Source organism: Hyla sarda, unplaced genomic scaffold, assembly GCF_029499605.1.
Source record: "Hyla sarda isolate aHylSar1 unplaced genomic scaffold, aHylSar1.hap1 scaffold_1800, whole genome shotgun sequence".
Lineage (NCBI taxonomy): Eukaryota > Metazoa > Chordata > Amphibia > Anura > Hylidae > Hyla > Hyla sarda.
In genome coordinates, this window is record NW_026608446.1 from 1 (window position 1) to 68,520 (window position 68,520).

At 45.2% G+C, this 68,520-nt stretch overlaps 24 non-coding genes and 4 pseudogenes across 24 annotated transcripts; all 28 read left to right on the forward strand.

The window, feature by feature from the left end:
- The first annotated feature begins 1,298 nt into the window (after nucleotides 1-1,298).
- On the forward strand, nucleotides 1,299-1,489 carry LOC130314000 (U2 spliceosomal RNA). The gene has a single exon (XR_008861770.1). It is a non-coding gene; the product is annotated as a U2 spliceosomal RNA (small nuclear RNA).
- A 2,082-nt stretch (nucleotides 1,490-3,571) lies between these two features.
- On the forward strand, nucleotides 3,572-3,762 carry LOC130314012 (U2 spliceosomal RNA). The gene has a single exon (XR_008861780.1). It is a non-coding gene; the product is annotated as a U2 spliceosomal RNA (small nuclear RNA).
- A 2,078-nt stretch (nucleotides 3,763-5,840) lies between these two features.
- On the forward strand, nucleotides 5,841-6,031 carry LOC130314016 (U2 spliceosomal RNA). The gene has a single exon (XR_008861781.1). It is a non-coding gene; the product is annotated as a U2 spliceosomal RNA (small nuclear RNA).
- A 2,082-nt stretch (nucleotides 6,032-8,113) lies between these two features.
- LOC130314017 (U2 spliceosomal RNA) lies at nucleotides 8,114-8,304 on the forward strand. Its single transcript, XR_008861782.1, has one exon. It is a non-coding gene; the product is annotated as a U2 spliceosomal RNA (small nuclear RNA).
- Nucleotides 8,305-10,382: 2,078 nt separating this feature from the next.
- On the forward strand, nucleotides 10,383-10,515 carry LOC130314014 (U2 spliceosomal RNA; annotated as a pseudogene).
- A 5,038-nt stretch (nucleotides 10,516-15,553) lies between these two features.
- On the forward strand, nucleotides 15,554-15,744 carry LOC130314011 (U2 spliceosomal RNA). The gene has a single exon (XR_008861779.1). It is a non-coding gene; the product is annotated as a U2 spliceosomal RNA (small nuclear RNA).
- Nucleotides 15,745-17,817: 2,073 nt separating this feature from the next.
- On the forward strand, nucleotides 17,818-18,008 carry LOC130313989 (U2 spliceosomal RNA). The gene has a single exon (XR_008861760.1). It is a non-coding gene; the product is annotated as a U2 spliceosomal RNA (small nuclear RNA).
- A 2,082-nt stretch (nucleotides 18,009-20,090) lies between these two features.
- Nucleotides 20,091-20,281, forward strand: LOC130313990 (U2 spliceosomal RNA). Its single transcript, XR_008861761.1, has one exon. It is a non-coding gene; the product is annotated as a U2 spliceosomal RNA (small nuclear RNA).
- A 2,084-nt stretch (nucleotides 20,282-22,365) lies between these two features.
- Nucleotides 22,366-22,556, forward strand: LOC130313991 (U2 spliceosomal RNA). The gene has a single exon (XR_008861762.1). It is a non-coding gene; the product is annotated as a U2 spliceosomal RNA (small nuclear RNA).
- A 2,079-nt stretch (nucleotides 22,557-24,635) lies between these two features.
- On the forward strand, nucleotides 24,636-24,826 carry LOC130313992 (U2 spliceosomal RNA). Its single transcript, XR_008861763.1, has one exon. It is a non-coding gene; the product is annotated as a U2 spliceosomal RNA (small nuclear RNA).
- A 2,082-nt stretch (nucleotides 24,827-26,908) lies between these two features.
- On the forward strand, nucleotides 26,909-27,099 carry LOC130313993 (U2 spliceosomal RNA). The gene has a single exon (XR_008861764.1). It is a non-coding gene; the product is annotated as a U2 spliceosomal RNA (small nuclear RNA).
- Nucleotides 27,100-29,183: 2,084 nt separating this feature from the next.
- On the forward strand, nucleotides 29,184-29,374 carry LOC130313994 (U2 spliceosomal RNA). The gene has a single exon (XR_008861765.1). It is a non-coding gene; the product is annotated as a U2 spliceosomal RNA (small nuclear RNA).
- A 2,076-nt stretch (nucleotides 29,375-31,450) lies between these two features.
- LOC130313995 (U2 spliceosomal RNA) lies at nucleotides 31,451-31,641 on the forward strand. Its single transcript, XR_008861766.1, has one exon. It is a non-coding gene; the product is annotated as a U2 spliceosomal RNA (small nuclear RNA).
- Nucleotides 31,642-33,724: 2,083 nt separating this feature from the next.
- LOC130313997 (U2 spliceosomal RNA) lies at nucleotides 33,725-33,915 on the forward strand. Its single transcript, XR_008861767.1, has one exon. It is a non-coding gene; the product is annotated as a U2 spliceosomal RNA (small nuclear RNA).
- A 2,084-nt stretch (nucleotides 33,916-35,999) lies between these two features.
- LOC130314015 (U2 spliceosomal RNA) lies at nucleotides 36,000-36,132 on the forward strand (annotated as a pseudogene).
- A 5,020-nt stretch (nucleotides 36,133-41,152) lies between these two features.
- LOC130314013 (U2 spliceosomal RNA) lies at nucleotides 41,153-41,358 on the forward strand (annotated as a pseudogene).
- A 2,081-nt stretch (nucleotides 41,359-43,439) lies between these two features.
- On the forward strand, nucleotides 43,440-43,630 carry LOC130313998 (U2 spliceosomal RNA). The gene has a single exon (XR_008861768.1). It is a non-coding gene; the product is annotated as a U2 spliceosomal RNA (small nuclear RNA).
- A 2,076-nt stretch (nucleotides 43,631-45,706) lies between these two features.
- LOC130313999 (U2 spliceosomal RNA) lies at nucleotides 45,707-45,897 on the forward strand. Its single transcript, XR_008861769.1, has one exon. It is a non-coding gene; the product is annotated as a U2 spliceosomal RNA (small nuclear RNA).
- A 2,084-nt stretch (nucleotides 45,898-47,981) lies between these two features.
- On the forward strand, nucleotides 47,982-48,172 carry LOC130314001 (U2 spliceosomal RNA). Its single transcript, XR_008861771.1, has one exon. It is a non-coding gene; the product is annotated as a U2 spliceosomal RNA (small nuclear RNA).
- Nucleotides 48,173-50,256: 2,084 nt separating this feature from the next.
- Nucleotides 50,257-50,447, forward strand: LOC130314002 (U2 spliceosomal RNA). The gene has a single exon (XR_008861772.1). It is a non-coding gene; the product is annotated as a U2 spliceosomal RNA (small nuclear RNA).
- A 2,081-nt stretch (nucleotides 50,448-52,528) lies between these two features.
- Nucleotides 52,529-52,719, forward strand: LOC130314003 (U2 spliceosomal RNA). Its single transcript, XR_008861773.1, has one exon. It is a non-coding gene; the product is annotated as a U2 spliceosomal RNA (small nuclear RNA).
- A 2,093-nt stretch (nucleotides 52,720-54,812) lies between these two features.
- Nucleotides 54,813-55,003, forward strand: LOC130313988 (U2 spliceosomal RNA). Its single transcript, XR_008861759.1, has one exon. It is a non-coding gene; the product is annotated as a U2 spliceosomal RNA (small nuclear RNA).
- Nucleotides 55,004-57,074: 2,071 nt separating this feature from the next.
- Nucleotides 57,075-57,265, forward strand: LOC130314004 (U2 spliceosomal RNA). The gene has a single exon (XR_008861774.1). It is a non-coding gene; the product is annotated as a U2 spliceosomal RNA (small nuclear RNA).
- Nucleotides 57,266-59,342: 2,077 nt separating this feature from the next.
- LOC130314005 (U2 spliceosomal RNA) lies at nucleotides 59,343-59,533 on the forward strand. The gene has a single exon (XR_008861775.1). It is a non-coding gene; the product is annotated as a U2 spliceosomal RNA (small nuclear RNA).
- Nucleotides 59,534-61,616: 2,083 nt separating this feature from the next.
- On the forward strand, nucleotides 61,617-61,807 carry LOC130314006 (U2 spliceosomal RNA). Its single transcript, XR_008861776.1, has one exon. It is a non-coding gene; the product is annotated as a U2 spliceosomal RNA (small nuclear RNA).
- A 2,073-nt stretch (nucleotides 61,808-63,880) lies between these two features.
- On the forward strand, nucleotides 63,881-64,071 carry LOC130314008 (U2 spliceosomal RNA). The gene has a single exon (XR_008861777.1). It is a non-coding gene; the product is annotated as a U2 spliceosomal RNA (small nuclear RNA).
- A 2,085-nt stretch (nucleotides 64,072-66,156) lies between these two features.
- LOC130314009 (U2 spliceosomal RNA) lies at nucleotides 66,157-66,347 on the forward strand. Its single transcript, XR_008861778.1, has one exon. It is a non-coding gene; the product is annotated as a U2 spliceosomal RNA (small nuclear RNA).
- Nucleotides 66,348-68,425: 2,078 nt separating this feature from the next.
- LOC130314010 (U2 spliceosomal RNA) lies at nucleotides 68,426-68,520 on the forward strand (annotated as a pseudogene; the record flags this gene model as incomplete).

Here is a 68,520-nt window from a genome sequence, read left to right on the forward strand (position 1 = left end):
TTGTCTATCGCTGAACAGTCGCTTTTTATGTATTCAGCACCTATGTATAATGTTGTAAAAATGCTCTAGAAGCTAAAGTCGCAGAAATGTCACACATATTTGGCCTGCAACTTTCTGTGCGACAAATTCAGACAGGAAAAATCAGTATAAATCCTTAGAAAATTATCCCCCAGTGTCTCCATCTGCTGGCGGTATTGAATAAGCATTGCTGCACTGATGGGGTATGCATTAGACGAAAAAAAAGAAGAAAAAGAAGAATAATACGCCCAGAAAAGAGGCGAAAAGGAGAAAAACGTAAAAAAACGTGAAAAAAAAGTAAGAGGAAGAGAAGGGAAAAAAAGGTGGAAATGGGTTTAAAAGTGATTTCGGCGGAGAAATATATATATATATATATATATATATATATATATATATATATATATATACGCGCACACACACACATATATATAAACGTATTCTCCGTTGAGATATTGCAGCCGCTGCTGTGTCCAGGCCCAGGAGCCTTAGCACTGTGCTGTGATGTCACTCAATACCACTGACATCACTAGGTGTAAACAACATCTCTCCTTTGCTGTGTATGTGACTATGGAGCTGTTTGGTGATGTCGTCTATTATGGCCTTCATAGAAGCAACAGGAGATTGTTGCATCCATCTAGAACCCTCAGAACTACAGTGCTATGATGTCACTGACTTCCACAGGCCTTGCAGAGTGTAAACAACAACAACCCAGCTTTGTTGTGTATGTAACCATAGGGATTTGTGATGTCACCTAGAACCTTCACAGCAGCGACAGCTTTATGAGGAGCATCAGCACTGCTCTGCCTGAGCAGAACCATCACCGCCATAGGTTGTCAAATAACCCGGATTTAACCCACACAGGTAAGTCCAATGGGGTGCAGGCATGTCCTCTATGCTTACAGCTTCCCGTGGGTGTTGGTTTGATACCGTTTGGGGACAGCCAAGGAGGCATCTGCAGGCAACAAAGGTAGGTGTGTGCTTGTGTGTGTGTTTCCTATGCAGATCCTAAGCCCAGTGTCACATGCAAGTAGGAGGAGTAAGAAGGGTTCCTGGCAAATCCGGGTTATGGATTGCATTTAAAAAGGCCCCGTGGGAGTGCAATGGGCCCCTGTCTTGCTGCTTAGCAATAATGGTATGGGTTTAGGTTCTGCTGTGTGTACTGGTGGTTGACTGCCCCCCAGCCCAGAGTGTGCATGGAAAATTGTCTGGCAGCCTCCCTGACAGCAAGCAGTGATAGTGCCCATGAAGGGGACCTTGTTGGGCCCGCCCCTTTCACGGTTATCGCTTCTCGGCCTTTTGGCTAAGATCAAGTGTAGTATCTGTTCTTATCAGTTTAATATCTGATACGTCCCCTATCTGGGGACCATATATTAAATGGATTTTTGAGAACGGGGGCCGATTTCGAAGCTTGCTTCCGTCGCCCTATGCATTGACCCGATATGGCAGTATCTTCGGGTACAGTGCACCACCCCCTTACAGGGTTAAAAAGAAAGATTCCTACTTTCATTGCTACCTGCTTGCTGGCTAGCCAGCTAGCCAGCCCTGTGGGCCTTGCTGCTGCAGCCAAAAAACAAAAGGTGGTGCTGCTGCTGCTGCTTCTGCTGCTTCTGCTTGTGTCTGGCCGCTGTTGGAGCGTCCAGGCACAGGACTTCTGCTGCTGCTGACTAAATGGCCTCCTTAATTGGATCATTTGAGTAGCCAGCACACCTGTGCAGGTAGGGCATGACATGATAGGCAGCTGCCTTGATAGCGGGTGGGTGCTGAATGTTCCTAATTGACAAAATAAGATTAATGCTTATGAAGAAATATAAAATCTCATCCCTTCCCCAATATCGCGCCACACCCCTACCCCTTAATTCCCTGGTTGAACTTGATGGACATATGTCTTTTTTCGACCGTACTAACTATGTAACTATGTAACATAACATGGGGGGGGGGTCTCCTGGCTGTTCACACAGGTGTGTCATTGCTGTACATTGACCATGCATTGCTTCTGTGGTATTGCAAAGGCAAAGACAAATGCTTCCAGCCATCCATTGCACTAATGGATTGGTCATCAGCTGGCTGTCTATGTCCCGCATCAATATAGACCAAAGTACAGAGGGTTAGGCTATGCTATTGTGCACCTACCTGATGCATCAGAAGGTGCGAGGCCCTTGCTAAATTCTGTGCACAGACTTTGAGATCTATACTTTAGACTGTATCTAAACCTGCTCCAACATGGACTGACATTCTGGCCTACTTTCAGCCGATGCGACTTGTCTGTCGCTGAACAGTCGCTTTTTATGTATTCAGCACCTATGTATAATGTTGTAAAAATGCTCTAGAAGCTAAAGTCGCAGAAATGTCACACATATTTGGCCTGCAACTTTCTGTGCGACAAATTCAGACAGGAAAAATCAGTATAAATCCTTAGAAAATTATCCCCCAGTGTCTCCATCTGCTGGCGGTATTGAATAAGCATTGCTGCACTGATGGGGTATGCATTAGACGAAAAAAAAATAAGAAAAAGAAGAATAATACGCCCAGAAAAGAGGCGAAAAGGAGAAAAACGTAAAAAAACGTGAAAAAAAAGTAAGAGGAAGAGAAGGGAAAAAAAGGTGGAAATGGGTTTAAAAGTGATTTCGGCGGAGAAATATATATATATATATATATATATATATATATATATATATATATACGCGCACACACACACATATATATAAACGTATTCTCCGTTGAGATATTGCAGCCGCTGCTGTGTCCAGGCCCAGGAGCCTTAGCACTGTGCTGTGATGTCACTCAATACCACTGACATCACTAGGTGTAAACAACATCTCTCCTTTGCTGTGTATGTGACTATGGAGCTGTTTGGTGATGTCGTCTATTATGGCCTTCATAGAAGCAACAGGAGATTGTTGCATCCATCTAGAACCCTCAGAACTACAGTGCTATGATGTCACTGACTTCCACAGGCCTTGCAGAGTGTAAACAACAACAACCCAGCTTTGTTGTGTATGTAACCATAGGGATTTGTGATGTCACCTAGAACCTTCACAGCAGCGACAGCTTTATGAGGAGCATCAGCACTGCTCTGCCTGAGCAGAACCATCACCGCCATAGGTTGTCAAATAACCCGGATTTAACCCACACAGGTAAGTCCAATGGGGTGCAGGCATGTCCTCTATGCTTACAGCTTCCCGTGGGTGTTGGTTTGATACCGTTTGGGGACAGCCAAGGAGGCATCTGCAGGCAACAAAGGTAGGTGTGTGCTTGTGTGTGTGTTTCCTATGCAGATCCTAAGCCCAGTGTCACATGCAAGTAGGAGGAGTAAGAAGGGTTCCTGGCAAATCCGGGTTATGGATTGCATTTAAAAAGGCCCCGTGGGAGTGCAATGGGCCCCTGTCTTGCTGCTTAGCAATAATGGTATGGGTTTAGGTTCTGCTGTGTGTACTGGTGGTTGACTGCCCCCCAGCCCAGAGTGTGCATGGAAAATTGTCTGGCAGCCTCCCTGACAGCAAGCAGTGATAGTGCCCATGAAGGGGACCTTGTTGGGCCCGCCCCTTTCACGGTTATCGCTTCTCGGCCTTTTGGCTAAGATCAAGTGTAGTATCTGTTCTTATCAGTTTAATATCTGATACGTCCCCTATCTGGGGACCATATATTAAATGGATTTTTGAGAACGGGGGCCGATTTCGAAGCTTGCTTCCGTCGCCCTATGCATTGACCCGATATGGCAGTATCTTCGGGTACAGTGCACCACCCCCTTACAGGGTTAAAAAGAAAGATTCCTACTTTCATTGCTACCTGCTTGCTGGCTAGCCAGCTAGCCAGCCCTGTGGGCCTTGCTGCTGCAGCCAAAAAACAAAAGGTGGTGCTGCTGCTGCTGCTTCTGCTGCTTCTGCTTGTGTCTGGCCGCTGTTGGAGCGTCCAGGCACAGGACTTCTGCTGCTGCTGACTAAATGGCCTCCTTAATTGGATCATTTGAGTAGCCAGCACACCTGTGCAGGTAGGGCATGACATGATAGGCAGCTGCCTTGATAGCGGGTGGGTGCTGAATGTTCCTAATTGACAAAATAAGATTAATGCTTATGAAGAAATATAAAATCTCATCCCTTCCCCAATATCGCGCCACACCCCTACCCCTTAATTCCCTGGTTGAACTTGATGGACATATGTCTTTTTTCGACCGTACTAACTATGTAACTATGTAACATAACATGGGGGGGGGGGTCTCCTGGCTGTTCACACAGGTGTGTCATTGCTGTACATTGACCATGCATTGCTTCTGTGGTATTGCAAAGGCAAAGACAAATGCTTCCAGCCATCCATTGCACTAATGGATTGGTCATCAGCTGGCTGTCTATGTCCCGCATCAATATAGACCAAAGTACAGAGGGTTAGGCTATGCTATTGTGCACCTACCTGATGCATCAGAAGGTGCGAGGCCCTTGCTAAATTCTGTGCACAGACTTTGAGATCTATACTTTAGACTGTATCTAAACCTGCTCCAACATGGACTGACATTCTGGCCTACTTTCAGCCGATGCGACTTGTCTGTCGCTGAACAGTCGCTTTTTATGTATTCAGCACCTATGTATAATGTTGTAAAAATGCTCTAGAAGCTAAAGTCGCAGAAATGTCACACATATTTGGCCTGCAACTTTCTGTGCGACAAATTCAGACAAGAAAAATCAGTATAAATCCTTAGAAAATTATCCCCCAGTGTCTCCATCTGCTGGCGGTATTGAATAAGCATTGCTGCACTGATGGGGTATGCATTAGACGAAAAAAAAGAAGAAAAAGAAGAATAATACGCCCAGAAAAGAGGCGAAAAGGAGAAAAACGTAAAAAAACGTGAAAAAAAAGTAAGAGGAAGAGAAGGGAAAAAAAGGTGGAAATGGGTTTAAAAGTGATTTCGGCGGAGAAATATATATATATATATATATATATATATATATATATGTATACGCGCACACACACACATATATATAAACGTATTCTCCGTTGAGATATTGCAGCCGCTGCTGTGTCCAGGCCCAGGAGCCTTAGCACTGTGCTGTGATGTCACTCAATACCACTGACATCACTAGGTGTAAACAACATCTCTCCTTTGCTGTGTATGTGACTATGGAGCTGTTTGGTGATGTCGTCTATTATGGCCTTCATAGAAGCAACAGGAGATTGTTGCATCCATCTAGAACCCTCAGAACTACAGTGCTATGATGTCACTGACTTCCACAGGCCTTGCAGAGTGTAAACAACAACAACCCAGCTTTGTTGTGTATGTAACCATAGGGATTTGTGATGTCACCTAGAACCTTCACAGCAGCGACAGCTTTATGAGGAGCATCAGCACTGCTCTGCCTGAGCAGAACCATCACCGCCATAGGTTGTCAAATAACCCGGATTTAACCCACACAGGTAAGTCCAATGGGGTGCAGGCATGTCCTCTATGCTTACAGCTTCCCGTGGGTGTTGGTTTGATACCGTTTGGGGACAGCCAAGGAGGCATCTGCAGGCAACAAAGGTAGGTGTGTGCTTGTGTGTGTGTTTCCTATGCAGATCCTAAGCCCAGTGTCACATGCAAGTAGGAGGAGTAAGAAGGGTTCCTGGCAAATCCGGGTTATGGATTGCATTTAAAAAGGCCCCGTGGGAGTGCAATGGGCCCCTGTCTTGCTGCTTAGCAATAATGGTATGGGTTTAGGTTCTGCTGTGTGTACTGGTGGTTGACTGCCCCCCAGCCCAGAGTGTGCATGGAAAATTGTCTGGCAGCCTCCCTGACAGCAAGCAGTGATAGTGCCCATGAAGGGGACCTTGTTGGGCCCGCCCCTTTCACGGTTATCGCTTCTCGGCCTTTTGGCTAAGATCAAGTGTAGTATCTGTTCTTATCAGTTTAATATCTGATACGTCCCCTATCTGGGGACCATATATTAAATGGATTTTTGAGAACGGGGGCCGATTTCGAAGCTTGCTTCCGTCGCCCTATGCATTGACCCGATATGGCAGTATCTTCGGGTACAGTGCACCACCCCCTTACAGGGTTAAAAAGAAAGATTCCTACTTTCATTGCTACCTGCTTGCTGGCTAGCCAGCTAGCCAGCCCTGTGGGCCTTGCTGCTGCAGCCAAAAAACAAAAGGTGGTGCTGCTGCTGCTGCTTCTGCTGCTTCTGCTTGTGTCTGGCCGCTGTTGGAGCGTCCAGGCACAGGACTTCTGCTGCTGCTGACTAAATGGCCTCCTTAATTGGATCATTTGAGTAGCCAGCACACCTGTGCAGGTAGGGCATGACATGATAGGCAGCTGCCTTGATAGCGGGTGGGTGCTGAATGTTCCTAATTGACAAAATAAGATTAATGCTTATGAAGAAATATAAAATCTCATCCCTTCCCCAATATCGCGCCACACCCCTACCCCTTAATTCCCTGGTTGAACTTGATGGACATATGTCTTTTTTCGACCGTACTAACTATGTAACTATGTAACATAACATGGGGGGGGGGGTCTCCTGGCTGTTCACACAGGTGTGTCATTGCTGTACATTGACCATGCATTGCTTCTGTGGTATTGCAAAGGCAAAGACAAATGCTTCCAGCCATCCATTGCACTAATGGATTGGTCATCAGCTGGCTGTCTATGTCCCGCATCAATATAGACCAAAGTACAGAGGGTTAGGCTATGCTATTGTGCACCTACCTGATGCATCAGAAGGTGCGAGGCCCTTGCTAAATTCTGTGCACAGACTTTGAGATCTATACTTTAGACTGTATCTAAACCTGCTCCAACATGGACTGACATTCTGGCCTACTTTCAGCCGATGCGACTTGTCTGTCGCTGAACAGTCGCTTTTTATGTATTCAGCACCTATGTATAATGTTGTAAAAATGCTCTAGAAGCTAAAGTCGCAGAAATGTCACACATATTTGGCCTGCAACTTTCTGTGCGACAAATTCAGACAGGAAAAATCAGTATAAATCCTTAGAAAATTATCCCCCAGTGTCTCCATCTGCTGGCGGTATTGAATAAGCATTGCTGCACTGATGGGGTATGCATTAGACGAAAAAAAAGAAGAAAAAGAAGAATAATACGCCCAGAAAAGAGGCGAAAAGGAGAAAAACGTAAAAAAACGTGAAAAAAAAGTAAGAGGAAGAGAAGGGAAAAAAAGGTGGAAATGGGTTTAAAAGTGATTTCGGCGGAGAAATATATATATATATATATATATATATATATATATATATATATATACGCGCACACACACACATATATATAAACGTATTCTCCGTTGAGATATTGCAGCCGCTGCTGTGTCCAGGCCCAGGAGCCTTAGCACTGTGCTGTGATGTCACTCAATACCACTGACATCACTAGGTGTAAACAACATCTCTCCTTTGCTGTGTATGTGACTATGGAGCTGTTTGGTGATGTCGTCTATTATGGCCTTCATAGAAGCAACAGGAGATTGTTGCATCCATCTAGAACCCTCAGAACTACAGTGCTATGATGTCACTGACTTCCACAGGCCTTGCAGAGTGTAAACAACAACAACCCAGCTTTGTTGTGTATGTAACCATAGGGATTTGTGATGTCACCTAGAACCTTCACAGCAGCGACAGCTTTATGAGGAGCATCAGCACTGCTCTGCCTGAGCAGAACCATCACCGCCATAGGTTGTCAAATAACCCGGATTTAACCCACACAGGTAAGTCCAATGGGGTGCAGGCATGTCCTCTATGCTTACAGCTTCCCGTGGGTGTTGGTTTGATACCGTTTGGGGACAGCCAAGGAGGCATCTGCAGGCAACAAAGGTAGGTGTGTGCTTGTGTGTGTGTTTCCTATGCAGATCCTAAGCCCAGTGTCACATGCAAGTAGGAGGAGTAAGAAGGGTTCCTGGCAAATCCGGGTTATGGATTGCATTTAAAAAGGCCCCGTGGGAGTGCAATGGGCCCCTGTCTTGCTGCTTAGCAATAATGGTATGGGTTTAGGTTCTGCTGTGTGTACTGGTGGTTGACTGCCCCCCAGCCCAGAGTGTGCATGGAAAATTGTCTGGCAGCCTCCCTGACAGCAAGCAGTGATAGTGCCCATGAAGGGGACCTTGTTGGGCCCGCCCCTTTCACGGTTATCGCTTCTCGGCCTTTTGGCTAAGATCAAGTGTAGTATCTGTTCTTATCAGTTTAATATCTGATACGTCCCCTATCTGGGGACCATATATTAAATGGATTTTTGAGAACGGGGGCCGATTTCGAAGCTTGCTTCCGTCGCCCTATGCATTGACCCGATATGGCAGTATCTTCGGGTACAGTGCACCACCCCCTTACAGGGTTAAAAAGAAAGATTCCTACTTTCATTGCTACCTGCTTGCTGGCTAGCCAGCTAGCCAGCCCTGTGGGCCTTGCTGCTGCAGCCAAAAAACAAAAGGTGGTGCTGCTGCTGCTGCTTCTGCTGCTTCTGCTTGTGTCTGGCCGCTGTTGGAGCGTCCAGGCACAGGACTTCTGCTGCTGCTGACTAAATGGCCTCCTTAATTGGATCATTTGAGTAGCCAGCACACCTGTGCAGGTAGGGCATGACATGATAGGCAGCTGCCTTGATAGCGGGTGGGTGCTGAATGTTCCTAATTGACAAAATAAGATTAATGCTTATGAAGAAATATAAAATCTCATCCCTTCCCCAATATCGCGCCACACCCCTACCCCTTAATTCCCTGGTTGAACTTGATGGACATATGTCTTTTTTCGACCGTACTAACTATGTAACTATGTAACATAACATGGGGGGGGGGGTCTCCTGGCTGTTCACACAGGTGTGTCATTGCTGTACATTGACCATGCATTGCTTCTGTGGTATTGCAAAGGCAAAGACAAATGCTTCCAGCCATCCATTGCACTAATGGATTGGTCATCAGCTGGCTGTCTATGTCCCGCATCAATATAGACCAAAGTACAGAGGGTTAGGCTATGCTATTGTGCACCTACCTGATGCATCAGAAGGTGCGAGGCCCTTGCTAAATTCTGTGCACAGACTTTGAGATCTATACTTTAGACTGTATCTAAACCTGCTCCAACATGGACTGACATTCTGGCCTACTTTCAGCCGATGCGACTTGTCTGTCGCTGAACAGTCGCTTTTTATGTATTCAGCACCTATGTATAATGTTGTAAAAATGCTCTAGAAGCTAAAGTCGCAGAAATGTCACACATATTTGGCCTGCAACTTTCTGTGCGACAAATTCAGACAGGAAAAATCAGTATAAATCCTTAGAAAATTATCCCCCAGTGTCTCCATCTGCTGGCGGTATTGAATAAGCATTGCTGCACTGATGGGGTATGCATTAGACGAAAAAAAAGAAGAAAAAGAAGAATAATACGCCCAGAAAAGAGGCGAAAAGGAGAAAAACGTAAAAAAACGTGAAAAAAAAGTAAGAGGAAGAGAAGGGAAAAAAAGGTGGAAATGGGTTTAAAAGTGATTTCGGCGGAGAAATATATATATATATATATATATATATATATATATATATATACGCGCACACACACACATATATATAAACGTATTCTCCGTTGAGATATTGCAGCCGCTGCTGTGTCCAGGCCCAGGAGCCTTAGCACTGTGCTGTGATGTCACTCAATACCACTGACATCACTAGGTGTAAACAACATCTCTCCTTTGCTGTGTATGTGACTATGGAGCTGTTTGGTGATGTTGTCTATTATGGCCTTCATAGAAGCAACAGGAGATTGTTGCATCCATCTAGAACCCTCAGAACTACAGTGCTATGATGTCACTGACTTCCACAGGCCTTGCAGAGTGTAAACAACAACAACCCAGCTTTGTTGTGTATGTAACCATAGGGATTTGTGATGTCACCTAGAACCTTCACAGCAGCGACAGCTTTATGAGGAGCATCAGCACTGCTCTGCCTGAGCAGAACCATCACCGCCATAGGTTGTCAAATAACCCGGATTTAACCCACACAGGTAAGTCCAATGGGGTGCAGGCATGTCCTCTATGCTTACAGCTTCCCGTGGGTGTTGGTTTGATACCGTTTGGGGACAGCCAAGGAGGCATCTGCAGGCAACAAAGGTAGGTGTGTGCTTGTGTGTGTGTTTCCTATGCAGATCCTAAGCCCAGTGTCACATGCAAGTAGGAGGAGTAAGAAGGGTTCCTGGCAAATCCGGGTTATGGATTGCATTTAAAAAGGCCCCGTGGGAGTGCAATGGGCCCCTGTCTTGCTGCTTAGCAATAATGGTATGGGTTTAGGTTCTGCTGTGTGTACTGGTGGTTGACTGCCCCCCAGCCCAGAGTGTGCATGGAAAATTGTCTGGCAGCCTCCCTGACAGCAAGCAGTGATAGTGCCCATGAAGGGGACCTTGTTGGGCCCGCCCCTTTCACGGTTATCGCTTCTCGGCCTTTTGGCTAAGATCAAGTGTAGTAATACAGGAGATCTGGTCAGAAGGTACTCGGGTACCCCTCTCCTCGGCCTTGTGGGATCGCCCAGGTTTATTGCCTGGGCTTCACCCACTTGTTGCTATTGGGGAGAGGGCCTAGTCCCAGGGTAACGAGTAGCGATCGCCTCTCAAGACCTTCGGGTGGAGAGAGGTTAGAACCATGGATGATGATCCGGATCCAGGTTCTGTGCCGGCATACGCAAGGATCAAAAACACCGTGAGAGTCATTCTCACGGATGATACCAAAAGGGCGGACGATTTGAAATTCGTAGTAGAGGACGTGCTCGGAGGAGTTTTCGGAATACAGAAGGGCGAGATATTGGCAATCCAGGACTACCCGAAGCGTAAAATTTTTGATGTGACGTTCACACAAAATGGCATCCACAGAGATTTTGTTACCAGAGCTGCTGCGAGTAAAGACAAAAAGCTTCAGGGTGTCCGGATTATTGAGCACGTTCTAGACGATATTAAGCTGGTGGTAGTAAAGATGTATTCCCCTTTCGCCAACCTACACGATGTTGAGTTGTTTTTACAAGTCTATTTTAGTAAGGTTGAGTGCAGAGGAAAAATCATGAACAGCTGTGGCATCTGGACATCTAAGTGGAGATTTCAGGTTACATGCAAAAAAGATGACAGATTGCCAGGGGGAATACAACTACCACCAGCTCGTTTTAAAATAAATAATATGTGTGGCGACCTCTTTTATGCGGGGATGCCAAGCTACTGCAGGAAGTGTCACAGATATGGACACACAAAAGAAAACTGTGAAAGTACATGCAAAAAATGTGGTAGCACACAGCACGAGACAGAGAAATGCACAAGAGGAGGGAGGTGCAATTTCTGTCAACAATTCGGTCACCTTTTCTCCTCTTGTCCCCACAGACATAGGACGGAGCAGCAGTGGCAACCCTGGAGGCAGCAAGGACAGCAACCGGGACACCAGCCGAGGCAAGCAGAGCCAGTGATTACCCCCCCACAAGAGGTAAGCGGTGAGATGGAGAAGGAGAAAGACCCCCCTCAGGCAAAAGGAGGGGACCCTAAAGAGCAGAGGATGGCCAAAAAACGTGCAAGTGGTGAAAAAACTGGCCCCCAGCAGCATGCTGGGTTAAGAGAGGAGCGGACGGCGGCCGAATCCGCTCCTCAGCAACCTCTGGCTCGGGGTCCCCCTGAGAGCGATGATCCGGGTGGAGAGGTGAAGGTTAAAAGGCGGAGGGGCTCCAGAAGACTCTATTCGGAGGCGGTCCAGGGGGAGCCGATGGAAGTACCTGCGGATGCAGGGAACCCAAGTGACGTTCCTCCACAGGTCCCCATAGGGGATACCCCCCCTCCTCCCTGCCAGGAGGAGGTTTCAGGGGTGACCGTCTCTGAGGTACCAGAGACGGAACTAAGTGAACACCCGACCCCTATGGAGGGGCAAGAGGTGGAAGAACCCAATGAGTCTGGAGCCCTGATTGCCAGGATGCCCGAGAACAACTATGCCTCAATCATGATGGAGGAGGGGGGTCGGCTGAGTGATGGTGCCTCCTCTCCTGCTTCCTCTATGCGTACAGTTGAGTCAGATTTTGGGGGGTATGAGGCTTCGGAGGGGGAATCAGAGGTGTAAGACATTTTCTTGTACATTCCCATGGCTGAGTTGTCCGGTCTGTCCTTGAACGTGAGAAGTGTGAGCGCCAGAGTAAGAAGGGTTGCCCTATTTAATTACTTGTCGGTTTTTGCTGCTTCCGTCCTTTTCCTGCAGGAATGTGGCATCCCGCACAGATTAAATTATAAAGAATATGAAGATGATTGGGTGCACGGTCCATCAGTCTGGTCTGGATCAAATGAGTCCAGATCAGCAGGGGTCGCCATACTTTTTAAAGGGAACGTTTTAATTGAGAGTTTTAACGAAATTTTACCAGGCAGAATTTTATTGGTCAGCGCTTTTATTAATGGTATTAAATGGCAGTTTTTAAATTTTTATGGTTCTCCTGATAAGAATGAAAGAATAAAAATGTTGGAGATTTTACCCCTTTTTATTAACAATTCTAGTCCTCTTGTTTTATCAGGTGATTTTAATTGTATTTTAAGGGGAGAACGCCGTTTTTCGAACGCAGTGAGTAGGAACTATGATAAGACGTCTTTTATGTTAAAAAACTTGATTTTAGATTTTAATCTCACTGATGTTTTTAAAAAATGTAATTTTAACGTACCAGAGGAAGACGGTGTTACCTGGAGCAATGCAAGCTGTAGCTCCAGGATAGATTTTATTTTTTGTTCTTATCAAGTACTGCCTTTTAACTGTGATCTTTTTACCAATGTTTTTTCTGACCATAAATTATTGTATTTTAAAGTTAAAAGTGATTTTAAAAGGAGAACTGGTAGGAATGCCTGGAAGTTAAACGTGTCCCTTTTAGAAGATCCGCAGGTTTTATCAGATTTTATCACCTTTTACAAGGAATGCAGACGAGTAAAAGACCCCAACACTCCCACCAGTATCTGGTGGGAAAAAATGAAACTAAAAATAAAAGAATTTTTTATCCGTGTTGGGGTTAGGAAAGCTAAAGAAAAACGTGAATTTTATAATATCCTAAATACTCGTCTGCAAACCCTGTACAAATTCAGAGCACATGGGATGGAGGTGGAGAAGGAGGTACATGATCTTAAAAAAGAAATAACTAAGTGCCTGGAGCAGAAAGGAAAAGAAATTATCTTTAGGTCTCGAATACAGCATCTTGAGGAAAACGAGACCTGCTCCAGGTATTTTTTTAAGAAAATACATGAAAATAGAAGGTTCATAGAAAACATTGAAGGAGTGAATGATGTACAGGGTATTTTAAAAAAGGTGCAAGAGTTTTATGCGGATCTTTTTAATGTAAAACACATTGATGAATGTTTTATGAATGACTCGTTAAAGGAGATCACCAATTTTTTAGATCCTGTCTCACAGTCTTTTTTATTGCAGAATATTTCAGAGCAGGAGATTTTAGAGACCGTCAAGAGTTTTAAAACAGGTAAAGTGCCTGGGCCGGATGGTATACCCATTGAATTTTATGTTACTTTTTATGGTATTTTAAAAGAAGATTTGTTCTCCCTTTTTACGGAAGTCTTTAAGTCTAAAATCCTCCCAGGCTCATGGAAGAAGGGTGATGTCTCCCTGCTATTCAAAAAGGGAGACCGGTCGGAACTCAAAAACTGGAGACCAATCACCCTTCTGAACTGCGACTATAAAATAATGGCGAAACTGTGTGCTAACCGCTTAAAGAACGTAATCCATAAAATAATTCATACAAACCAAGTCTGTGGGGTGCCTGGGAGGAGTTTATGGGAGAACCTAAACCTTTTAAAGGATGTAATTAGCGACACCAAATTAAGAAAAGGAAAGCTGGCGGTTTTATCCATAGATTTTGAAAAAGCTTTCGACAGGGTGTCACATTTTTATCTTTTTAAGGTTTTAGAGAAAATGGGTATACCTGATGGCTTTTTATTGTCTCTTAGAGCTTTTTATGATAACTGTACTAGTAAAATTTTAGTAAATGGTTTTAAGACACAGGGCGTGATTTTAAATTCCGGAGTGAAGCAGGGGTGTCCCTTGTCCCCACTACTCTTCATTTGCGCAATAGAGCCTCTTTTATGTACAATACGAAAGGATAAGCAGATCCATGGAGTCCCCCTGCCAGGAGGAGGGGGACTAGAGGTGAAGGTAGTGGGGTACATGGACGATGTTGCGGTGTTTTGCAGGGACACCCCATCGCTTCAGAAGACGCTAAAACAGATTCAATATTTTAATTGTGCCTCCGGTTGTAAAGTCAATTTTAACAAAAGTAACATTTTAAACATAGGCGGAATGCCTTTGTATGATGTGCCCGTCCCTGTGTCTGAGTCGGTGCAGATTTTAGGTGTCTCCTTTGACGAGTCTAATAATGGTTTTAATAGCTGGGACTTGGTGGCTCAAAAAATAAATAAGAAAATATGTATGTGGAACATGCGAGAACTTACAATGGAAGGGAAGGTTTTAATTACAAAAATGGTGCTTTTACCTATTTTATTGTATTTAAGTCTGGTTTTCCCACCCCCCGAAATGGTTCTAAAGAAAATAACAAAAGCTTGTTTTACTTTCTTTTGGAGTTCTAAGAGCGAAAAATTAAAGAGACAAATTGTGATAAAACCGAACTCCAGGGGCGGTAAGGATTTTCCAGATTTTAAAGCTTTCCTTTTAATAAAGTTTTTTAGCATGTGTTTTACTACTGTTTTTAAAGATAGCTACTGGTCTTATTTTGTTCGTTTTAATACTGGTTATTTTATGCGGAGGAACGGCTGGTTTTCTACAGTTTTAAGTTGCCCTTATTCTTTGAATTTACCCCCTCAATACATGATTTTAGGAAAAATTTTAAACTTATATAATTTTAAAGGTAAAAGTGTTCAGGATCTGTGCAATAGCAAAAAACTACTAAAGGAAATAAAAGAAAACAGTACCGTGACTCCCATCAAAAATTTTAACGAACAGAAGTGTATACAGATTTGGAAGATGTTGAGTATTAATTATCTTTTTAATTCACAGAAGGACCTGGCCTGGAGCTGCGCACACGAGTGTCTTCCATGCCGGGCATTCCAGCACCGAAGAGGATTATCCAACTCTGCAACCTGCCCGAGGGAGGGATGCCGCCAAGAGGAGACCGTGCACCATCTAATATGGACTTGTTTTTACTCGCAGAAAATATGGACAAAGATACTCCCTCTGGTAAAAAGGATAACTGGACTAAAAGACTTAAATATTGCAGTGGTTTTTTATGGTTGCCTGGAATGCCCAACACGGACTCAAGAGACTATTGCATGGAAGATCATAAACTGTGTGAAGGCAGCTCTGTGGAAGGCCAGGAATATTTTATTGTTCAAGCATGAGGTTTTATCTGTGAAGGACATTTTATCTATCTGTTTTTATGAAATGTACCAGTACTATCTTTTAGACAAGAAGAGATTTCCGCTTTTATCTAGAAAATGGTTTTTAAAAGAATGGAATTCTATCTTGTAAAGCCACCAAGTGCCCATTTTATGTTTTAATATGTTGTAAATATGTTATTTATATGTAACTGTATTTATTGACATATTTGCACAACTTTGTTAACATTATTTAATTTTTAATAAAGTTGCCCCCGTAAGGGTAGTCAAGTTAAAAAAAAATCTGTTCTTATCAGTTTAATATCTGATACGTCCCCTATCTGGGGACCATATATTAAATGGATTTTTGAGAACGGGGGCCGATTTCGAAGCTTGCTTCCGTCGCCCTATGCATTGACCCGATATGGCAGTATCTTCGGGTACAGTGCACCACCCCCTTACAGGGTTAAAAAGAAAGATTCCTACTTTCATTGCTACCTGCTTGCTGGCTAGCCAGCTAGCCAGCCCTGTGGGCCTTGCTGCTGCAGCCAAAAAACAAAAGGTGGTGCTGCTGCTGCTGCTTCTGCTTGTGTCTGGCCGCTGTTGGAGCGTCCAGGCACAGGACTTCTGCTGCTGCTGACTAAATGGCCTCCTTAATTGGATCATTTGAGTAGCCAGCACACCTGTGCAGGTAGGGCATGACATGATAGGCAGCTGCCTTGATAGCGGGTGGGTGCTGAATGTTCCTAATTGACAAAATAAGATTAATGCTTATGAAGAAATATAAAATCTCATCCCTTCCCCAATATCGCGCCACACCCCTACCCCTTAATTCCCTGGTTGAACTTGATGGACATATGTCTTTTTTCGACCGTACTAACTATGTAACTATGTAACATAACATGGGGGGGGGGGTCTCCTGGCTGTTCACACAGGTGTGTCATTGCTGTACATTGACCATGCATTGCTTCTGTGGTATTGCAAAGGCAAAGACAAATGCTTCCAGCCATCCATTGCACTAATGGATTGGTCATCAGCTGGCTGTCTATGTCCCGCATCAATATAGACCAAAGTACAGAGGGTTAGGCTATGCTATTGTGCACCTACCTGATGCATCAGAAGGTGCGAGGCCCTTGCTAAATTCTGTGCACAGACTTTGAGATCTATACTTTAGACTGTATCTAAACCTGCTCCAACATGGACTGACATTCTGGCCTACTTTCAGCCGATGCGACTTGTCTGTCGCTGAACAGTCGCTTTTTATGTATTCAGCACCTATGTATAATGTTGTAAAAATGCTCTAGAAGCTAAAGTCGCAGAAATGTCACACATATTTGGCCTGCAACTTTCTGTGCGACAAATTCAGACAGGAAAAATCAGTATAAATCCTTAGAAAATTATCCCCCAGTGTCTCCATCTGCTGGCGGTATTGAATAAGCATTGCTGCACTGATGGGGTATGCATTAGACGAAAAAAAAGAAGAAAAAGAAGAATAATACGCCCAGAAAAGAGGCGAAAAGGAGAAAAACGTAAAAAAACGTGAAAAAAAAGTAAGAGGAAGAGAAGGGAAAAAAAGGTGGAAATGGGTTTAAAAGTGATTTCGGCGGAGAAATATATATATATATATATATATATATATATATATATATATATATACGCGCACACACACACATATATATAAACGTATTCTCCGTTGAGATATTGCAGCCGCTGCTGTGTCCAGGCCCAGGAGCCTTAGCACTGTGCTGTGATGTCACTCAATACCACTGACATCACTAGGTGTAAACAACATCTCTCCTTTGCTGTGTATGTGACTATGGAGCTGTTTGGTGATGTCGTCTATTATGGCCTTCATAGAAGCAACAGGAGATTGTTGCATCCATCTAGAACCCTCAGAACTACAGTGCTATGATGTCACTGACTTCCACAGGCCTTGCAGAGTGTAAACAACAACAACCCAGCTTTGTTGTGTATGTAACCATAGGGATTTGTGATGTCACCTAGAACCTTCACAGCAGCGACAGCTTTATGAGGAGCATCAGCACTGCTCTGCCTGAGCAGAACCATCACCGCCATAGGTTGTCAAATAACCCGGATTTAACCCACACAGGTAAGTCCAATGGGGTGCAGGCATGTCCTCTATGCTTACAGCTTCCCGTGGGTGTTGGTTTGATACCGTTTGGGGACAGCCAAGGAGGCATCTGCAGGCAACAAAGGTAGGTGTGTGCTTGTGTGTGTGTTTCCTATGCAGATCCTAAGCCCAGTGTCACATGCAAGTAGGAGGAGTAAGAAGGGTTCCTGGCAAATCCGGGTTATGGATTGCATTTAAAAAGGCCCCGTGGGAGTGCAATGGGCCCCTGTCTTGCTGCTTAGCAATAATGGTATGGGTTTAGGTTCTGCTGTGTGTACTGGTGGTTGACTGCCCCCCAGCCCAGAGTGTGCATGGAAAATTGTCTGGCAGCCTCCCTGACAGCAAGCAGTGATAGTGCCCATGAAGGGGACCTTGTTGGGCCCGCCCCTTTCACGGTTATCGCTTCTCGGCCTTTTGGCTAAGATCAAGTGTAGTATCTGTTCTTATCAGTTTAATATCTGATACGTCCCCTATCTGGGGACCATATATTAAATGGATTTTTGAGAACGGGGGCCGATTTCGAAGCTTGCTTCCGTCGCCCTATGCATTGACCCGATATGGCAGTATCTTCGGGTACAGTGCACCACCCCCTTACAGGGTTAAAAAGAAAGATTCCTACTTTCATTGCTACCTGCTTGCTGGCTAGCCAGCTAGCCAGCCCTGTGGGCCTTGCTGCTGCAGCCAAAAAACAAAAGGTGGTGCTGCTGCTGCTGCTTCTGCTGCTTCTGCTTGTGTCTGGCCGCTGTTGGAGCGTCCAGGCACAGGACTTCTGCTGCTGCTGACTAAATGGCCTCCTTAATTGGATCATTTGAGTAGCCAGCACACCTGTGCAGGTAGGGCATGACATGATAGGCAGCTGCCTTGATAGCGGGTGGGTGCTGAATGTTCCTAATTGACAAAATAAGATTAATGCTTATGAAGAAATATAAAATCTCATCCCTTCCCCAATATCGCGCCACACCCCTACCCCTTAATTCCCTGGTTGAACTTGATGGACATATGTCTTTTTTCGACCGTACTAACTATGTAACTATGTAACATAACATGGGGGGGGGGGGGTCTCCTGGCTGTTCACACAGGTGTGTCATTGCTGTACATTGACCATGCATTGCTTCTGTGGTATTGCAAAGGCAAAGACAAATGCTTCCAGCCATCCATTGCACTAATGGATTGGTCATCAGCTGGCTGTCTATGTCCCGCATCAGTATAGACCAAAGTACAGAGGGTTAGGCTATGCTATTGTGCACCTACCTGATGCATCAGAAGGTGCGAGGCCCTTGCTAAATTCTGTGCACAGACTTTGAGATCTATACTTTAGACTGTATCTAAACCTGCTCCAACATGGACTGACATTCTGGCCTACTTTCAGCCGATGCGACTTGTCTGTCGCTGAACAGTCGCTTTTTATGTATTCAGCACCTATGTATAATGTTGTAAAAATGCTCTAGAAGCTAAAGTCGCAGAAATGTCACACATATTTGGCCTGCAACTTTCTGTGCGACAAATTCAGACAGGAAAAATCAGTATAAATCCTTAGAAAATTATCCCCCAGTGTCTCCATCTGCTGGCGGTATTGAATAAGCATTGCTGCACTGATGGGGTATGCATTAGACGAAAAAAAAGAAGAAAAAGAAGAATAATACGCCCAGAAAAGAGGCGAAAAGGAGAAAAACGTAAAAAAACGTGAAAAAAAAGTAAGAGGAAGAGAAGGGAAAAAAAGGTGGAAATGGGTTTAAAAGTGATTTCGGCGGAGAAATATATATATATATATATATATATATATATATATATATATATACGCGCACACACACACATATATATAAACGTATTCTCCGTTGAGATATTGCAGCCGCTGCTGTGTCCAGGCCCAGGAGCCTTAGCACTGTGCTGTGATGTCACTCAATACCACTGACATCACTAGGTGTAAACAACATCTCTCCTTTGCTGTGTATGTGACTATGGAGCTGTTTGGTGATGTCGTCTATTATGGCCTTCATAGAAGCAACAGGAGATTGTTGCATCCATCTAGAACCCTCAGAACTACAGTGCTATGATGTCACTGACTTCCACAGGCCTTGCAGAGTGTAAACAACAACAACCCAGCTTTGTTGTGTATGTAACCATAGGGATTTGTGATGTCACCTAGAACCTTCACAGCAGCGACAGCTTTATGAGGAGCATCAGCACTGCTCTGCCTGAGCAGAACCATCACCGCCATAGGTTGTCAAATAACCCGGATTTAACCCACACAGGTAAGTCCAATGGGGTGCAGGCATGTCCTCTATGCTTACAGCTTCCCGTGGGTGTTGGTTTGATACCGTTTGGGGACAGCCAAGGAGGCATCTGCAGGCAACAAAGGTAGGTGTGTGCTTGTGTGTGTGTTTCCTATGCAGATCCTAAGCCCAGTGTCACATGCAAGTAGGAGGAGTAAGAAGGGTTCCTGGCAAATCCGGGTTATGGATTGCATTTAAAAAGGCCCCGTGGGAGTGCAATGGGCCCCTGTCTTGCTGCTTAGCAATAATGGTATGGGTTTAGGTTCTGCTGTGTGTACTGGTGGTTGACTGCCCCCCAGCCCAGAGTGTGCATGGAAAATTGTCTGGCAGCCTCCCTGACAGCAAGCAGTGATAGTGCCCATGAAGGGGACCTTGTTGGGCCCGCCCCTTTCACGGTTATCGCTTCTCGGCCTTTTGGCTAAGATCAAGTGTAGTATCTGTTCTTATCAGTTTAATATCTGATACGTCCCCTATCTGGGGACCATATATTAAATGGATTTTTGAGAACGGGGGCCGATTTCGAAGCTTGCTTCCGTCGCCCTATGCATTGACCCGATATGGCAGTATCTTCGGGTACAGTGCACCACCCCCTTACAGGGTTAAAAAGAAAGATTCCTACTTTCATTGCTACCTGCTTGCTGGCTAGCCAGCTAGCCAGCCCTGTGGGCCTTGCTGCTGCAGCCAAAAAACAAAAGGTGGTGCTGCTGCTGCTGCTTCTGCTGCTTCTGCTTGTGTCTGGCCGCTGTTGGAGCGTCCAGGCACAGGACTTCTGCTGCTGCTGACTAAATGGCCTCCTTAATTGGATCATTTGAGTAGCCAGCACACCTGTGCAGGTAGGGCATGACATGATAGGCAGCTGCCTTGATAGCGGGTGGGTGCTGAATGTTCCTAATTGACAAAATAAGATTAATGCTTATGAAGAAATATAAAATCTCATCCCTTCCCCAATATCGCGCCACACCCCTACCCCTTAATTCCCTGGTTGAACTTGATGGACATATGTCTTTTTTCGACCGTACTAACTATGTAACTATGTAACATAACATGGGGGGGGGGGTCTCCTGGCTGTTCACACAGGTGTGTCATTGCTGTACATTGACCATGCATTGGTTCTGTGGTATTGCAAAGGCAAAGACAAATGCTTCCAGCCATCCATTGCACTAATGGATTGGTCATCAGCTGGCTGTCTATGTCCCGCATCAATATAGACCAAAGTACAGAGGGTTAGGCTATGCTATTGTGCACCTACCTGATGCATCAGAAGGTGCGAGGCCCTTGCTAAATTCTGTGCACAGACTTTGAGATCTATACTTTAGACTGTATCTAAACCTGCTCCAACATGGACTGACATTCTGGCCTACTTTCAGCCGATGCGACTTGTCTGTCGCTGAACAGTCGCTTTTTATGTATTCAGCACCTATGTATAATGTTGTAAAAATGCTCTAGAAGCTAAAGTCGCAGAAATGTCACACATATTTGGCCTGCAACTTTCTGTGCGACAAATTCAGACAGGAAAAATCAGTATAAATCCTTAGAAAATTATCCCCCAGTGTCTCCATCTGCTGGCGGTATTGAATAAGCATTGCTGCACTGATGGGGTATGCATTAGACGAAAAAAAAGAAGAAAAAGAAGAATAATACGCCCAGAAAAGAGGCGAAAAGGAGAAAAACGTAAAAAAACGTGAAAAAAAAGTAAGAGGAAGAGAAGGGAAAAAAAGGTGGAAATGGGTTTAAAAGTGATTTCGGCGGAGAAATATATATATATATATATATATATATATATATATATATATATATATACGCGCACACACACACATATATATAAACGTATTCTCCGTTGAGATATTGCAGCCGCTGCTGTGTCCAGGCCCAGGAGCCTTAGCACTGTGCTGTGATGTCACTCAATACCACTGACATCACTAGGTGTAAACAACATCTCTCCTTTGCTGTGTATGTGACTATGGAGCTGTTTGGTGATGTCGTCTATTATGGCCTTCATAGAAGCAACAGGAGATTGTTGCATCCATCTAGAACCCTCAGAACTACAGTGCTATGATGTCACTGACTTCCACAGGCCTTGCAGAGTGTAAACAACAACAACCCAGCTTTGTTGTGTATGTAACCATAGGGATTTGTGATGTCACCTAGAACCTTCACAGCAGCGACAGCTTTATGAGGAGCATCAGCACTGCTCTGCCTGAGCAGAACCATCACCGCCATAGGTTGTCAAATAACCCGGATTTAACCCACACAGGTAAGTCCAATGGGGTGCAGGCATGTCCTCTATGCTTACAGCTTCCCGTGGGTGTTGGTTTGATACCGTTTGGGGACAGCCAAGGAGGCATCTGCAGGCAACAAAGGTAGGTGTGTGCTTGTGTGTGTGTTTCCTATGCAGATCCTAAGCCCAGTGTCACATGCAAGTAGGAGGAGTAAGAAGGGTTCCTGGCAAATCCGGGTTATGGATTGCATTTAAAAAGGCCCCGTGGGAGTGCAATGGGCCCCTGTCTTGCTGCTTAGCAATAATGGTATGGGTTTAGGTTCTGCTGTGTGTACTGGTGGTTGACTGCCCCCCAGCCCAGAGTGTGCATGGAAAATTGTCTGGCAGCCTCCCTGACAGCAAGCAGTGATAGTGCCCATGAAGGGGACCTTGTTGGGCCCGCCCCTTTCACGGTTATCGCTTCTCGGCCTTTTGGCTAAGATCAAGTGTAGTATCTGTTCTTATCAGTTTAATATCTGATACGTCCCCTATCTGGGGACCATATATTAAATGGATTTTTGAGAACGGGGGCCGATTTCGAAGCTTGCTTCCGTCGCCCTATGCATTGACCCGATATGGCAGTATCTTCGGGTACAGTGCACCACCCCCTTACAGGGTTAAAAAGAAAGATTCCTACTTTCATTGCTACCTGCTTGCTGGCTAGCCAGCTAGCCAGCCCTGTGGGCCTTGCTGCTGCAGCCAAAAAACAAAAGGTGGTGCTGCTGCTGCTGCTTCTGCTGCTTCTGCTTGTGTCTGGCCGCTGTTGGAGCGTCCAGGCACAGGACTTCTGCTGCTGCTGACTAAATGGCCTCCTTAATTGGATCATTTGAGTAGCCAGCACACCTGTGCAGGTAGGGCATGACATGATAGGCAGCTGCCTTGATAGCGGGTGGGTGCTGAATGTTCCTAATTGACAAAATAAGATTAATGCTTATGAAGAAATATAAAATCTCATCCCTTCCCCAATATCGCGCCACACCCCTACCCCTTAATTCCCTGGTTGAACTTGATGGACATATGTCTTTTTTCGACCGTACTAACTATGTAACTATGTAACATAACATGGGGGGGGGGGGTCTCCTGGCTGTTCACACAGGTGTGTCATTGCTGTACATTGACCATGCATTGCTTCTGTGGTATTGCAAAGGCAAAGACAAATGCTTCCAGCCATCCATTGCACTAATGGATTGGTCATCAGCTGGCTGTCTATGTCCCGCATCAGTATAGACCAAAGTACAGAGGGTTAGGCTATGCTATTGTGCACCTACCTGATGCATCAGAAGGTGCGAGGCCCTTGCTAAATTCTGTGCACAGACTTTGAGATCTATACTTTAGACTGTATCTAAACCTGCTCCAACATGGACTGACATTCTGGCCTACTTTCAGCCGATGCGACTTGTCTGTCGCTGAACAGTCGCTTTTTATGTATTCAGCACCTATGTATAATGTTGTAAAAATGCTCTAGAAGCTAAAGTCGCAGAAATGTCACACATATTTGGCCTGCAACTTTCTGTGCGACAAATTCAGACAGGAAAAATCAGTATAAATCCTTAGAAAATTATCCCCCAGTGTCTCCATCTGCTGGCGGTATTGAATAAGCATTGCTGCACTGATGGGGTATGCATTAGACGAAAAAAAAGAAGAAAAAGAAGAATAATACGCCCAGAAAAGAGGCGAAAAGGAGAAAAACGTAAAAAAACGTGAAAAAAAAGTAAGAGGAAGAGAAGGGAAAAAAAGGTGGAAATGGGTTTAAAAGTGATTTCGGCGGAGAAATATATATATATATATATATATATATATATATATATATATACGCGCACACACACACATATATATAAACGTATTCTCCGTTGAGATATTGCAGCCGCTGCTGTGTCCAGGCCCAGGAGCCTTAGCACTGTGCTGTGATGTCACTCAATACCACTGACATCACTAGGTGTAAACAACATCTCTCCTTTGCTGTGTATGTGACTATGGAGCTGTTTGGTGATGTCGTCTATTATGGCCTTCATAGAAGCAACAGGAGATTGTTGCATCCATCTAGAACCCTCAGAACTACAGTGCTATGATGTCACTGACTTCCACAGGCCTTGCAGAGTGTAAACAACAACAACCCAGCTTTGTTGTGTATGTAACCATAGGGATTTGTGATGTCACCTAGAACCTTCACAGCAGCGACAGCTTTATGAGGAGCATCAGCACTGCTCTGCCTGAGCAGAACCATCACCGCCATAGGTTGTCAAATAACCCGGATTTAACCCACACAGGTAAGTCCAATGGGGTGCAGGCATGTCCTCTATGCTTACAGCTTCCCGTGGGTGTTGGTTTGATACCGTTTGGGGACAGCCAAGGAGGCATCTGCAGGCAACAAAGGTAGGTGTGTGCTTATGTGTGTGTTTCCTATGCAGATCCTAAGCCCAGTGTCACATGCAAGTAGGAGGAGTAAGAAGGGTTCCTGGCAAATCCGGGTTATGGATTGCATTTAAAAAGGCCCCGTGGGAGTGCAATGGGCCCCTGTCTTGCTGCTTAGCAATAATGGTATGGGTTTAGGTTCTGCTGTGTGTACTGGTGGTTGACTGCCCCCCAGCCCAGAGTGTGCATGGAAAATTGTCTGGCAGCCTCCCTGACAGCAAGCAGTGATAGTGCCCATGAAGGGGACCTTGTTGGGCCCGCCCCTTTCACGGTTATCGCTTCTCGGCCTTTTGGCTAAGATCAAGTGTAGTATCTGTTCTTATCAGTTTAATATCTGATACGTCCCCTATCTGGGGACCATATATTAAATGGATTTTTGAGAACGGGGGCCGATTTCGAAGCTTGCTTCCGTCGCCCTATGCATTGACCCGATATGGCAGTATCTTCGGGTACAGTGCACCACCCCCTTACAGGGTTAAAAAGAAAGATTCCTACTTTCATTGCTACCTGCTTGCTGGCTAGCCAGCTAGCCAGCCCTGTGGGCCTTGCTGCTGCAGCCAAAAAACAAAAGGTGGTGCTGCTGCTGCTGCTTCTGCTGCTTCTGCTTGTGTCTGGCCGCTGTTGGAGCGTCCAGGCACAGGACTTCTGCTGCTGCTGACTAAATGGCCTCCTTAATTGGATCATTTGAGTAGCCAGCACACCTGTGCAGGTAGGGCATGACATGATAGGCAGCTGCCTTGATAGCGGGTGGGTGCTGAATGTTCCTAATTGACAAAATAAGATTAATGCTTATGAAGAAATATAAAATCTCATCCCTTCCCCAATATCGCGCCACACCCCTACCCCTTAATTCCCTGGTTGAACTTGATGGACATATGTCTTTTTTCGACCGTACTAACTATGTAACTATGTAACATAACATGGGGGGGGGGGGGTCTCCTGGCTGTTCACACAGGTGTGTCATTGCTGTACATTGACCATGCATTGCTTCTGTGGTATTGCAAAGGCAAAGACAAATGCTTCCAGCCATCCATTGCACTAATGGATTGGTCATCAGCTGGCTGTCTATGTCCCGCATCAATATAGACCAAAGTACAGAGGGTTAGGCTATGCTATTGTGCACCTACCTGATGCATCAGAAGGTGCGAGGCCCTTGCTAAATTCTGTGCACAGACTTTGAGATCTATACTTTAGACTGTATCTAAACCTGCTCCAACATGGACTGACATTCTGGCCTACTTTCAGCCGATGCGACTTGTCTGTCGCTGAACAGTCGCTTTTTATGTATTCAGCACCTATGTATAATGTTGTAAAAATGCTCTAGAAGCTAAAGTCGCAGAAATGTCACACATATTTGGCCTGCAACTTTCTGTGCGACAAATTCAGACAGGAAAAATCAGTATAAATCCTTAGAAAATTATCCCCCAGTGTCTCCATCTGCTGGCGGTATTGAATAAGCATTGCTGCACTGATGGGGTATGCATTAGACGAAAAAAAAGAAGAAAAAGAAGAATAATACGCCCAGAAAAGAGGCGAAAAGGAGAAAAACGTAAAAAAACGTGAAAAAAAAGTAAGAGGAAGAGAAGGGAAAAAAAGGTGGAAATGGGTTTAAAAGTGATTTCGGCGGAGAAATATATATATATATATATATATATATATATATATATATATATACGCGCACACACACACATATATATAAACGTATTCTCCGTTGAGATATTGCAGCCGCTGCTGTGTCCAGGCCCAGGAGCCTTAGCACTGTGCTGTGATGTCACTCAATACCACTGACATCACTAGGTGTAAACAACATCTCTCCTTTGCTGTGTATGTGACTATGGAGCTGTTTGGTGATGTCGTCTATTATGGCCTTCATAGAAGCAACAGGAGATTGTTGCATCCATCTAGAACCCTCAGAACTACAGTGCTATGATGTCACTGACTTCCACAGGCCTTGCAGAGTGTAAACAACAACAACCCAGCTTTGTTGTGTATGTAACCATAGGGATTTGTGATGTCACCTAGAACCTTCACAGCAGCGACAGCTTTATGAGGAGCATCAGCACTGCTCTGCCTGAGCAGAACCATCACCGCCATAGGTTGTCAAATAACCCGGATTTAACCCACACAGGTAAGTCCAATGGGGTGCAGGCATGTCCTCTATGCTTACAGCTTCCCGTGGGTGTTGGTTTGATACCGTTTGGGGACAGCCAAGGAGGCATCTGCAGGCAACAAAGGTAGGTGTGTGCTTGTGTGTGTGTTTCCTATGCAGATCCTAAGCCCAGTGTCACATGCAAGTAGGAGGAGTAAGAAGGGTTCCTGGCAAATCCGGGTTATGGATTGCATTTAAAAAGGCCCCGTGGGAGTGCAATGGGCCCCTGTCTTGCTGCTTAGCAATAATGGTATGGGTTTAGGTTCTGCTGTGTGTACTGGTGGTTGACTGCCCCCCAGCCCAGAGTGTGCATGGAAAATTGTCTGGCAGCCTCCCTGACAGCAAGCAGTGATAGTGCCCATGAAGGGGACCTTGTTGGGCCCGCCCCTTTCACGGTTATCGCTTCTCGGCCTTTTGGCTAAGATCAAGTGTAGTATCTGTTCTTATCAGTTTAATATCTGATACGTCCCCTATCTGGGGACCATATATTAAATGGATTTTTGAGAACGGGGGCCGATTTCGAAGCTTGCTTCCGTCGCCCTATGCATTGACCCGATATGGCAGTATCTTCGGGTACAGTGCACCACCCCCTTACAGGGTTAAAAAGAAAGATTCCTACTTTCATTGCTACCTGCTTGCTGGCTAGCCAGCTAGCCAGCCCTGTGGGCCTTGCTGCTGCAGCCAAAAAACAAAAGGTGGTGCTGCTGCTGCTGCTTCTGCTGCTTCTGCTTGTGTCTGGCCGCTGTTGGAGCGTCCAGGCACAGGACTTCTGCTGCTGCTGACTAAATGGCCTCCTTAATTGGATCATTTGAGTAGCCAGCACACCTGTGCAGGTAGGGCATGACATGATAGGCAGCTGCCTTGATAGCGGGTGGGTGCTGAATGTTCCTAATTGACAAAATAAGATTAATGCTTATGAAGAAATATAAAATCTCATCCCTTCCCCAATATCGCGCCACACCCCTACCCCTTAATTCCCTGGTTGAACTTGATGGACATATGTCTTTTTTCGACCGTACTAACTATGTAACTATGTAACATAACATGGGGGGGGGGGGGTCTCCTGGCTGTTCACACAGGTGTGTCATTGCTGTACATTGACCATGCATTGCTTCTGTGGTATTGCAAAGGCAAAGACAAATGCTTCCAGCCATCCATTGCACTAATGGATTGGTCATCAGCTGGCTGTCTATGTCCCGCATCAGTATAGACCAAAGTACAGAGGGTTAGGCTATGCTATTGTGCACCTACCTGATGCATCAGAAGGTGCGAGGCCCTTGCTAAATTCTGTGCACAGACTTTGAGATCTATACTTTAGACTGTATCTAAACCTGCTCCAACATGGACTGACATTCTGGCCTACTTTCAGCCGATGCGACTTGTCTGTCGCTGAACAGTCGCTTTTTATGTATTCAGCACCTATGTATAATGTTGTAAAAATGCTCTAGAAGCTAAAGTCGCAGAAATGTCACACATATTTGGCCTGCAACTTTCTGTGCGACAAATTCAGACAGGAAAAATCAGTATAAATCCTTAGAAAATTATCCCCCAGTGTCTCCATCTGCTGGCGGTATTGAATAAGCATTGCTGCACTGATGGGGTATGCATTAGACGAAAAAAAAGAAGAAAAAGAAGAATAATACGCCCAGAAAAGAGGCGAAAAGGAGAAAAACGTAAAAAAACGTGAAAAAAAAGTAAGAGGAAGAGAAGGGAAAAAAAGGTGGAAATGGGTTTAAAAGTGATTTCGGCGGAGAAATATATATATATATATATATATATATATATATATATATATATATACGCGCACACACACACATATATATAAACGTATTCTCCGTTGAGATATTGCAGCCGCTGCTGTGTCCAGGCCCAGGAGCCTTAGCACTGTGCTGTGATGTCACTCAATACCACTGACATCACTAGGTGTAAACAACATCTCTCCTTTGCTGTGTATGTGACTATGGAGCTGTTTGGTGATGTCGTCTATTATGGCCTTCATAGAAGCAACAGGAGATTGTTGCATCCATCTAGAACCCTCAGAACTACAGTGCTATGATGTCACTGACTTCCACAGGCCTTGCAGAGTGTAAACAACAACAACCCAGCTTTGTTGTGTATGTAACCATAGGGATTTGTGATGTCACCTAGAACCTTCACAGCAGCGACAGCTTTATGAGGAGCATCAGCACTGCTCTGCCTGAGCAGAACCATCACCGCCATAGGTTGTCAAATAACCCGGATTTAACCCACACAGGTAAGTCCAATGGGGTGCAGGCATGTCCTCTATGCTTACAGCTTCCCGTGGGTGTTGGTTTGATACCGTTTGGGGACAGCCAAGGAGGCATCTGCAGGCAACAAAGGTAGGTGTGTGCTTGTGTGTGTGTTTCCTATGCAGATCCTAAGCCCAGTGTCACATGCAAGTAGGAGGAGTAAGAAGGGTTCCTGGCAAATCCGGGTTATGGATTGCATTTAAAAAGGCCCCGTGGGAGTGCAATGGGCCCCTGTCTTGCTGCTTAGCAATAATGGTATGGGTTTAGGTTCTGCTGTGTGTACTGGTGGTTGACTGCCCCCCAGCCCAGAGTGTGCATGGAAAATTGTCTGGCAGCCTCCCTGACAGCAAGCAGTGATAGTGCCCATGAAGGGGACCTTGTTGGGCCCGCCCCTTTCACGGTTATCGCTTCTCGGCCTTTTGGCTAAGATCAAGTGTAGTATCTGTTCTTATCAGTTTAATATCTGATACGTCCCCTATCTGGGGACCATATATTAAATGGATTTTTGAGAACGGGGGCCGATTTCGAAGCTTGCTTCCGTCGCCCTATGCATTGACCCGATATGGCAGTATCTTCGGGTACAGTGCACCACCCCCTTACAGGGTTAAAAAGAAAGATTCCTACTTTCATTGCTACCTGCTTGCTGGCTAGCCAGCTAGCCAGCCCTGTGGGCCTTGCTGCTGCAGCCAAAAAACAAAAGGTGGTGCTGCTGCTGCTGCTTCTGCTGCTTCTGCTTGTGTCTGGCCGCTGTTGGAGCGTCCAGGCACAGGACTTCTGCTGCTGCTGACTAAATGGCCTCCTTAATTGGATCATTTGAGTAGCCAGCACACCTGTGCAGGTAGGGCATGACATGATAGGCAGCTGCCTTGATAGCGGGTGGGTGCTGAATGTTCCTAATTGACAAAATAAGATTAATGCTTATGAAGAAATATAAAATCTCATCCCTTCCCCAATATCGCGCCACACCCCTACCCCTTAATTCCCTGGTTGAACTTGATGGACATATGTCTTTTTTCGACCGTACTAACTATGTAACTATGTAACATAACATGGGGGGGGGGGTCTCCTGGCTGTTCACACAGGTGTGTCATTGCTGTACATTGACCATGCATTGCTTCTGTGGTATTGCAAAGGCAAAGACAAATGCTTCCAGCCATCCATTGCACTAATGGATTGGTCATCAGCTGGCTGTCTATGTCCCGCATCAATATAGACCAAAGTACAGAGGGTTAGGCTATGCTATTGTGCACCTACCTGATGCATCAGAAGGTGCGAGGCCCTTGCTAAATTCTGTGCACAGACTTTGAGATCTATACTTTAGACTGTATCTAAACCTGCTCCAACATGGACTGACATTCTGGCCTACTTTCAGCCGATGCGACTTGTCTGTCGCTGAACAGTCGCTTTTTATGTATTCAGCACCTATGTATAATGTTGTAAAAATGCTCTAGAAGCTAAAGTCGCAGAAATGTCACACATATTTGGCCTGCAACTTTCTGTGCGACAAATTCAGACAGGAAAAATCAGTATAAATCCTTAGAAAATTATCCCCCAGTGTCTCCATCTGCTGGCGGTATTGAATAAGCATTGCTGCACTGATGGGGTATGCATTAGACGAAAAAAAAGAAGAAAAAGAAGAATAATACGCCCAGAAAAGAGGCGAAAAGGAGAAAAACGTAAAAAAACGTGAAAAAAAAGTAAGAGGAAGAGAAGGGAAAAAAAGGTGGAAATGGGTTTAAAAGTGATTTCGGCGGAGAAATATATATATATATATATATATATATATATATATATATACGCGCACACACACACATATATATAAACGTATTCTCCGTTGAGATATTGCAGCCGCTGCTGTGTCCAGGCCCAGGAGCCTTAGCACTGTGCTGTGATGTCACTCAATACCACTGACATCACTAGGTGTAAACAACATCTCTCCTTTGCTGTGTATGTGACTATGGAGCTGTTTGGTGATGTCGTCTATTATGGCCTTCATAGAAGCAACAGGAGATTGTTGCATCCATCTAGAACCCTCAGAACTACAGTGCTATGATGTCACTGACTTCCACAGGCCTTGCAGAGTGTAAACAACAACAACCCAGCTTTGTTGTGTATGTAACCATAGGGATTTGTGATGTCACCTAGAACCTTCACAGCAGCGACAGCTTTATGAGGAGCATCAGCACTGCTCTGCCTGAGCAGAACCATCACCGCCATAGGTTGTCAAATAACCCGGATTTAACCCACACAGGTAAGTCCAATGGGGTGCAGGCATGTCCTCTATGCTTACAGCTTCCCGTGGGTGTTGGTTTGATACCGTTTGGGGACAGCCAAGGAGGCATCTGCAGGCAACAAAGGTAGGTGTGTGCTTGTGTGTGTGTTTCCTATGCAGATCCTAAGCCCAGTGTCACATGCAAGTAGGAGGAGTAAGAAGGGTTCCTGGCAAATCCGGGTTATGGATTGCATTTAAAAAGGCCCCGTGGGAGTGCAATGGGCCCCTGTCTTGCTGCTTAGCAATAATGGTATGGGTTTAGGTTCTGCTGTGTGTACTGGTGGTTGACTGCCCCCCAGCCCAGAGTGTGCATGGAAAATTGTCTGGCAGCCTCCCTGACAGCAAGCAGTGATAGTGCCCATGAAGGGGACCTTGTTGGGCCCGCCCCTTTCACGGTTATCGCTTCTCGGCCTTTTGGCTAAGATCAAGTGTAGTATCTGTTCTTATCAGTTTAATATCTGATACGTCCCCTATCTGGGGACCATATATTAAATGGATTTTTGAGAACGGGGGCCGATTTCGAAGCTTGCTTCCGTCGCCCTATGCATTGACCCGATATGGCAGTATCTTCGGGTACAGTGCACCACCCCCTTACAGGGTTAAAAAGAAAGATTCCTACTTTCATTGCTACCTGCTTGCTGGCTAGCCAGCTAGCCAGCCCTGTGGGCCTTGCTGCTGCAGCCAAAAAACAAAAGGTGGTGCTGCTGCTGCTGCTTCTGCTGCTTCTGCTTGTGTCTGGCCGCTGTTGGAGCGTCCAGGCACAGGACTTCTGCTGCTGCTGACTAAATGGCCTCCTTAATTGGATCATTTGAGTAGCCAGCACACCTGTGCAGGTAGGGCATGACATGATAGGCAGCTGCCTTGATAGCGGGTGGGTGCTGAATGTTCCTAATTGACAAAATAAGATTAATGCTTATGAAGAAATATAAAATCTCATCCCTTCCCCAATATCGCGCCACACCCCTACCCCTTAATTCCCTGGTTGAACTTGATGGACATATGTCTTTTTTCGACCGTACTAACTATGTAACTATGTAACATAACATGGGGGGGGGGGGTCTCCTGGCTGTTCACACAGGTGTGTCATTGCTGTACATTGACCATGCATTGCTTCTGTGGTATTGCAAAGGCAAAGACAAATGCTTCCAGCCATCCATTGCACTAATGGATTGGTCATCAGCTGGCTGTCTATGTCCCGCATCAGTATAGACCAAAGTACAGAGGGTTAGGCTATGCTATTGTGCACCTACCTGATGCATCAGAAGGTGCGAGGCCCTTGCTAAATTCTGTGCACAGACTTTGAGATCTATACTTTAGACTGTATCTAAACCTGCTCCAACATGGACTGACATTCTGGCCTACTTTCAGCCGATGCGACTTGTCTGTCGCTGAACAGTCGCTTTTTATGTATTCAGCACCTATGTATAATGTTGTAAAAATGCTCTAGAAGCTAAAGTCGCAGAAATGTCACACATATTTGGCCTGCAACTTTCTGTGCGACAAATTCAGACAGGAAAAATCAGTATAAATCCTTAGAAAATTATCCCCCAGTGTCTCCATCTGCTGGCGGTATTGAATAAGCATTGCTGCACTGATGGGGTATGCATTAGACGAAAAAAAAGAAGAAAAAGAAGAATAATACGCCCAGAAAAGAGGCGAAAAGGAGAAAAACGTAAAAAAACGTGAAAAAAAAGTAAGAGGAAGAGAAGGGAAAAAAAGGTGGAAATGGGTTTAAAAGTGATTTCGGCGGAGAAATATATATATATATATATATATATATATATATATATATATATATACGCGCACACACACACATATATATAAACGTATTCTCCGTTGAGATATTGCAGCCGCTGCTGTGTCCAGGCCCAGGAGCCTTAGCACTGTGCTGTGATGTCACTCAATACCACTGACATCACTAGGTGTAAACAACATCTCTCCTTTGCTGTGTATGTGACTATGGAGCTGTTTGGTGATGTCGTCTATTATGGCCTTCATAGAAGCAACAGGAGATTGTTGCATCCATCTAGAACCCTCAGAACTACAGTGCTATGATGTCACTGACTTCCACAGGCCTTGCAGAGTGTAAACAACAACAACCCAGCTTTGTTGTGTATGTAACCATAGGGATTTGTGATGTCACCTAGAACCTTCACAGCAGCGACAGCTTTATGAGGAGCATCAGCACTGCTCTGCCTGAGCAGAACCATCACCGCCATAGGTTGTCAAATAACCCGGATTTAACCCACACAGGTAAGTCCAATGGGGTGCAGGCATGTCCTCTATGCTTACAGCTTCCCGTGGGTGTTGGTTTGATACCGTTTGGGGACAGCCAAGGAGGCATCTGCAGGCAACAAAGGTAGGTGTGTGCTTATGTGTGTGTTTCCTATGCAGATCCTAAGCCCAGTGTCACATGCAAGTAGGAGGAGTAAGAAGGGTTCCTGGCAAATCCGGGTTATGGATTGCATTTAAAAAGGCCCCGTGGGAGTGCAATGGGCCCCTGTCTTGCTGCTTAGCAATAATGGTATGGGTTTAGGTTCTGCTGTGTGTACTGGTGGTTGACTGCCCCCCAGCCCAGAGTGTGCATGGAAAATTGTCTGGCAGCCTCCCTGACAGCAAGCAGTGATAGTGCCCATGAAGGGGACCTTGTTGGGCCCGCCCCTTTCACGGTTATCGCTTCTCGGCCTTTTGGCTAAGATCAAGTGTAGTATCTGTTCTTATCAGTTTAATATCTGATACGTCCCCTATCTGGGGACCATATATTAAATGGATTTTTGAGAACGGGGGCCGATTTCGAAGCTTGCTTCCGTCGCCCTATGCATTGACCCGATATGGCAGTATCTTCGGGTACAGTGCACCACCCCCTTACAGGGTTAAAAAGAAAGATTCCTACTTTCATTGCTACCTGCTTGCTGGCTAGCCAGCTAGCCAGCCCTGTGGGCCTTGCTGCTGCAGCCAAAAAACAAAAGGTGGTGCTGCTGCTGCTGCTTCTGCTGCTTCTGCTTGTGTCTGGCCGCTGTTGGAGCGTCCAGGCACAGGACTTCTGCTGCTGCTGACTAAATGGCCTCCTTAATTGGATCATTTGAGTAGCCAGCACACCTGTGCAGGTAGGGCATGACATGATAGGCAGCTGCCTTGATAGCGGGTGGGTGCTGAATGTTCCTAATTGACAAAATAAGATTAATGCTTATGAAGAAATATAAAATCTCATCCCTTCCCCAATATCGCGCCACACCCCTACCCCTTAATTCCCTGGTTGAACTTGATGGACATATGTCTTTTTTCGACCGTACTAACTATGTAACTATGTAACATAACATGGGGGGGGGGGTCTCCTGGCTGTTCACACAGGTGTGTCATTGCTGTACATTGACCATGCATTGCTTCTGTGGTATTGCAAAGGCAAAGACAAATGCTTCCAGCCATCCATTGCACTAATGGATTGGTCATCAGCTGGCTGTCTATGTCCCGCATCAATATAGACCAAAGTACAGAGGGTTAGGCTATGCTATTGTGCACCTACCTGATGCATCAGAAGGTGCGAGGCCCTTGCTAAATTCTGTGCACAGACTTTGAGATCTATACTTTAGACTGTATCTAAACCTGCTCCAACATGGACTGACATTCTGGCCTACTTTCAGCCGATGCGACTTGTCTGTCGCTGAACAGTCGCTTTTTATGTATTCAGCACCTATGTATAATGTTGTAAAAATGCTCTAGAAGCTAAAGTCGCAGAAATGTCACACATATTTGGCCTGCAACTTTCTGTGCGACAAATTCAGACAGGAAAAATCAGTATAAATCCTTAGAAAATTATCCCCCAGTGTCTCCATCTGCTGGCGGTATTGAATAAGCATTGCTGCACTGATGGGGTATGCATTAGACGAAAAAAAAGAAGAAAAAGAAAAATAATACGCCCAGAAAAGAGGCGAAAAGGAGAAAAACGTAAAAAAACGTGAAAAAAAAGTAAGAGGAAGAGAAGGGAAAAAAAGGTGGAAATGGGTTTAAAAGTGATTTCGGCGGAGAAATATATATATATATATATATATATATATATATATATATATATATATACGCGCACACACACACATATATATAAACGTATTCTCCGTTGAGATATTGCAGCCGCTGCTGTGTCCAGGCCCAGGAGCCTTAGCACTGTGCTGTGATGTCACTCAATACCACTGACATCACTAGGTGTAAACAACATCTCTCCTTTGCTGTGTATGTGACTATGGAGCTGTTTGGTGATGTCGTCTATTATGGCCTTCATAGAAGCAACAGGAGATTGTTGCATCCATCTAGAACCCTCAGAACTACAGTGCTATGATGTCACTGACTTCCACAGGCCTTGCAGAGTGTAAACAACAACAACCCAGCTTTGTTGTGTATGTAACCATAGGGATTTGTGATGTCACCTAGAACCTTCACAGCAGCGACAGCTTTATGAGGAGCATCAGCACTGCTCTGCCTGAGCAGAACCATCACCGCCATAGGTTGTCAAATAACCCGGATTTAACCCACACAGGTAAGTCCAATGGGGTGCAGGCATGTCCTCTATGCTTACAGCTTCCCGTGGGTGTTGGTTTGATACCGTTTGGGGACAGCCAAGGAGGCATCTGCAGGCAACAAAGGTAGGTGTGTGCTTGTGTGTGTGTTTCCTATGCAGATCCTAAGCCCAGTGTCACATGCAAGTAGGAGGAGTAAGAAGGGTTCCTGGCAAATCCGGGTTATGGATTGCATTTAAAAAGGCCCCGTGGGAGTGCAATGGGCCCCTGTCTTGCTGCTTAGCAATAATGGTATGGGTTTAGGTTCTGCTGTGTGTACTGGTGGTTGACTGCCCCCCAGCCCAGAGTGTGCATGGAAAATTGTCTGGCAGCCTCCCTGACAGCAAGCAGTGATAGTGCCCATGAAGGGGACCTTGTTGGGCCCGCCCCTTTCACGGTTATCGCTTCTCGGCCTTTTGGCTAAGATCAAGTGTAGTAATACAGGAGATCTGGTCAGAAGGTACTCGGGTACCCCTCTCCTCGGCCTTGTGGGATCGCCCAGGTTTATTGCCTGGGCTTCACCCACTTGTTGCTATTGGGGAGAGGGCCTAGTCCCAGGGTAACGAGTAGCGATCGCCTCTCAAGACCTTCGGGTGGAGAGAGGTTAGAACCATGGATGATGATCCGGATCCAGGTTCTGTGCCGGCATACGCAAGGATCAAAAACACCGTGAGAGTCATTCTCACGGATGATACCAAAAGGGCGGACGATTTGAAATTCGTAGTAGAGGACGTGCTCGGAGGAGTTTTCGGAATACAGAAGGGCGAGATATTGGCAATCCAGGACTACCCGAAGCGTAAAATTTTTGATGTGACGTTCACACAAAATGGCATCCACAGAGATTTTGTTACCAGAGCTGCTGCGAGTAAAGACAAAAAGCTTCAGGGTGTCCGGATTATTGAGCACGTTCTAGACGATATTAAGCTGGTGGTAGTAAAGATGTATTCCCCTTTCGCCAACCTACACGATGTTGAGTTGTTTTTACAAGTCTATTTTAGTAAGGTTGAGTGCAGAGGAAAAATCATGAACAGCTGTGGCATCTGGACATCTAAGTGGAGATTTCAGGTTACATGCAAAAAAGATGACAGATTGCCAGGGGGAATACAACTACCACCAGCTCGTTTTAAAATAAATAATATGTGTGGCGACCTCTTTTATGCGGGGATGCCAAGCTACTGCAGGAAGTGTCACAGATATGGACACACAAAAGAAAACTGTGAAAGTACATGCAAAAAATGTGGTAGCACACAGCACGAGACAGAGAAATGCACAAGAGGAGGGAGGTGCAATTTCTGTCAACAATTCGGTCACCTTTTCTCCTCTTGTCCCCACAGACATAGGACGGAGCAGCAGTGGCAACCCTGGAGGCAGCAAGGACAGCAACCGGGACAGCAGCCGAGGCAAGCAGAGCCAGTGATTACCCCCCCACAAGAGGTAAGCGGTGAGATGGAGAAAGACCCCCCTCAGGCAAAAGGAGGGGACCCTAAAGAGCAGAGGATGGCCAAAAAACGTGCAAGTGGTGGAAAAACTGGCCCCCAGGAGCATGCTGGGTTAAGAGAGGAGCGGACGGCGGCCGAATCCGCTCCTCAGCAACCTCTGGCTCAGGGTCCCCCTGAGAGCGATGATCCGGGTGGAGAGGTGAAGGTTAAAAGGCGGAGGGGCTCCAGAAGACTCTATTCGGAGGCGGTCCAGGGGGAGCCGATGGAAGTACCTGCGGATGCAGGGAACCCAAGTGACGTTCCTCCACAGGTCCCCATAGGGGATACCTCCCCTCCTCCCTGCCAGGAGGAGGTTTCAGGGGTGACCGTCTCTGAGGTACCAGAGACGGAACTAAGTGAACACCCGACCCCTATGGAGGGGCAAGAGGTGGAAGAACCCAATGAGTCTGGAGCCCTGATTGCCAGGATGCCCGAGAACAACTATGCCTCAATCATGATGGAGGAGGGGGGTCGGCTGAGTGATGGTGCCTCCTCTCCTGCTTCCTCTATGCGTACAGTTGAGTCAGATTTTGGGGGGTATGAGGCTTCGGAGGGGGAATCAGAGGTGTAAGACGTTTTCTTGTACATTCCCATGGCTGAGTTGTCCGGTCTGTCCTTGAACGTGAGAAGTGTGAGCGCCAGAGTAAGAAGGGTTGCCCTATTTAATTACTTGTCGGTTTTTGCTGCTTCCGTCCTTTTCCTGCAGGAATGTGGCATCCCGCACAGATTAAATTATAAAGAATATGAAGATGATTGGGTGCACGGTCCATCAGTCTGGTCTGGATCAAATGAGTCCAGATCAGCAGGGGTCGCCATACTTTTTAAAGGGAACGTTTTAATTGAGAGTTTTAACGAAATTTTACCAGGCAGAATTTTATTGGTCAACGCTTTTATTAATGGTATTAAATGGCAGTTTTTAAATTTTTATGGTTCTCCTGATAAGAATGAAAGAATAAAAATGTTGGAGATTTTACCCCTTTTTATTAACAATTCTAGTCCTCTTGTTTTATCAGGTGATTTTAATTGTATTTTAAGGGGAGAACGCCGTTTTTCGAACGCAGTGAGTAGGAACTATGACAAGACGTCTTTTATGTTAAAAAACTTGATTTTAGATTTTAATCTCACTGATGTTTTTAAAAAATGTAATTTTAACGTACCAGAGGAAGACGGTGTTACCTGGAGCAATGCAAGCTGTAGCTCCAGGATAGATTTTATTTTTTGTTCTTATCAAATACTGCCTTTTAACTGTGATCTTTTTACCAATGTTTTTTCTGACCATAAATTATTGTATTTTAAAGTTAAAAGTGATTTTAAAAGGAGAACTGGTAGGAATGCCTGGAAGTTAAACGTGTCCCTTTTAGAAGATCCGCAGGTTTTATCAGATTTTATCACCTTTTACAAGGAATGCAGACGAGTAAAAGACCCCAACACTCCCACCAGTATCTGGTGGGAAAAAATGAAACTAAAAATAAAAGAATTTTTTATCCGTGTTGGGGTTAGGAAAGCTAAAGAAAAACGTGAATTTTATAATATCCTAAATACTCGTCTGCAAACCCTGTACAAATTCAGAGCACATGGGATGGAGGTGGAGAAGGAGGTACATGATCTTAAAAAAGAAATAACTAAGTGCCTGGAGCAGAAAGGAAAAGAAATTATCTTTAGGTCTCGAATACAGCATCTTGAGGAAAACGAGACCTGCTCCAGGTATTTTTTTAAGAAAATACATGAAAATAGAAGGTTCATAGAAAACATTGAAGGAGTGAATGATGTACAGGGTATTTTAAAAAAGGTGCAAGAGTTTTATGCGGATCTTTTTAATGTAAAACACATTGATGAATGTTTTATGAATGACTCGTTAAAGGAGATCACCAATTTTTTAGATCCTGTCTCACAGTCTTTTTTATTGCAGAATATTTCAGAGCAGGAGATTTTAGAGACCGTCAAGAGTTTTAAAACAGGTAAAGTGCCTGGGCCGGATGGTATACCCATTGAATTTTATGTTACTTTTTATGGTATTTTAAAAGAAGATTTGTTCTCCCTTTTTACGGAAGTCTTTAAGTCTAAAATCCTCCCAGGCTCATGGAAGAAGGGTGATGTCTCCCTGCTATTCAAAAAGGGAGACCGGTCGGAACTCAAAAACTGGAGACCAATCACCCTTCTGAACTGCGACTATAAAATAATGGCAAAACTGTGTGCTAACCGCTTAAAGAACGTAATCCATAAAATAATTCATACAAACCAAGTCTGTGGGGTGCCTGGGAGGAGTTTATGGGAGAACCTAAACCTTTTAAAGGATGTAATTAGCGACACCAAATTAAGAAAAGGAAAGCTGGCGGTTTTATCCATAGATTTTGAAAAAGCTTTCGACAGGGTGTCACATTTTTATCTTTTTAAGGTTTTAGAGAAAATGGGTATACCTGATGGCTTTTTATTGTCTCTTAGAGCTTTTTATGATAACTGTACTAGTAAAATTTTAGTAAATGGTTTTAAGACACAGGGCGTGATTTTAAATTCCGGAGTGAAGCAGGGGTGTCCCTTGTCCCCACTACTCTTCATTTGCGCAATAGAGCCTCTTTTATGTACAATACGAAAGGATAAGCAGATCCATGGAGTCCCCCTGCCAGGAGGAGGGGGACTAGAGGCGAAGGTAGTGGGGTACATGGACGATGTTGCGGTGTTTTGCAGGGACACCCCATCGCTTCAGAAGACGCTAAAACAGATTCAATATTTTAATTGTGCCTCCGGTTTTAAAGTCAATTTTAACAAAAGTAACATTTTAAACATAGGCGGAATGCCTTTGTATGATGTGCCCGTCCCTGTGTCTGAGTCGGTGCAGATTTTAGGTGTCTCCTTTGACGAGTCTAATAATGGTTTTAATAGCTGGGACTTGGTGGCTCAAAAAATAAATAAGAAAATATGTATGTGGAACATGCGAGAACTTACAATGGAAGGGAAGGTTTTAATTACAAAAATGGTGCTTTTACCTATTTTATTGTATTTAAGTCTGGTTTTCCCACCCCCCGAAATGGTTCTAAAGAAAATAACAAAAGCTTGTTTTACTTTCTTTTGGAGTTCTAAGAGCGAAAAATTAAAGAGACAAATTGTGATAAAACCGAACTCCAGGGGCGGTAAGGATTTTCCAGATTTTAAAGCTTTCCTTTTAATAAAGTTTTTTAGCATGTGTTTTACTACTGTTTTTAAAGATAGCTACTGGTCTTATTTTGTTCGTTTTAATACTGGTTATTTTATGCGGAGGAACGGCTGGTTTTCTACAGTTTTAAGTTGCCCTTATTCTTTGAATTTACCCCCTCAATACATGATTTTAGGAAAAATTTTAAACTTATATAATTTTAAAGGTAAAAGTGTTCAGGATCTGTGCAATAGCAAAAAACTACTAAAGGAAATAAAAGAAACCAGTACCGTGACTCCCATCAAAAATTTTAACGAACAGAAGTGTATACAGATTTGGAAAATGTTGAGTATTAATTATCTTTTTAATTCACAGAAGGACCTGGCCTGGAGCTGCGCACACGAGTGTCTTCCATGCCGGGCATTCCAGCACCGAAGAGGATTATCCAACTCTGCAACCTGCCCGAGGGAGGGATGCCGACAAGAGGAGACCGTGCACCATCTAATATGGACTTGTTTTTACTCGCAGAAAATATGGACAAAGATACTCCCTCTGGTAAAAAGGATAACTGGACTAAAAGACTTAAATATTGCAGTGGTTTTTTATGGTTGCCTGGAATGCCCAACACGGACTCAAGAGACTATTGCATGGAAGATCATAAACTGTGTGAAGGCAGCTCTGTGGAAGGCCAGGAATATTTTATTGTTCAAGCATGAGGTTTTATCTGTGAAGGACATTTTATCTATCTGTTTTTATGAAATGTACCAGTACTATCTTTTAGACAAGAAGAGATTTCCGCTTTTATCTAGAAAATGGTTTTTAAAAGAATGGAATTCTATCTTGTAAAGCCACCAAGTGCCCATTTTATGTTTTAATATGTTGTAAATATGTTATTTATATGTAACTGTATTTATTGACATATTTGCACAACTTTGTTAACATTATTTAATTTTTAATAAAGTTGCCCCCGTAAGGGTAGTCAAGTTAAAAAAAAAAAATCTGTTCTTATCAGTTTAATATCTGATACGTCCCCTATCTGGGGACCATATATTAAATGGATTTTTGAGAACGGGGGCCGATTTCGAAGCTTGCTTCCGTCGCCCTATGCATTGACCCGATATGGCAGTATCTTCGGGTACAGTGCACCACCCCCTTACAGGGTTAAAAAGAAAGATTCCTACTTTCATTGCTACCTGCTTGCTGGCTAGCCAGCTAGCCAGCCCTGTGGGCCTTGCTGCTGCAGCCAAAAAACAAAAGGTGGTGCTGCTGCTGCTGCTTCTGCTGCTTCTGCTTGTGTCTGGCCGCTGTTGGAGCGTCCAGGCACAGGACTTCTGCTGCTGCTGACTAAATGGCCTCCTTAATTGGATCATTTGAGTAGCCAGCACACCTGTGCAGGTAGGGCATGACATGATAGGCAGCTGCCTTGATAGCGGGTGGGTGCTGAATGTTCCTAATTGACAAAATAAGATTAATGCTTATGAAGAAATATAAAATCTCATCCCTTCCCCAATATCGCGCCACACCCCTACCCCTTAATTCCCTGGTTGAACTTGATGGACATATGTCTTTTTTCGACCGTACTAACTATGTAACTATGTAACATAACATGGGGGGGGGGTCTCCTGGCTGTTCACACAGGTGTGTCATTGCTGTACATTGACCATGCATTGCTTCTGTGGTATTGCAAAGGCAAAGACAAATGCTTCCAGCCATCCATTGCACTAATGGATTGGTCATCAGCTGGCTGTCTATGTCCCGCATCAATATAGACCAAAGTACAGAGGGTTAGGCTATGCTATTGTGCACCTACCTGATGCATCAGAAGGTGCGAGGCCCTTGCTAAATTCTGTGCACAGACTTTGAGATCTATACTTTAGAATGTATCTAAACCTGCTCCAACATGGACTGACATTCTGGCCTACTTTCAGCCGATGCGACTTGTCTGTCGCTGAACAGTCGCTTTTTATGTATTCAGCACCTATGTATAATGTTGTAAAAATGCTCTAGAAGCTAAAGTCGCAGAAATGTCACACATATTTGGCCTGCAACTTTCTGTGCGACAAATTCAGACAGGAAAAATCAGTATAAATCCTTAGAAAATTATCCCCCAGTGTCTCCATCTGCTGGCGGTATTGAATAAGCATTGCTGCACTGATGGGGTATGCATTAGACGAAAAAAAAGAAGAAAAAGAAGAATAATACGCCCAGAAAAGAGGCGAAAAGGAGAAAAACGTAAAAAAACGTGAAAAAAAAGTAAGAGGAAGAGAAGGGAAAAAAAGGTGGAAATGGGTTTAAAAGTGATTTCGGCGGAGAAATATATATATATATATATATATATATATATATATATATATATATACGCGCACACACACACATATATATAAACGTATTCTCCGTTGAGATATTGCAGCCGCTGCTGTGTCCAGGCCCAGGAGCCTTAGCACTGTGCTGTGATGTCACTCAATACCACTGACATCACTAGGTGTAAACAACATCTCTCCTTTGCTGTGTATGTGACTATGGAGCTGTTTGGTGATGTCGTCTATTATGGCCTTCATAGAAGCAACAGGAGATTGTTGCATCCATCTAGAACCCTCAGAACTACAGTGCTATGATGTCACTGACTTCCACAGGCCTTGCAGAGTGTAAACAACAACAACCCAGCTTTGTTGTGTATGTAACCATAGGGATTTGTGATGTCACCTAGAACCTTCACAGCAGCGACAGCTTTATGAGGAGCATCAGCACTGCTCTGCCTGAGCAGAACCATCACCGCCATAGGTTGTCAAATAACCCGGATTTAACCCACACAGGTAAGTCCAATGGGGTGCAGGCATGTCCTCTATGCTTACAGCTTCCCGTGGGTGTTGGTTTGATACCGTTTGGGGACAGCCAAGGAGGCATCTGCAGGCAACAAAGGTAGGTGTGTGCTTGTGTGTGTGTTTCCTATGCAGATCCTAAGCCCAGTGTCACATGCAAGTAGGAGGAGTAAGAAGGGTTCCTGGCAAATCCGGGTTATGGATTGCATTTAAAAAGGCCCCGTGGGAGTGCAATGGGCCCCTGTCTTGCTGCTTAGCAATAATGGTATGGGTTTAGGTTCTGCTGTGTGTACTGGTGGTTGACTGCCCCCCAGCCCAGAGTGTGCATGGAAAATTGTCTGGCAGCCTCCCTGACAGCAAGCAGTGATAGTGCCCATGAAGGGGACCTTGTTGGGCCCGCCCCTTTCACGGTTATCGCTTCTCGGCCTTTTGGCTAAGATCAAGTGTAGTATCTGTTCTTATCAGTTTAATATCTGATACGTCCCCTATCTGGGGACCATATATTAAATGGATTTTTGAGAACGGGGGCCGATTTCGAAGCTTGCTTCCGTCGCCCTATGCATTGACCCGATATGGCAGTATCTTCGGGTACAGTGCACCACCCCCTTACAGGGTTAAAAAGAAAGATTCCTACTTTCATTGCTACCTGCTTGCTGGCTAGCCAGCTAGCCAGCCCTGTGGGCCTTGCTGCTGCAGCCAAAAAACAAAAGGTGGTGCTGCTGCTGCTGCTTCTGCTGCTTCTGCTTGTGTCTGGCCGCTGTTGGAGCGTCCAGGCACAGGACTTCTGCTGCTGCTGACTAAATGGCCTCCTTAATTGGATCATTTGAGTAGCCAGCACACCTGTGCAGGTAGGGCATGACATGATAGGCAGCTGCCTTGATAGCGGGTGGGTGCTGAATGTTCCTAATTGACAAAATAAGATTAATGCTTATGAAGAAATATAAAATCTCATCCCTTCCCCAATATCGCGCCACACCCCTACCCCTTAATTCCCTGGTTGAACTTGATGGACATATGTCTTTTTTCGACCGTACTAACTATGTAACTATGTAACATAACATGGGGGGGGGGTCTCCTGGCTGTTCACACAGGTGTGTCATTGCTGTACATTGACCATGCATTGCTTCTGTGGTATTGCAAAAGGCAAAGACAAATGCTTCCAGCCATCCATTGCACTAATGGATTGGTCATCAGCTGGCTGTCTATGTCCCGCATCAATATAGACCAAAGTACAGAGGGTTAGGCTATGCTATTGTGCACCTACCTGATGCATCAGAAGGTGCGAGGCCCTTGCTAAATTCTGTGCACAGACTTTGAGATCTATACTTTAGACTGTATCTAAACCTGCTCCAACATGGACTGACATTCTGGCCTACTTTCAGCCGATGCGACTTGTCTGTCGCTGAACAGACGCTTTTTATGTATTCAGCACCTATGTATAATGTTGTAAAAATGCTCTAGAAGCTAAAGTCGCAGAAATGTCACACATATTTGGCCTGCAACTTTCTGTGCGACAAATTCAGACAGGAAAAATCAGTATAAATCCTTAGAAAATTATCCCCCAGTGTCTCCATCTGCTGGCGGTATTGAATAAGCATTGCTGCACTGATGGGGTATGCATTAGACGAAAAAAAAGAAGAAAAAGAAGAATAATACGCCCAGAAAAGAGGCGAAAAGGAGAAAAACGTAAAAAAACGTGAAAAAAAAGTAAGAGGAAGAGAAGGGAAAAAAAGGTGGAAATGGGTTTAAAAGTGATTTCGGCGGAGAAATATATATATATATATATATATATATATATATATATATACGCGCACACACACACATATATATAAACGTATTCTCCGTTGAGATATTGCAGCCGCTGCTGTGTCCAGGCCCAGGAGCCTTAGCACTGTGCTGTGATGTCACTCAATACCACTGACATCACTAGGTGTAAACAACATCTCTCCTTTGCTGTGTATGTGACTATGGAGCTGTTTGGTGATGTCGTCTATTATGGCCTTCATAGAAGCAACAGGAGATTGTTGCATCCATCTAGAACCCTCAGAACTACAGTGCTATGATGTCACTGACTTCCACAGGCCTTGCAGAGTGTAAACAACAACAACCCAGCTTTGTTGTGTATGTAACCATAGGGATTTGTGATGTCACCTAGAACCTTCACAGCAGCGACAGCTTTATGAGGAGCATCAGCACTGCTCTGCCTGAGCAGAACCATCACCGCCATAGGTTGTCAAATAACCCGGATTTAACCCACACAGGTAAGTCCAATGGGGTGCAGGCATGTCCTCTATGCTTACAGCTTCCCGTGGGTGTTGGTTTGATACCGTTTGGGGACAGCCAAGGAGGCATCTGCAGGCAACAAAGGTAGGTGTGTGCTTGTGTGTGTGTTTCCTATGCAGATCCTAAGCCCAGTGTCACATGCAAGTAGGAGGAGTAAGAAGGGTTCCTGGCAAATCCGGGTTATGGATTGCATTTAAAAAGGCCCCGTGGGAGTGCAATGGGCCCCTGTCTTGCTGCTTAGCAATAATGGTATGGGTTTAGGTTCTGCTGTGTGTACTGGTGGTTGACTGCCCCCCAGCCCAGAGTGTGCATGGAAAATTGTCTGGCAGCCTCCCTGACAGCAAGCAGTGATAGTGCCCATGAAGGGGACCTTGTTGGGCCCGCCCCTTTCACGGTTATCGCTTCTCGGCCTTTTGGCTAAGATCAAGTGTAGTATCTGTTCTTATCAGTTTAATATCTGATACGTCCCCTATCTGGGGACCATATATTAAATGGATTTTTGAGAACGGGGGCCGATTTCGAAGCTTGCTTCCGTCGCCCTATGCATTGACCCGATATGGCAGTATCTTCGGGTACAGTGCACCACCCCCTTACAGGGTTAAAAAGAAAGATTCCTACTTTCATTGCTACCTGCTTGCTGGCTAGCCAGCTAGCCAGCCCTGTGGGCCTTGCTGCTGCAGCCAAAAAACAAAAGGTGGTGCTGCTGCTGCTGCTTCTGCTGCTTCTGCTTGTGTCTGGCCGCTGTTGGAGCGTCCAGGCACAGGACTTCTGCTGCTGCTGACTAAATGGCCTCCTTAATTGGATCATTTGAGTAGCCAGCACACCTGTGCAGGTAGGGCATGACATGATAGGCAGCTGCCTTGATAGCGGGTGGGTGCTGAATGTTCCTAATTGACAAAATAAGATTAATGCTTATGAAGAAATATAAAATCTCATCCCTTCCCCAATATCGCGCCACACCCCTACCCCTTAATTCCCTGGTTGAACTTGATGGACATATGTCTTTTTTCGACCGTACTAACTATGTAACTATGTAACATAACATGGGGGGGGGGGTCTCCTGGCTGTTCACACAGGTGTGTCATTGCTGTACATTGACCATGCATTGCTTCTGTGGTATTGCAAAGGCAAAGACAAATGCTTCCAGCCATCCATTGCACTAATGGATTGGTCATCAGCTGGCTGTCTATGTCCCGCATCAATATAGACCAAAGTACAGAGGGTTAGGCTATGCTATTGTGCACCTACCTGATGCATCAGAAGGTGCGAGGCCCTTGCTAAATTCTGTGCACAGACTTTGAGATCTATACTTTAGACTGTATCTAAACCTGCTCCAACATGGACTGACATTCTGGCCTACTTTCAGCCGATGCGACTTGTCTGTCGCTGAACAGTCGCTTTTTATGTATTCAGCACCTATGTATAATGTTGTAAAAATGCTCTAGAAGCTAAAGTCGCAGAAATGTCACACATATTTGGCCTGCAACTTTCTGTGCGACAAATTCAGACAGGAAAAATCAGTATAAATCCTTAGAAAATTATCCCCCAGTGTCTCCATCTGCTGGCGGTATTGAATAAGCATTGCTGCACTGATGGGGTATGCATTAGACGAAAAAAAAGAAGAAAAAGAAGAATAATACGCCCAGAAAAGAGGCGAAAAGGAGAAAAACGTAAAAAAACGTGAAAAAAAAGTAAGAGGAAGAGAAGGGAAAAAAAGGTGGAAATGGGTTTAAAAGTGATTTCGGCGGAGAAATATATATATATATATATATATATATATATATATATATATATATATACGCGCACACACACACATATATATAAACGTATTCTCCGTTGAGATATTGCAGCCGCTGCTGTGTCCAGGCCCAGGAGCCTTAGCACTGTGCTGTGATGTCACTCAATACCACTGACATCACTAGGTGTAAACAACATCTCTCCTTTGCTGTGTATGTGACTATGGAGCTGTTTGGTGATGTCGTCTATTATGGCCTTCATAGAAGCAACAGGAGATTGTTGCATCCATCTAGAACCCTCAGAACTACAGTGCTATGATGTCACTCACTTCCACAGGCCTTGCAGAGTGTAAACAACAACAACCCAGCTTTGTTGTGTATGTAACCATAGGGATTTGTGATGTCACCTAGAACCTTCACAGCAGCGACAGCTTTATGAGGAGCATCAGCACTGCTCTGCCTGAGCAGAACCATCACCGCCATAGGTTGTCAAATAACCCGGATTTAACCCACACAGGTAAGTCCAATGGGGTGCAGGCATGTCCTCTATGCTTACAGCTTCCCGTGGGTGTTGGTTTGATACCGTTTGGGGACAGCCAAGGAGGCATCTGCAGGCAACAAAGGTAGGTGTGTGCTTGTGTGTGTGTTTCCTATGCAGATCCTAAGCCCAGTGTCACATGCAAGTAGGAGGAGTAAGAAGGGTTCCTGGCAAATCCGGGTTATGGATTGCATTTAAAAAGGCCCCGTGGGAGTGCAATGGGCCCCTGTCTTGCTGCTTAGCAATAATGGTATGGGTTTAGGTTCTGCTGTGTGTACTGGTGGTTGACTGCCCCCCAGCCCAGAGTGTGCATGGAAAATTGTCTGGCAGCCTCCCTGACAGCAAGCAGTGATAGTGCCCATGAAGGGGACCTTGTTGGGCCCGCCCCTTTCACGGTTATCGCTTCTCGGCCTTTTGGCTAAGATCAAGTGTAGTATCTGTTCTTATCAGTTTAATATCTGATACGTCCCCTATCTGGGGACCATATATTAAATGGATTTTTGAGAACGGGGGCCGATTTCGAAGCTTGCTTCCGTCGCCCTATGCATTGACCCGATATGGCAGTATCTTCGGGTACAGTGCACCACCCCCTTACAGGGTTAAAAAGAAAGATTCCTACTTTCATTGCTACCTGCTTGCTGGCTAGCCAGCTAGCCAGCCCTGTGGGCCTTGCTGCTGCAGCCAAAAAACAAAAGGTGGTGCTGCTGCTGCTGCTTCTGCTGCTTCTGCTTGTGTCTGGCCGCTGTTGGAGCGTCCAGGCACAGGACTTCTGCTGCTGCTGACTAAATGGCCTCCTTAATTGGATCATTTGAGTAGCCAGCACACCTGTGCAGGTAGGGCATGACATGATAGGCAGCTGCCTTGATAGCGGGTGGGTGCTGAATGTTCCTAATTGACAAAATAAGATTAATGCTTATGAAGAAATATAAAATCTCATCCCTTCCCCAATATCGCGCCACACCCCTACCCCTTAATTCCCTGGTTGAACTTGATGGACATATGTCTTTTTTCGACCGTACTAACTATGTAACTATGTAACATAACATGGGGGGGGGGGTCTCCTGGCTGTTCACACAGGTGTGTCATTGCTGTACATTGACCATGCATTGCTTCTGTGGTATTGCAAAGGCAAAGACAAATGCTTCCAGCCATCCATTGCACTAATGGATTGGTCATCAGCTGGCTGTCTATGTCCCGCATCAATATAGACCAAAGTACAGAGGGTTAGGCTATGCTATTGTGCACCTACCTGATGCATCAGAAGGTGCGAGGCCCTTGCTAAATTCTGTGCACAGACTTTGAGATCTATACTTTAGACTGTATCTAAACCTGCTCCAACATGGACTGACATTCTGGCCTACTTTCAGCCGATGCGACTTGTCTGTCGCTGAACAGTCGCTTTTTATGTATTCAGCACCTATGTATAATGTTGTAAAAATGCTCTAGAAGCTAAAGTCGCAGAAATGTCACACATATTTGGCCTGCAACTTTCTGTGCGACAAATTCAGACAGGAAAAATCAGTATAAATCCTTAGAAAATTATCCCCCAGTGTCTCCATCTGCTGGCGGTATTGAATAAGCATTGCTGCACTGATGGGGTATGCATTAGACGAAAAAAAAGAAGAAAAAGAAGAATAATACGCCCAGAAAAGAGGCGAAAAGGAGAAAAACGTAAAAAAACGTGAAAAAAAAGTAAGAGGAAGAGAAGGGAAAAAAAGGTGGAAATGGGTTTAAAAGTGATTTCGGCGGAGAAATATATATATATATATATATATATATATATATATATATATATATATACGCGCACACACACACATATATATAAACGTATTCTCCGTTGAGATATTGCAGCCGCTGCTGTGTCCAGGCCCAGGAGCCTTAGCACTGTGCTGTGATGTCACTCAATACCACTGACATCACTAGGTGTAAACAACATCTCTCCTTTGCTGTGTATGTGACTATGGAGCTGTTTGGTGATGTCGTCTATTATGGCCTTCATAGAAGCAACAGGAGATTGTTGCATCCATCTAGAACCCTCAGAACTACAGTGCTATGATGTCACTGACTTCCACAGGCCTTGCAGAGTGTAAACAACAACAACCCAGCTTTGTTGTGTATGTAACCATAGGGATTTGTGATGTCACCTAGAACCTTCACAGCAGCGACAGCTTTATGAGGAGCATCAGCACTGCTCTGCCTGAGCAGAACCATCACCGCCATAGGTTGTCAAATAACCCGGATTTAACCCACACAGGTAAGTCCAATGGGGTGCAGGCATGTCCTCTATGCTTACAGCTTCCCGTGGGTGTTGGTTTGATACCGTTTGGGGACAGCCAAGGAGGCATCTGCAGGCAACAAAGGTAGGTGTGTGCTTGTGTGTGTGTTTCCTATGCAGATCCTAAGCCCAGTGTCACATGCAAGTAGGAGGAGTAAGAAGGGTTCCTGGCAAATCCGGGTTATGGATTGCATTTAAAAAGGCCCCGTGGGAGTGCAATGGGCCCCTGTCTTGCTGCTTAGCAATAATGGTATGGGTTTAGGTTCTGCTGTGTGTACTGGTGGTTGACTGCCCCCCAGCCCAGAGTGTGCATGGAAAATTGTCTGGCAGCCTCCCTGACAGCAAGCAGTGATAGTGCCCATGAAGGGGACCTTGTTGGGCCCGCCCCTTTCACGGTTATCGCTTCTCGGCCTTTTGGCTAAGATCAAGTGTAGTATCTGTTCTTATCAGTTTAATATCTGATACGTCCCCTATCTGGGGACCATATATTAAATGGATTTTTGAGAACGGGGGCCGATTTCGAAGCTTGCTTCCGTCGCCCTATGCATTGACCCGATATGGCAGTATCTTCGGGTACAGTGCACCACCCCCTTACAGGGTTAAAAAGAAAGATTCCTACTTTCATTGCTACCTGCTTGCTGGCTAGCCAGCTAGCCAGCCCTGTGGGCCTTGCTGCTGCAGCCAAAAAACAAAAGGTGGTGCTGCTGCTGCTGCTTCTGCTGCTTCTGCTTGTGTCTGGCCGCTGTTGGAGCGTCCAGGCACAGGACTTCTGCTGCTGCTGACTAAATGGCCTCCTTAATTGGATCATTTGAGTAGCCAGCACACCTGTGCAGGTAGGGCATGACATGATAGGCAGCTGCCTTGATAGCGGGTGGGTGCTGAATGTTCCTAATTGACAAAATAAGATTAATGCTTATGAAGAAATATAAAATCTCATCCCTTCCCCAATATCGCGCCACACCCCTACCCCTTAATTCCCTGGTTGAACTTGATGGACATATGTCTTTTTTCGACCGTACTAACTATGTAACTATGTAACATAACATGGGGGGGGGGGGTCTCCTGGCTGTTCACACAGGTGTGTCATTGCTGTACATTGACCATGCATTGCTTCTGTGGTATTGCAAAGGCAAAGACAAATGCTTCCAGCCATCCATTGCACTAATGGATTGGTCATCAGCTGGCTGTCTATGTCCCGCATCAATATAGACCAAAGTACAGAGGGTTAGGCTATGCTATTGTGCACCTACCTGATGCATCAGAAGGTGCGAGGCCCTTGCTAAATTCTGTGCACAGACTTTGAGATCTATACTTTAGACTGTATCTAAACCTGCTCCAACATGGACTGACATTCTGGCCTACTTTCAGCCGATGCGACTTGTCTGTCGCTGAACAGTCGCTTTTTATGTATTCAGCACCTATGTATAATGTTGTAAAAATGCTCTAGAAGCTAAAGTCGCAGAAATGTCACACATATTTGGCCTGCAACTTTCTGTGCGACAAATTCAGACAGGAAAAATCAGTATAAATCCTTAGAAAATTATCCCCCAGTGTCTCCATCTGCTGGCGGTATTGAATAAGCATTGCTGCACTGATGGGGTATGCATTAGACGAAAAAAAAGAAGAAAAAGAAGAATAATACGCCCAGAAAAGAGGCGAAAAGGAGAAAAACGTAAAAAAACGTGAAAAAAAAGTAAGAGGAAGAGAAGGGAAAAAAAGGTGGAAATGGGTTTAAAAGTGATTTCGGCGGAGAAATATATATATATATATATATATATATATATATATATATATATATACGCGCACACACACACATATATATAAACGTATTCTCCGTTGAGATATTGCAGCCGCTGCTGTGTCCAGGCCCAGGAGCCTTAGCACTGTGCTGTGATGTCACTCAATACCACTGACATCACTAGGTGTAAACAACATCTCTCCTTTGCTGTGTATGTGACTATGGAGCTGTTTGGTGATGTCGTCTATTATGGCCTTCATAGAAGCAACAGGAGATTGTTGCATCCATCTAGAACCCTCAGAACTACAGTGCTATGATGTCACTGACTTCCACAGGCCTTGCAGAGTGTAAACAACAACAACCCAGCTTTGTTGTGTATGTAACCATAGGGATTTGTGATGTCACCTAGAACCTTCACAGCAGCGACAGCTTTATGAGGAGCATCAGCACTGCTCTGCCTGAGCAGACATCACCGCCATAGGTTGTCAAATAACCCGGATTTAACCCACACAGGTAAGTCCAATGGGGTGCAGGCATGTCCTCTATGCTTACAGCTTCCCGTGGGTGTTGGTTTGATACCGTTTGGGGACAGCCAAGGAGGCATCTGCAGGCAACAAAGGTAGGTGTGTGCTTGTGTGTGTGTTTCCTATGCAGATCCTAAGCCCAGTGTCACATGCAAGTAGGAGGAGTAAGAAGGGTTCCTGGCAAATCCGGGTTATGGATTGCATTTAAAAAGGCCCCGTGGGAGTGCAATGGGCCCCTGTCTTGCTGCTTAGCAATAATGGTATGGGTTTAGGTTCTGCTGTGTGTACTGGTGGTTGACTGCCCCCCAGCCCAGAGTGTGCATGGAAAATTGTCTGGCAGCCTCCCTGACAGCAAGCAGTGATAGTGCCCATGAAGGGGACCTTGTTGGGCCCGCCCCTTTCACGGTTATCGCTTCTCGGCCTTTTGGCTAAGATCAAGTGTAGTATCTGTTCTTATCAGTTTAATATCTGATACGTCCCCTATCTGGGGACCATATATTAAATGGATTTTTGAGAACGGGGGCCGATTTCGAAGCTTGCTTCCGTCGCCCTATGCATTGACCCGATATGGCAGTATCTTCGGGTACAGTGCACCACCCCCTTACAGGGTTAAAAAGAAAGATTCCTACTTTCATTGCTACCTGCTTGCTGGCTAGCCAGCTAGCCAGCCCTGTGGGCCTTGCTGCTGCAGCCAAAAAACAAAAGGTGGTGCTGCTGCTGCTGCTTCTGCTGCTTCTGCTTGTGTCTGGCCGCTGTTGGAGCGTCCAGGCACAGGACTTCTGCTGCTGCTGACTAAATGGCCTCCTTAATTGGATCATTTGAGTAGCCAGCACACCTGTGCAGGTAGGGCATGACATGATAGGCAGCTGCCTTGATAGCGGGTGGGTGCTGAATGTTCCTAATTGACAAAATAAGATTAATGCTTATGAAGAAATATAAAATCTCATCCCTTCCCCAATATCGCGCCACACCCCTACCCCTTAATTCCCTGGTTGAACTTGATGGACATATGTCTTTTTTCGACCGTACTAACTATGTAACTATGTAACATAACATGGGGGGGGGGGGTCTCCTGGCTGTTCACACAGGTGTGTCATTGCTGTACATTGACCATGCATTGCTTCTGTGGTATTGCAAAGGCAAAGACAAATGCTTCCAGCCATCCATTGCACTAATGGATTGGTCATCAGCTGGCTGTCTATGTCCCGCATCAATATAGACCAAAGTACAGAGGGTTAGGCTATGCTATTGTGCACCTACCTGATGCATCAGAAGGTGCGAGGCCCTTGCTAAATTCTGTGCACAGACTTTGAGATCTATACTTTAGACTGTATCTAAACCTGCTCCAACATGGACTGACATTCTGGCCTACTTTCAGCCGATGCGACTTGTCTGTCGCTGAACAGTCGCTTTTTATGTATTCAGCACCTATGTATAATGTTGTAAAAATGCTCTAGAAGCTAAAGTCGCAGAAATGTCACACATATTTGGCCTGCAACTTTCTGTGCGACAAATTCAGACAGGAAAAATCAGTATAAATCCTTAGAAAATTATCCCCCAGTGTCTCCATCTGCTGGCGGTATTGAATAAGCATTGCTGCACTGATGGGGTATGCATTAGACGAAAAAAAAGAAGAAAAAGAAGAATAATACGCCCAGAAAAGAGGCGAAAAGTAGAAAAACGTAAAAAAACGTGAAAAAAAAGTAAGAGGAAGAGAAGGGAAAAAAAGGTGGAAATGGGTTTAAAAGTGATTTCGGCGGAGAAATATATATATATATATATATATATATATATATATATATATATATATATATATATACGCGCACACACACACATATATATAAACGTATTCTCCGTTGAGATATTGCAGCCGCTGCTGTGTCCAGGCCCAGGAGCCTTAGCACTGTGCTGTGATGTCACTCAATACCACTGACATCACTAGGTGTAAACAACATCTCTCCTTTGCTGTGTATGTGACTATGGAGCTGTTTGGTGATGTCGTCTATTATGGCCTTCATAGAAGCAACAGGAGATTGTTGCATCCATCTAGAACCCTCAGAACTACAGTGCTATGATGTCACTGACTTCCACAGGCCTTGCAGAGTGTAAACAACAACAACCCAGCTTTGTTGTGTATGTAACCATAGGGATTTGTGATGTCACCTAGAACCTTCACAGCAGCGACAGCTTTATGAGGAGCATCAGCACTGCTCTGCCTGAGCAGAACCATCACCGCCATAGGTTGTCAAATAACCCGGATTTAACCCACACAGGTAAGTCCAATGGGGTGCAGGCATGTCCTCTATGCTTACAGCTTCCCGTGGGTGTTGGTTTGATACCGTTTGGGGACAGCCAAGGAGGCATCGGCAGGCAACAAAGGTAGGTGTGTGCTTGTGTGTGTGTTTCCTATGCAGATCCTAAGCCCAGTGTCACATGCAAGTAGGAGGAGTAAGAAGGGTTCCTGGCAAATCCGGGTTATGGATTGCATTTAAAAAGGCCCCGTGGGAGTGCAATGGGCCCCTGTCTTGCTGCTTAGCAATAATGGTATGGGTTTAGGTTCTGCTGTGTGTACTGGTGGTTGACTGCCCCCCAGCCCAGAGTGTGCATGGAAAATTGTCTGGCAGCCTCCCTGACAGCAAGCAGTGATAGTGCCCATGAAGGGGACCTTGTTGGGCCCGCCCCTTTCACGGTTATCGCTTCTCGGCCTTTTGGCTAAGATCAAGTGTAGTATCTGTTCTTATCAGTTTAATATCTGATATGTCCCCTATCTGGGGACCATATATTAAATGGATTTTTGAGAACGGGGGCCGATTTCGAAGCTTGCTTCCGTCGCCCTATGCATTGACCCGATATGGCAGTATCTTCGGGTACAGTGCACCACCCCCTTACAGGGTTAAAAAGAAAGATTCCTACTTTCATTGCTACCTGCTTGCTGGCTAGCCAGCTAGCCAGCCCTGTGGGCCTTGCTGCTGCAGCCAAAAAACAAAAGGTGGTGCTGCTGCTGCTGCTTCTGCTGCTTCTGCTTGTGTCTGGCCGCTGTTGGAGCGTCCAGGCACAGGACTTCTGCTGCTGCTGACTAAATGGCCTCCTTAATTGGATCATTTGAGTAGCCAGCACACCTGTGCAGGTAGGGCATGACATGATAGGCAGCTGCCTTGATAGCGGGTGGGTGCTGAATGTTCCTAATTGACAAAATAAGATTAATGCTTATGAAGAAATATAAAATCTCATCCCTTCCCCAATATCGCGCCACACCCCTACCCCTTAATTCCCTGGTTGAACTTGATGGACATATGTCTTTTTTCGACCGTACTAACTATGTAACTATGTAACATAACATGGGGGGGGGGGGTCTCCTGGCTGTTCACACAGGTGTGTCATTGCTGTACATTGACCATGCATTGCTTCTGTGGTATTGCAAAGGCAAAGACAAATGCTTCCAGCCATCCATTGCACTAATGGATTGGTCATCAGCTGGCTGTCTATGTCCCGCATCAATATAGACCAAAGTACAGAGGGTTAGGCTATGCTATTGTGCACCTACCTGATGCATCAGAAGGTGCGAGGCCCTTGCTAAATTCTGTGCACAGACTTTGAGATCTATACTTTAGACTGTATCTAAACCTGCTCCAACATGGACTGACATTCTGGCCTACTTTCAGCCGATGCGACTTGTCTGTCGCTGAACAGTCGCTTTTTATGTATTCAGCACCTATGTATAATGTTGTAAAAATGCTCTAGAAGCTAAAGTCGCAGAAATGTCACACATATTTGGCCTGCAACTTTCTGTGCGACAAATTCAGACAGGAAAAATCAGTATAAATCCTTAGAAAATTATCCCCCAGTGTCTCCATCTGCTGGCGGTATTGAATAAGCATTGCTGCACTGATGGGGTATGCATTAGACGAAAAAAAAGAAGAAAAAGAAGAATAATACGCCCAGAAAAGAGGCGAAAAGGAGAAAAACGTAAAAAAACGTGAAAAAAAAGTAAGAGGAAGAGAAGGGAAAAAAAGGTGGAAATGGGTTTAAAAGTGATTTCGGCGGAGAAATATATATATATATATATATATATATATATATACGCGCACACACACACATATATATAAACGTATTCTCCGTTGAGATATTGCAGCCGCTGCTGTGTCCAGGCCCAGGAGCCTTAGCACTGTGCTGTGATGTCACTCAATACCACTGACATCACTAGGTGTAAACAACATCTCTCCTTTGCTGTGTATGTGACTATGGAGCTGTTTGGTGATGTCGTCTATTATGGCCTTCATAGAAGCAACAGGAGATTGTTGCATCCATCTAGAACCCTCAGAACTACAGTGCTATGATGTCACTGACTTCCACAGGCCTTGCAGAGTGTAAACAACAACAACCCAGCTTTGTTGTGTATGTAACCATAGGGATTTGTGATGTCACCTAGAACCTTCACAGCAGCGACAGCTTTATGAGGAGCATCAGCACTGCTCTGCCTGAGCAGAACCATCACCGCCATAGGTTGTCAAATAACCCGGATTTAACCCACACAGGTAAGTCCAATGGGGTGCAGGCATGTCCTCTATGCTTACAGCTTCCCGTGGGTGTTGGTTTGATACCGTTTGGGGACAGCCAAGGAGGCATCTGCAGGCAACAAAGGTAGGTGTGTGCTTGTGTGTGTGTTTCCTATGCAGATCCTAAGCCCAGTGTCACATGCAAGTAGGAGGAGTAAGAAGGGTTCCTGGCAAATCCGGGTTATGGATTGCATTTAAAAAGGCCCCGTGGGAGTGCAATGGGCCCCTGTCTTGCTGCTTAGCAATAATGGTATGGGTTTAGGTTCTGCTGTGTGTACTGGTGGTTGACTGCCCCCCAGCCCAGAGTGTGCATGGAAAATTGTCTGGCAGCCTCCCTGACAGCAAGCAGTGATAGTGCCCATGAAGGGGACCTTGTTGGGCCCGCCCCTTTCACGGTTATCGCTTCTCGGCCTTTTGGCTAAGATCAAGTGTAGTATCTGTTCTTATCAGTTTAATATCTGATACGTCCCCTATCTGGGGACCATATATTAAATGGATTTTTGAGAACGGGGGCCGATTTCGAAGCTTGCTTCCGTCGCCCTATGCATTGACCCGATATGGCAGTATCTTCGGGTACAGTGCACCACCCCCTTACAGGGTTAAAAAGAAAGATTCCTACTTTCATTGCTACCTGCTTGCTGGCTAGCCAGCTAGCCAGCCCTGTGGGCCTTGCTGCTGCAGCCAAAAAACAAAAGGTGGTGCTGCTGCTGCTGCTTCTGCTTGTGTCTGGCCGCTGTTGGAGCGTCCAGGCACAGGACTTCTGCTGCTGCTGACTAAATGGCCTCCTTAATTGGATCATTTGAGTAGCCAGCACACCTGTGCAGGTAGGGCATGACATGATAGGCAGCTGCCTTGATAGCGGGTGGGTGCTGAATGTTCCTAATTGACAAAATAAGATTAATGCTTATGAAGAAATATAAAATCTCATCCCTTCCCCAATATCGCGCCACACCCCTACCCCTTAATTCCCTGGTTGAACTTGATGGACATATGTCTTTTTTCGACCGTACTAACTATGTAACTATGTAACATAACATGGGGGGGGGGGTCTCCTGGCTGTTCACACAGGTGTGTCATTGCTGTACATTGACCATGCATTGCTTCTGTGGTATTGCAAAGGCAAAGACAAATGCTTCCAGCCATCCATTGCACTAATGGATTGGTCATCAGCTGGCTGTCTATGTCCCGCATCAATATAGACCAAAGTACAGAGGGTTAGGCTATGCTATTGTGCACCTACCTGATGCATCAGAAGGTGCGAGGCCCTTGCTAAATTCTGTGCACAGACTTTGAGATCTATACTTTAGACTGTATCTAAACCTGCTCCAACATGGACTGACATTCTGGCCTACTTTCAGCCGATGCGACTTGTCTGTCGCTGAACAGTCGCTTTTTATGTATTCAGCACCTATGTATAATGTTGTAAAAATGCTCTAGAAGCTAAAGTCGCAGAAATGTCACACATATTTGGCCTGCAACTTTCTGTGCGACAAATTCAGACAGGAAAAATCAGTATAAATCCTTAGAAAATTATCCCCCAGTGTCTCCATCTGCTGGCGGTATTGAATAAGCATTGCTGCACTGATGGGGTATGCATTAGACGAAAAAAAAGAAGAAAAAGAAGAATAATACGCCCAGAAAAGAGGCGAAAAGGAGAAAAACGTAAAAAAACGTGAAAAAAAAGTAAGAGGAAGAGAAGGGAAAAAAAGGTGGAAATGGGTTTAAAAGTGATTTCGGCGGAGAAATATATATATATATATATATATATATATATATATATATATATATATATACGCGCACACACACACATATATATAAACGTATTCTCCGTTGAGATATTGCAGCCGCTGCTGTGTCCAGGCCCAGGAGCCTTAGCACTGTGCTGTGATGTCACTCAATACCACTGACATCACTAGGTGTAAACAACATCTCTCCTTTGCTGTGTATGTGACTATGGAGCTGTTTGGTGATGTCGTCTATTATTGCCTTCATAGAAGCAACAGGAGATTGTTGCATCCATCTAGAACCCTCAGAACTACAGTGCTATGATGTCACTGACTTCCACAGGCCTTGCAGAGTGTAAACAACAACAACCCAGCTTTGTTGTGTATGTAACCATAGGGATTTGTGATGTCACCTAGAACCTTCACAGCAGCGACAGCTTTATGAGGAGCATCAGCACTGCTCTGCCTGAGCAGAACCATCACCGCCATAGGTTGTCAAATAACCCGGATTTAACCCACACAGGTAAGTCCAATGGGGTGCAGGCATGTCCTCTATGCTTACAGCTTCCCGTGGGTGTTGGTTTGATACCGTTTGGGGACAGCCAAGGAGGCATCTGCAGGCAACAAAGGTAGGTGTGTGCTTGTGTGTGTGTTTCCTATGCAGATCCTAAGCCCAGTGTCACATGCAAGTAGGAGGAGTAAGAAGGGTTCCTGGCAAATCCGGGTTATGGATTGCATTTAAAAAGGCCCCGTGGGAGTGCAATGGGCCCCTGTCTTGCTGCTTAGCAATAATGGTATGGGTTTAGGTTCTGCTGTGTGTACTGGTGGTTGACTGCCCCCCAGCCCAGAGTGTGCATGGAAAATTGTCTGGCAGCCTCCCTGACAGCAAGCAGTGATAGTGCCCATGAAGGGGACCTTGTTGGGCCCGCCCCTTTCACGGTTATCGCTTCTCGGCCTTTTGGCTAAGATCAAGTGTAGTATCTGTTCTTATCAGTTTAATATCTGATACGTCCCCTATCTGGGGACCATATATTAAATGGATTTTTGAGAACGGGGGCCGATTTCGAAGCTTGCTTCCGTCGCCCTATGCATTGACCCGATATGGCAGTATCTTCGGGTACAGTGCACCACCCCCTTACAGGGTTAAAAAGAAAGATTCCTACTTTCATTGCTACCTGCTTGCTGGCTAGCCAGCTAGCCAGCCCTGTGGGCCTTGCTGCTGCAGCCAAAAAACAAAAGGTGGTGCTGCTGCTGCTGCTTCTGCTGCTTCTGCTTGTGTCTGGCCGCTGTTGGAGCGTCCAGGCACAGGACTTCTGCTGCTGCTGACTAAATGGCCTCCTTAATTGGATCATTTGAGTAGCCAGCACACCTGTGCAGGTAGGGCATGACATGATAGGCAGCTGCCTTGATAGCGGGTGGGTGCTGAATGTTCCTAATTGACAAAATAAGATTAATGCTTATGAAGAAATATAAAATCTCATCCCTTCCCCAATATCGCGCCACACCCCTACCCCTTAATTCCCTGGTTGAACTTGATGGACATATGTCTTTTTTCGACCGTACTAACTATGTAACTATGTAACATAACATGGGGGGGGGGGGTCTCCTGGCTGTTCACACAGGTGTGTCATTGCTGTACATTGACCATGCATTGCTTCTGTGGTATTGCAAAGGCAAAGACAAATGCTTCCAGCCATCCATTGCACTAATGGATTGGTCATCAGCTGGCTGTCTATGTCCCGCATCAATATAGACCAAAGTACAGAGGGTTAGGCTATGCTATTGTGCACCTACCTGATGCATCAGAAGGTGCGAGGCCCTTGCTAAATTCTGTGCACAGACTTTGAGATCTATACTTTAGACTGTATCTAAACCTGCTCCAACATGGACTGACATTCTGGCCTACTTTCAGCCGATGCGACTTGTCTGTCGCTGAACAGTCGCTTTTTATGTATTCAGCACCTATGTATAATGTTGTAAAAATGCTCTAGAAGCTAAAGTCGCAGAAATGTCACACATATTTGGCCTGCAACTTTCTGTGCGACAAATTCAGACAGGAAAAATCAGTATAAATCCTTAGAAAATTATCCCCCAGTGTCTCCATCTGCTGGCGGTATTGAATAAGCATTGCTGCACTGATGGGGTATGCATTAGACGAAAAAAAAGAAGAAAAAGAAGAATAATACGCCCAGAAAAGAGGCGAAAAGGAGAAAAACGTAAAAAAACGTGAAAAAAAAGTAAGAGGAAGAGAAGGGAAAAAAAGGTGGAAATGGGTTTAAAAGTGATTTCGGCGGAGAAATATATATATATATATATATATATATATATATATATATATATATACGCGCACACACACACATATATATAAACGTATTCTCCGTTGAGATATTGCAGCCGCTGCTGTGTCCAGGCCCAGGAGCCTTAGCACTGTGCTGTGATGTCACTCAATACCACTGACATCACTAGGTGTAAACAACATCTCTCCTTTGCTGTGTATGTGACTATGGAGCTGTTTGGTGATGTCGTCTATTATGGCCTTCATAGAAGCAACAGGAGATTGTTGCATCCATCTAGAACCCTCAGAACTACAGTGCTATGATGTCACTGACTTCCACAGGCCTTGCAGAGTGTAAACAACAACAACCCAGCTTTGTTGTGTATGTAACCATAGGGATTTGTGATGTCACCTAGAACCTTCACAGCAGCGACAGCTTTATGAGGAGCATCAGCACTGCTCTGCCTGAGCAGAACCATCACCGCCATAGGTTGTCAAATAACCCGGATTTAACCCACACAGGTAAGTCCAATGGGGTGCAGGCATGTCCTCTATGCTTACAGCTTCCCGTGGGTGTTGGTTTGATACCGTTTGGGGACAGCCAAGGAGGCATCTGCAGGCAACAAAGGTAGGTGTGTGCTTGTGTGTGTGTTTCCTATGCAGATCCTAAGCCCAGTGTCACATGCAAGTAGGAGGAGTAAGAAGGGTTCCTGGCAAATCCGGGTTATGGATTGCATTTAAAAAGGCCCCGTGGGAGTGCAATGGGCCCCTGTCTTGCTGCTTAGCAATAATGGTATGGGTTTAGGTTCTGCTGTGTGTACTGGTGGTTGACTGCCCCCCAGCCCAGAGTGTGCATGGAAAATTGTCTGGCAGCCTCCCTGACAGCAAGCAGTGATAGTGCCCATGAAGGGGACCTTGTTGGGCCCGCCCCTTTCACGGTTATCGCTTCTCGGCCTTTTGGCTAAGATCAAGTGTAGTATCTGTTCTTATCAGTTTAATATCTGATACGTCCCCTATCTGGGGACCATATATTAAATGGATTTTTGAGAACGGGGGCCGATTTCGAAGCTTGCTTCCGTCGCCCTATGCATTGACCCGATATGGCAGTATCTTCGGGTACAGTGCACCACCCCCTTACAGGGTTAAAAAGAAAGATTCCTACTTTCATTGCTACCTGCTTGCTGGCTAGCCAGCTAGCCAGCCCTGTGGGCCTTGCTGCTGCAGCCAAAAAACAAAAGGTGGTGCTGCTGCTGCTGCTTCTGCTGCTTCTGCTTGTGTCTGGCCGCTGTTGGAGCGTCCAGGCACAGGACTTCTGCTGCTGCTGACTAAATGGCCTCCTTAATTGGATCATTTGAGTAGCCAGCACACCTGTGCAGGTAGGGCATGACATGATAGGCAGCTGCCTTGATAGCGGGTGGGTGCTGAATGTTCCTAATTGACAAAATAAGATTAATGCTTATGAAGAAATATAAAATCTCATCCCTTCCCCAATATCGCGCCACACCCCTACCCCTTAATTCCCTGGTTGAACTTGATGGACATATGTCTTTTTTCGACCGTACTAACTATGTAACTATGTAACATAACATGGGGGGGGGGGGTCTCCTGGCTGTTCACACAGGTGTGTCATTGCTGTACATTGACCATGCATTGCTTCTGTGGTATTGCAAAGGCAAAGACAAATGCTTCCAGCCATCCATTGCACTAATGGATTGGTCATCAGCTGGCTGTCTATGTCCCGCATCAATATAGACCAAAGTACAGAGGGTTAGGCTATGCTATTGTGCACCTACCTGATGCATCAGAAGGTGCGAGGCCCTTGCTAAATTCTGTGCACAGACTTTGAGATCTATACTTTAGACTGTATCTAAACCTGCTCCAACATGGACTGACATTCTGGCCTACTTTCAGCCGATGCGACTTGTCTGTCGCTGAACAGTCGCTTTTTATGTATTCAGCACCTATGTATAATGTTGTAAAAATGCTCTAGAAGCTAAAGTCGCAGAAATGTCACACATATTTGGCCTGCAACTTTCTGTGCGACAAATTCAGACAGGAAAAATCAGTATAAATCCTTAGAAAATTATCCCCCAGTGTCTCCATCTGCTGGCGGTATTGAATAAGCATTGCTGCACTGATGGGGTATGCATTAGACGAAAAAAAAGAAGAAAAAGAAGAATAATACGCCCAGAAAAGAGGCGAAAAGGAGAAAAACGTAAAAAAACGTGAAAAAAAAGTAAGAGGAAGAGAAGGGAAAAAAAGGTGGAAATGGGTTTAAAAGTGATTTCGGCGGAGAAATATATATATATATATATATATATATATATATATACGCGCACACACACACATATATATAAACGTATTCTCCGTTGAGATATTGCAGCCGCTGCTGTGTCCAGGCCCAGGAGCCTTAGCACTGTGCTGTGATGTCACTCAATACCACTGACATCACTAGGTGTAAACAACATCTCTCCTTTGCTGTGTATGTGACTATGGAGCTGTTTGGTGATGTCGTCTATTATTGCCTTCATAGAAGCAACAGGAGATTGTTGCATCCATCTAGAACCCTCAGAACTACAGTGCTATGATGTCACTGACTTCCACAGGCCTTGCAGAGTGTAAACAACAACAACCCAGCTTTGTTGTGTATGTAACCATAGGGATTTGTGATGTCACCTAGAACCTTCACAGCAGCGACAGCTTTATGAGGAGCATCAGCACTGCTCTGCCTGAGCAGAACCATCACCGCCATAGGTTGTCAAATAACCCGGATTTAACCCACACAGGTAAGTCCAATGGGGTGCAGGCATGTCCTCTATGCTTACAGCTTCCCGTGGGTGTTGGTTTGATACCGTTTGGGGACAGCCAAGGAGGCATCTGCAGGCAACAAAGGTAGGTGTGTGCTTGTGTGTGTGTTTCCTATGCAGATCCTAAGCCCAGTGTCACATGCAAGTAGGAGGAGTAAGAAGGGTTCCTGGCAAATCCGGGTTATGGATTGCATTTAAAAAGGCCCCGTGGGAGTGCAATGGGCCCCTGTCTTGCTGCTTAGCAATAATGGTATGGGTTTAGGTTCTGCTGTGTGTACTGGTGGTTGACTGCCCCCCAGCCCAGAGTGTGCATGGAAAATTGTCTGGCAGCCTCCCTGACAGCAAGCAGTGATAGTGCCCATGAAGGGGACCTTGTTGGGCCCGCCCCTTTCACGGTTATCGCTTCTCGGCCTTTTGGCTAAGATCAAGTGTAGTATCTGTTCTTATCAGTTTAATATCTGATACGTCCCCTATCTGGGGACCATATATTAAATGGATTTTTGAGAACGGGGGCCGATTTCGAAGCTTGCTTCCGTCGCCCTATGCATTGACCCGATATGGCAGTATCTTCGGGTACAGTGCACCACCCCCTTACAGGGTTAAAAAGAAAGATTCCTACTTTCATTGCTACCTGCTTGCTGGCTAGCCAGCTAGCCAGCCCTGTGGGCCTTGCTGCTGCAGCCAAAAAACAAAAGGTGGTGCTGCTGCTGCTGCTTCTGCTGCTTCTGCTTGTGTCTGGCCGCTGTTGGAGCGTCCAGGCACAGGACTTCTGCTGCTGCTGACTAAATGGCCTCCTTAATTGGATCATTTGAGTAGCCAGCACACCTGTGCAGGTAGGGCATGACATGATAGGCAGCTGCCTTGATAGCGGGTGGGTGCTGAATGTTCCTAATTGACAAAATAAGATTAATGCTTATGAAGAAATATAAAATCTCATCCCTTCCCCAATATCGCGCCACACCCCTACCCCTTAATTCCCTGGTTGAACTTGATGGACATATGTCTTTTTTCGACCGTACTAACTATGTAACTATGTAACATAACATGGGGGGGGGGGTCTCCTGGCTGTTCACACAGGGTGTGTCATTGCTGTACATTGACCATGCATTGCTTCTGTGGTATTGCAAAGGCAAAGACAAATGCTTCCAGCCATCCATTGCACTAATGGATTGGTCATCAGCTGGCTGTCTATGTCCCGCATCAATATAGACCAAAGTACAGAGGGTTAGGCTATGCTATTGTGCACCTACCTGATGCATCAGAAGGTGCGAGGCCCTTGCTAAATTCTGTGCACAGACTTTGAGATCTATACTTTAGACTGTATCTAAACCTGCTCCAACATGGACTGACATTCTGGCCTACTTTCAGCCGATGCGACTTGTCTGTCGCTGAACAGTCGCTTTTATGTATTCAGCACCTATGTATAATGTTGTAAAAATGCTCTAGAAGCTAAAGTCGCAGAAATGTCACACATATTTGGCCTGCAACTTTCTGTGCGACAAATTCAGACAGGAAAAATCAGTATAAATCCTTAGAAAATTATCCCCCAGTGTCTCCATCTGCTGGCGGTATTGAATAAGCATTGCTGCACTGATGGGGTATGCATTAGACGAAAAAAAAGAAGAAAAAGAAGAATAATACGCCCAGAAAAGAGGCGAAAAGGAGAAAAACGTAAAAAAACGTGAAAAAAAAGTAAGAGGAAGAGAAGGGAAAAAAAGGTGGAAATGGGTTTAAAAGTGATTTCGGCGGAGAAATATATATATATATATATATATATATATATATATATATATATATATATACGCGCACACACACACATATATATAAACGTATTCTCCGTTGAGATATTGCAGCCGCTGCTGTGTCCAGGCCCAGGAGCCTTAGCACTGTGCTGTGATGTCACTCAATACCACTGACATCACTAGGTGTAAACAACATCTCTCCTTTGCTGTGTATGTGACTATGGAGCTGTTTGGTGATGTCGTCTATTATGGCCTTCATAGAAGCAACAGGAGATTGTTGCATCCATCTAGAACCCTCAGAACTACAGTGCTATGATGTCACTGACTTCCACAGGCCTTGCAGAGTGTAAACAACAACAACCCAGCTTTGTTGTGTATGTAACCATAGGGATTTGTGATGTCACCTAGAACCTTCACAGCAGCGACAGCTTTATGAGGAGCATCAGCACTGCTCTGCCTGAGCAGAACCATCACCGCCATAGGTTGTCAAATAACCCGGATTTAACCCACACAGGTAAGTCCAATGGGGTGCAGGCATGTCCTCTATGCTTACAGCTTCCCGTGGGTGTTGGTTTGATACCGTTTGGGACAGCCAAGGAGGCATCTGCAGGCAACAAAGGTAGGTGTGTGCTTGTGTGTGTGTTTCCTATGCAGATCCTAAGCCCAGTGTCACATGCAAGTAGGAGGAGTAAGAAGGGTTCCTGGCAAATCCGGGTTATGGATTGCATTTAAAAAGGCCCCGTGGGAGTGCAATGGGCCCCTGTCTTGCTGCTTAGCAATAATGGTATGGGTTTAGGTTCTGCTGTGTGTACTGGTGGTTGACTGCCCCCCAGCCCAGAGTGTGCATGGAAAATTGTCTGGCAGCCTCCCTGACAGCAAGCAGTGATAGTGCCCATGAAGGGGACCTTGTTGGGCCCGCCCCTTTCACGGTTATCGCTTCTCGGCCTTTTGGCTAAGATCAAGTGTAGTATCTGTTCTTATCAGTTTAATATCTGATACGTCCCCTATCTGGGGACCATATATTAAATGGATTTTTGAGAACGGGGGCCGATTTCGAAGCTTGCTTCCGTCGCCCTATGCATTGACCCGATATGGCAGTATCTTCGGGTACAGTGCACCACCCCCTTACAGGGTTAAAAAGAAAGATTCCTACTTTCATTGCTACCTGCTTGCTGGCTAGCCAGCTAGCCAGCCCTGTGGGCCTTGCTGCTGCAGCCAAAAAACAAAAGGTGGTGCTGCTGCTGCTGCTTCTGCTGCTTCTGCTTGTGTCTGGCCGCTGTTGGAGCGTCCAGGCACAGGACTTCTGCTGCTGCTGACTAAATGGCCTCCTTAATTGGATCATTTGAGTAGCCAGCACACCTGTGCAGGTAGGGCATGACATGATAGGCAGCTGCCTTGATAGCGGGTGGGTGCTGAATGTTCCTAATTGACAAAATAAGATTAATGCTTATGAAGAAATATAAAATCTCATCCCTTCCCCAATATCGCGCCACACCCCTACCCCTTAATTCCCTGGTTGAACTTGATGGACATATGTCTTTTTTCGACCGTACTAACTATGTAACTATGTAACATAACATGGGGGGGGGGGTCTCCTGGCTGTTCACACAGGTGTGTCATTGCTGTACATTGACCATGCATTGCTTCTGTGGTATTGCAAAGGCAAAGACAAATGCTTCCAGCCATCCATTGCACTAATGGATTGGTCATCAGCTGGCTGTCTATGTCCCGCATCAATATAGACCAAAGTACAGAGGGTTAGGCTATGCTATTGTGCACCTACCTGATGCATCAGAAGGTGCGAGGCCCTTGCTAAATTCTGTGCACAGACTTTGAGATCTATACTTTAGACTGTATCTAAACCTGCTCCAACATGGACTGACATTCTGGCCTACTTTCAGCCGATGCGACTTGTCTGTCGCTGAACAGTCGCTTTTTATGTATTCAGCACCTATGTATAATGTTGTAAAAATGCTCTAGAAGCTAAAGTCGCAGAAATGTCACACATATTTGGCCTGCAACTTTCTGTGCGACAAATTCAGACAGGAAAAATCAGTATAAATCCTTAGAAAATTATCCCCCAGTGTCTCCATCTGCTGGCGGTATTGAATAAGCATTGCTGCACTGATGGGGTATGCATTAGACGAAAAAAAAGAAGAAAAAGAAGAATAATACGCCCAGAAAAGAGGCGAAAAGGAGAAAAACGTAAAAAAACGTGAAAAAAAAGTAAGAGGAAGAGAAGGGAAAAAAAGGTGGAAATGGGTTTAAAAGTGATTTCGGCGGAGAAATATATATATATATATATATATATATATATATATATATATACGCGCACACACACACATATATATAAACGTATTCTCCGTTGAGATATTGCAGCCGCTGCTGTGTCCAGGCCCAGGAGCCTTAGCACTGTGCTGTGATGTCACTCAATACCACTGACATCACTAGGTGTAAACAACATCTCTCCTTTGCTGTGTATGTGACTATGGAGCTGTTTGGTGATGTCGTCTATTATGGCCTTCATAGAAGCAACAGGAGATTGTTGCATCCATCTAGAACCCTCAGAACTACAGTGCTATGATGTCACTGACTTCCACAGGCCTTGCAGAGTGTAAACAACAACAACCCAGCTTTGTTGTGTATGTAACCATAGGGATTTGTGATGTCACCTAGAACCTTCACAGCAGCGACAGCTTTATGAGGAGCATCAGCACTGCTCTGCCTGAGCAGAACCATCACCGCCATAGGTTGTCAAATAACCCGGATTTAACCCACACAGGTAAGTCCAATGGGGTGCAGGCATGTCCTCTATGCTTACAGCTTCCCGTGGGTGTTGGTTTGATACCGTTTGGGGACAGCCAAGGAGGCATCTGCAGGCAACAAAGGTAGGTGTGTGCTTGTGTGTGTGTTTCCTATGCAGATCCTAAGCCCAGTGTCACATGCAAGTAGGAGGAGTAAGAAGGGTTCCTGGCAAATCCGGGTTATGGATTGCATTTAAAAAGGCCCCGTGGGAGTGCAATGGGCCCCTGTCTTGCTGCTTAGCAATAATGGTATGGGTTTAGGTTCTGCTGTGTGTACTGGTGGTTGACTGCCCCCCAGCCCAGAGTGTGCATGGAAAATTGTCTGGCAGCCTCCCTGACAGCAAGCAGTGATAGTGCCCATGAAGGGGACCTTGTTGGGCCCGCCCCTTTCACGGTTATCGCTTCTCGGCCTTTTGGCTAAGATCAAGTGTAGTATCTGTTCTTATCAGTTTAATATCTGATACGTCCCCTATCTGGGGACCATATATTAAA